This window comes from Chenopodium quinoa, unplaced genomic scaffold (genome assembly GCF_001683475.1).
Source record: "Chenopodium quinoa cultivar QQ74 unplaced genomic scaffold, ASM168347v1, whole genome shotgun sequence".
In the NCBI taxonomy this organism is placed as follows: Eukaryota; Viridiplantae; Streptophyta; class Magnoliopsida; order Caryophyllales; family Amaranthaceae; genus Chenopodium; species Chenopodium quinoa.
In genome coordinates this window covers 12,241,145-12,302,092 of record NW_018743292.1, presented here as the reverse complement: position 1 = coordinate 12,302,092, position 60,948 = coordinate 12,241,145, and the positions used below count along the sequence as shown (strand labels likewise).

At 36.5% G+C, this 60,948-nt stretch overlaps 4 protein-coding genes across 4 annotated transcripts; 1 reads left to right on the top strand and 3 right to left on the bottom strand.

Annotated features, from left to right (window-relative positions):
* Positions 1–467: 467 nt before the first annotated feature.
* On the top strand, positions 468–1,398 carry LOC110737082 (auxin-responsive protein IAA4-like). Its single transcript, XM_021917451.1, has 2 exons — positions 468–784; positions 920–1,398. Exons 1-2 carry the CDS (start codon positions 618–620, stop codon positions 1,254–1,256), a joined length of 504 nt encoding a protein of 167 aa, XP_021773143.1. The 5' UTR covers positions 468–617; the 3' UTR covers positions 1,257–1,398.
* Positions 1,399–16,363: 14,965 nt separating this feature from the next.
* LOC110737080 (auxin-induced protein 22B-like) lies at positions 16,364–17,620 on the bottom strand. The gene is made up of 3 exons (XM_021917449.1): positions 17,312–17,620; positions 16,985–17,187; positions 16,364–16,740 (listed from the first exon to the last, which is right to left on the bottom strand). The coding sequence occupies exons 1-3, from the start codon at positions 17,476–17,478 to the stop codon at positions 16,565–16,567; spliced, it is 546 nt and encodes a 181-aa protein (XP_021773141.1). The 5' UTR covers positions 17,479–17,620; the 3' UTR covers positions 16,364–16,564.
* Positions 17,621–26,563: 8,943 nt separating this feature from the next.
* Positions 26,564–27,649, bottom strand: LOC110735971 (putative nuclease HARBI1). The gene has a single exon (XM_021916140.1). It carries the CDS (start codon positions 27,647–27,649, stop codon positions 26,564–26,566), a length of 1,086 nt encoding a protein of 361 aa, XP_021771832.1.
* Positions 27,650–28,561: 912 nt separating this feature from the next.
* On the bottom strand, positions 28,562–29,520 carry LOC110735970. The gene is made up of 2 exons (XM_021916139.1): positions 29,136–29,520; positions 28,562–28,983 (listed from the first exon to the last, which is right to left on the bottom strand). Exons 1-2 carry the CDS (start codon positions 29,518–29,520, stop codon positions 28,562–28,564), a joined length of 807 nt encoding a protein of 268 aa, XP_021771831.1.
* Positions 29,521–60,948: the final 31,428 nt, after the last annotated feature.

Genomic DNA, 60,948 nt, shown 5'->3' with positions numbered 1-60,948 from the left:
ATCTATAATCTATATATCTATTTAAACAGTACAATACTACTACATACTTCTTTTTTTTTTTTTTTTTTGAGACATACTACTACATAATCTATATATCAACTTTATTAGTATAGATTTATAACTATTTTAAATTAATTTTTTTTTTTGAAGGATAAATTAAATTTAATTAAAATACCATAATATAGTATTAAGATTCTTATTATGTTACACGTACGGAGTAGTAACTAACATTTTGATAAACATCAAACACTTAATTTTAGAGGGAAAGTAATAAAAAGCTGTCCTAGAATCATGGCCTTAAAAGCCAAGTTTCTCAACAGACCAAAAGGATCAAACAAGGGCATGTGCAGTTGAGCGACAAGTAACTAATGAGTTGATAAGTCCTGTCTTCTAATCAAACTGCTAAGTACACCACACGTGCTCAAAGTAGACCCACTCTTATATAATTCCATGTCTATATATATATAACCCATAGTTCATGCATCTTCTCATCAAAACATACATCAACAAATAATTTGCTTTCTAACCTACACAAGATTAAAACTTCTCCCTTTGGTTACTAGTTCAAACCTTTCAAAACTGTGCTTATCACCTTAGTTTTTGTCTTAAATCTAGCAATGGAAAAGAGCAACGAAATCTCAAGCTATCATAATGATACAGAGTTGAGATTAGGCTTACCAGGAACTAATGGATCTGAAAAGAAAAGATCATTTTCAAATATTAGTGAGGAATCTACTTCTGGTATTGAAGATTGTCATGACGACCACCAAATCTCACAAAGAAAGTAAGTTGATGAAACTTTGATATAAATCATATTCGCTTCACCTGATATTTATCTAGATTTTTTTTATCCTCTATTTATTAGTCACATACCTCATGATCACGTTACTAATTGATTTTTTTCTACTTATAATTATAGGGTTCAAGCAGTCGGATGGCCTCCTATTAGGTCATACCGAAAAAATTGCCTTCAAGCTACGAAATCACAAGAAGAAGGCACAAGAATGTACGTGAAAGTTAGCATGGACGGAGCTCCTTACCTTAGAAAGGTTGATCTAAAACAATACAATGATTACAAGGAACTCTTAAAGGCCTTAGAAGAGTTGTTCAAATTTAAAGCTGGAAAGGATGAACCAACTTATGAAGACAAAGATGGAGATTGGATGTTGGTTGGAGATGTTCCATGGGAAATGTTTATTGGTTCTTGTAAACGACTTAGATTGATAAAAGGATCTGAAGTTAAAGGGTTGGCCTAAAAAATCTAATTAATCAACTTTTTTGTGACAAATACACCGTAAATACTTAGTATAATTTTGTGAAGAATGATTTGCAAATCACAAAATTATGTAATACTCTATACAATACTATATACTTGGTTTATTAGATCAAATTTTTATGTAAGATCATCATCCTTTCTTTTTTTTTTTTTTTTTTTGCCAAGGTGTAAATGAATACTCATCTCAATTTTATTTATGTTATGAAAATTGCAAAGTTCTCTTATAATCTTGAATTCTTGATCAAAAAATAAAAAGTTCTTATAATTATAATAATTATTTTTATTATTATTATCTAAGAGGCAAGAGCTTCATACGTATGGTTGGAATAAGTTATATAATTTTTTATTATTTTTATTTTGAAAGAAGTTACTAATTTATTCATCAATCAAAGCCTTTCTTGGCTCAATGACAAGATATAAAACAAGAGGTAGACATTATTTTTGGTGACCACTTGAAATTATTACGGTTAAAAATGATCTTATCCATTGTCCAAATATCTTTTCAGGTGCGATTGCATTTAATAGGTCTTGATTAACAATAACAATTGGTGATTACAAACAATAATAGAAAAGGATTATAAATAGAGTAATATTAGAGAAAATAAATAAAATTTAGGCCTATCATGTTAGGAATAATTAAAACAATAATTGAGCAAAAAACTCAATAATATACATGACATAATTAATAACATTATCAATAACAAAATAAATACTTGTACAATAATGTTAGTATATAACAAATACATAAATATAAGAATATGGATCTACATCACAAATATACACAAAGTATGATAAAATAACCATTCAAAAGAAAATTCAAAAAGGATTTAGAAAAAATAAAACAAAAAAAAGAAGATATGATTTAATATTGATGAACCATGGCCCTAGGGTTTTACCAATACCACCTAAAGGATCCAATCTAGTGTGTCTCAAGTAATGGTCGAAGATGAATAATGAGGGAGTTTTTATGGCGGAGTTTTGATGGTATTTTGAATGTATTTGAAGGTATTATAGGGTGTTTGAAGGATTTAGAGAGAGAATTAGGGTTTATGGACAAGAAAAAATAGGTTTAGTGGCTGTCAAACTATGTAATTCAATTGGTTGGATGCCCATAATCAAATGGAAACAAGAAAAAATAAAATATAGGTCAAAGGAAATATTTGTATCCGAAATGGGGTTAACGTTGACACAATGCTCTGATTTTAATTATGAGATTTGAATATGTGTTTTTCCAAATGTAGTCTAAATAAACAGCACACTGCACACTTCTTTAGTAGAATGCACTAGTCTTTGTAGTATGCAATAGACTTTGTAGTATTTTGTAGGTCATAATAGTTGGTCTTAATTAAGCTCGAACATGGGATATACTCATATACTCCGTAGTAAGAATAATGTTAGGGAAATCTAATTTCTTCCAACCCAATTGCCCTAGCATCAATCATTATTTGTAGTTAAGCCTAGTATTAGTATTTTACTCATTTCATTCATTAAAAATCTAAATTGGGTTTATAATGTATCAACGACTCTCTTAAAGGTACGGTCTATCTAGCCCTCTAAAGTTCACGAATAAAAGTAGCATTGGTTGATGGCTTGTATTGGCTTGGTTTTAGGCTTGTTTGAATATTAAAAGATCGTGAGTCAATTAATGTTAGCATTAATGAAATGTTTGACTTGTGAGTTGCGACAAACGAATTTGATTCTTTGAGATAAAGGTTAAGCTATTATCATCATTAGACGCTATCATTGAGGAGGCACGATTAGTTGTGTACAAGTTTTCGCCTTTAATTTCATTTATTTACAATTGAAAAAAAGTTGAGAGTTGAGAATATATAATCAAATGGTCATCTTGCCTTAATTTTTATGCGTTGTTGTGTACTGTATACTATGGACTTAAGTTTGTGAATAATCTCTTAGTAGTTTTTTTTTATTTATTTAATTTTTTATTTTTATTTTTTTTTGAGGGAATTTCTTAGTGGTATTTTATAATCACTTATGTTTGGGTGTTCAACCTGATCCCTTTTTGGGCCACAAAAAATTTAAGCCCAAAGTGAGGTTTAATATAGTCAAAGTTGGCACAAGCTAGACTGTGGACCACATGACAACCAATTAGTTAAGTCAAGGGCGGATGTCACTTGAATGATACAAGCGAAGGGTATTTATTTAGGGATGTCAATGAGACGAGACAATGTTGGTGTTGACCTTCCCATCCTCAGCTTAATTAATATTTTCATCCTTATCCTTGCGATGGGTCCAAAACCCATCCTCATCTTAGGCCCAATGAGTGCAAGTTTTGAACCATTCATGCCCCACCTACCAACAACATGGATATCTATACCCATCTAATTCGCACCTTTCTTTGTGCAAAAAAAAAAAAAAAAAAAAAAAAAGAAAAATCCCTCCTTTCTTTCCCGCCTCACCATCCAACTAATACTCATCTTAGACATGACTCAAAATATTACGTAATATATTTATCCATTTAAATATACTACCAAAAAAAAAGAACAAAGGTAACCAAATAAACGTTTTGAGTATTACATAAAAAATATGTTAAAAAAAAAAAGAAAAGAAAAAATAAATAAAAATTTAGAGATAACAATTTGAAATGACATTTTTGTACTCTCTGTGTATAAAACTCAAATTTTTGACAAATCTCAAACTTAAGTTTTCACTGAATCTTACCGTCTAACGCAAGTTCACTAAAATATGATATGGATCATTCTTAACCTAATTTATTGTGAACTGCTAAACATCGCCCGCAAATCTCTACATAAAACCCCACAAATTTTAAGTGAATTGACACATTTGCCCACAAATTAAAAAACACACTCTCATCTTCTCTCTACTCCCATTTTCTCTCTAAATTTTTTTTAAAATGTCGAGGCGGCAAGGCAAAGAAGCGGCGGCACCGGAGGCGGAGGGTAGGCGGTCACGCGGTGAAAAGGTATTTTTTAATTATTAAAAAAAAAAAACGTGAATTGGCGCCGGAGCCACGGTCTTGGCGCTTGGCCAAGACGCCCAGGCCACGGTGGCGGCGCCTAGGCATGACGCCTAGGCCACAGCGGTGGCGGACGGAGACGCCGCCACCGTGGCCTGGGTGTCCTGGTCAGGTGGCGCTTCGTATTTTTTTTATTTTTTTTATTTTTTTTTCAGTTTTTTTTTATTTTGTTTCATTTTTTTAGTCTGTAATTTTTTTTTAATTTTTTTCAGTTTTTATTTCATTTTGTTCTTTTTTTTCAGTTTTTTTTTTGGATTTTATTTCCAGTTTTTTTTGTTTTTATTTTTTTTTGTATTTTTTATGTGTTTTGTTTTCTTTTTATTTTTTTGTTTTTTTTGGTTTTGTTTCAAATTTTTTGGTTATTTGTTTTGTTTTGGTTTTTTTTTTTTTATTTTTTTTTATTTTTTGTTTATAATTTTTATTTTTTTTGGTTTTTGTTTATGTTTTTGATTTTTTTTGTTTGTTGTTTATAATTTTTGGTTTTTGGTTTATATTGTTTTTTTTATGTTTAATTTTTTTGTTTGATTTATTTGTTTGTAATTTTTTTGTTTTTGGTTTATGTTTATATTGTTTTGTTTATGTTTAGATTTTTTTTTCAAATTTGTTGTTGTTGTTGTTGTTTTTTTTTTTTTTTTTTTTTTATGTTTATATTTTTTTTTTCAATTATTTGTATATTGTTTTGTTTATTTAATTTATTTTTTTTATTTACCTTTTTAGGTTCATATTTATTTTGTATGTGTTGGTATTTTTTTTTGTGTGTATTTTCTAATTTGTTTAAATTTTTTTTTCCGGTGTTGTGTACTTTAATTTTTTATGTCAATTTGTTAGTATTTTTTTTTGTGTATTTGATATTTTTTTTGGTTAGGTATTTCTATTTTTTGTTGTTGATACTTTTGAAAATAGATATATTAATATAAATAATAATAATAATAATAATAATAATAATAACAATTGCTATTATTTTCCGTTATTTAAATAGAGTTAGGTATCGCATTTTCGAACTGGTGCGGGGAAGAGTATGGACCTAATTAGAAGTACAATCTACTCAATGGAGAGCTCAGGATCCACACGTTAGATCCCGTGGTACTTTGGCCTCGGCTCGCAGAGAACGGGTGCACTATTCTAAGGACGATGAAGATGATGATGGTGATGAGGAGGAGGAGGAGGAGGAGGAGGAGGAGGAGGTGGAGGTGGAGGAGGACGCAGATGAGGAGGATGTGGTGCTTGGGATGGACGATCAGAGTGGACCATATGATGATTACGGTCCATTCAGTCAGAGGCTTGATGATATGCATGAGACGCATAGGGTAGATGTGCGTGCGTAAGGGTAGAGATGGTAGATTTGTTAGTAGATCTGGCACATCATCTGCGTCCACTGTGTCTGCAGTTAGCAGAAAACGGTCGAGGGCCGTTAATGATTCTTGGGTAGTGAGGGGTGAGGTGGCTAGGGGGCCTGTAGACGGGAGTGTGATTCTTAGCTTTCTAGGACACATCGCTACCCGTATCTCGGAGGACCAGGAGAGGGCTTTGGATACGGGCATTTTGAAATGCCAAACCCGGGAAAAGACTTGTAACTTTTTGCGTCATTGGGCTGAGGCTTGGCCGGAGGAGAGTGAGATGGTCGACCGATTGAGGGGCACTAGAGTGAGTTACCTTCCTGACACCATGCACGATAGGATTGACTCAACGCCGATCACGACTTTCGTTGAGCGATGGCAGCCGGATACGAACTCTTTCCACCTTCCGTTCGGCAAGATGACGATCATGTTGCATGACGTCGAGGCCATCCTTGGGATTCCCGCAGAGGGAAAACGACTTTCTGTTGTGACTGATGCGGATCAGACAGATTTACTAGCGGAGCTATTGGCGGTGGACAGGGCTGCGCTGTACAGCGCGACGCTTGGTGTTTGGGACCACGACGGTGTGAAGATCGCAGCCGTTTTGCAGCGATGTCTGCACCAGGCTGCACGTAGGACGCATGACACACAACTGGCTGCATATGTCTTCCTTCTTCTCAGGTGTACCTTGTTTCCGGATAAGAGCGGAAACAAGCTCAGGCCACGCGACTTAGTTGACGCGTGTGAGCCTGACACAGTAGGCCAGTATTCTTGGGGGTCGGCTACGTTGGCGTATCAGTATCGCCAGTTAGGATTCTTGAGTCGGGCTGACGCAGCAGGTATCACTGGATTTCTGACATTGTTACAGACCTGGGTATACGAGTATTTTCCTGCGTTTAGACCACACCGCAACCTGGTTCCTATTGGGGATGGGCTGGCACGTGCCTCTGCGTGGAGTTCGCGGTTCGAGAAGAAGTCCGTTGACCGCCTCCGATCGATACGGTTATTGCTTGACAGGATGTCCCCCTTACAGGTAAAGTGTATAAATTAATCGTAATTTTATATTTTGATGCATTTACTATATGAATCTTACTGATTTGAAAAAATGTGCAGGTGAACTGGATGCCTTTTGGCCAAAACCCTAGTAATAGGGTACCCAGGACCCTGTACACGGGACTGATTCAGTATCGTGAGATCGTAAAGGCGTACATGCCCCAGCGTTGTCTTCGCCGGCTTGGATTTGTCCAAGTTGTCCTTCCTCCACCAGCATGGCCCAGTAAGGCGGTCCGATCTGCGTCGTCGAAGGAGTACGTCGTCCAACGGCCGGAAAGCATGGTTGCCACGGGAGCAATTTTCGATGGTTGCCCGCCTATGGACTGCGGAGCTGCAGCGGCCGCCAACTGGGGTGACTGGCATGTGTGACTAGCACTACATGGAATGGTACAGCCGGTATTCGCACCCGAGGTTGATCAGAGACCTTCAACTTGGCGACGCCGATGATGATGATGTGCCACCGCCCACTGCCGTGGATGCGGTATGTCTCATAAAACATTTATTGTTGTGTGTTTTTTTTATTTTTATTTTTAATACATCGATAATTAATTTTATGTATGTCGTTGTGTGTAGTGGATGGGAAAGATGATGCAGCTAGGACAAAGACTCTTTCAGGAGAGGGACAACATGACGACTGCATCAGGCACAACTGTTATTGATGATCTGGAACGGGCCCTTGAGCAGTGGCAGTGGGCGTCACAGAGGGATTACTGATCTGTGGGCATTTTATTTATATAACATTTTGTATATTATAATAGTAGGTTGTAAAATTTGACATTATCTTTTTAGTTTGTAACATTTGAAATTATTATTTTAAGTTTTTAAAATTTGACATTATCTTTTCATTTTGTAACGCGCAAGATCTAATTAGTGTGCATGTAAGATATAAATTTAGTCAAAATTAGATGACGAAAAATAAATAAATGGAATAAAAATAGCAACAAAATTACAAGGTTACATAGAAAAGGTAGGTATACGCGTGAAAAACTAAAAGGCAGCTAGGTTGTTCCACTGCTGCATCCGGTCATGATACAGCGCGCATCCCAACCCTCTACGCTTGTTCTACGAATGGTGTACCACCGAGGTATGATCGGCGGAACCGTAAAACCGGATGACAGGTCCAATCGGATGAAATGTCTGTATGACGACCCCAGAAATGCAATAGCAAACTCTCTTACCAGTCTAGTGACGGTTTCACGCGAACACCAAGAGAGAACCGTGGTACATGGATAATAAGCTCGACTATGCAAACCAAGGCCAAAATGCATGACTGCACACTTGTAGAGATCAAGTGTCGCGTCGAACCAATGATTTTGACCGCAAGGTCCTCCTCCCCACCGGATACGCTGTAGAGACCTATCCAAGTCTTGGTCGTACACATGGCGATAAACGTCTCGGTTTGAGGCGATTTCACTGTACATCAACTGACGCACTAAACCGTAGTTGTCTTCACCCATCTGAAACACATCAGCCACGACCCGGAATCTGCAGTTACCATCTGCAACCACATCATTCAACCCGTCCAAGTATGTCATGATGATGTTCGGGATCCTGTCCTTATATGGAAACTGTTCAACGTCCATTCTTCCTGTTGCACATATCAGTAAACACAATTAACAAGTCAACAGTAAACTAAACAAACATTCTAAAAAGTAAAGTAAAGTAAAGTACTGTACCGGTGCCGGGCATATTCACCGACGAAGAAGATTGGCTACCACTTGATGACGATGTACGACCACGGCCACGACCACGACCACGAATGTATTCAAACGCACTCCTGTTCCGCCTTGCTTGTCGACCTTTAGGTCGCTCGACCCCTTCAGGTTCCTCGTGATCCAAGCATGACGTGTTGAACATGTCATGAAGTACGTGGGTAGCATCATGAATGATTAAAGGGTGACTGGAGGACACTTGGTCAAACATCAAACGAAACTGCTCCAACTCCTCCTGTTCACGGTGGACCGTCTGTGGAACAACATGCTCTCCAATAACGAGCGTCTGCCAGAATGGATGAACTTGATCAACATGTAACAATGCCCTATCTTGCGTAATTACGCGGTGAATGGTGCATGCACAAGGAAGTCCATGAGTCACTGAAATAGTACATTCGCACCGAATAGCCACTTCATCACCCAACTCCCTCATTCGGTTGTGCTCGCTCAGAATCAACCCCAAGCAGTAGTGTGACACACGACCATGGAGAATCTTAAATATGAAATGGCAATACATCATGCCATGTCGCCGTCTAGAGTCCTCGAGAGAGTTCTTGATGCCGTTCTTTTGAGTGTCAATTGCCTTGTTTATTCTCTCGAATAATGTATCTAGAGCAGAGGTGGAAGAATCAATCTAGTCCTTCAGCTTTATGAGCGCTCTCAACTGTACATGTTGTAGTGTTTCCAAAATGAAAAACTTGGTTTGTCCAATATTTGACAAACTTTTCCCTCTGGGGTATCCACTGCTGCATCACATAGTCGACCATTGCCAGGCACCATTGGTACGCATCTTTGAACTACTCCAAGGCTCGATCGTACTCTGCCTCTGTGGTAGCTTGCAGGATCTTCCGGCACTTACTATTTACCAATCTCTCGACTGACTCTAAATTCTTGTTGAACAAGTTGTAGGCTTTGACTTTCACACAAATGTTAATGTGCCATGTACACAGTAAATGCTTCGACTCTGGAAACAGCTCCGCTATAGGGGCAAAGAGACCTCCCTCACAATCACTGACGATGGTTGATGGCTGAACATTAGGGCCGATGTAGTTTCTCAACTTCTCCAACACCCAATGATAACTCGCAGCCATCTCATCCTTCATGACTGCATAACCAATCAGAAAGTTATGGTTTGTTGGAGCCATCCAACCATCTCAACCAGTGGGAACTTGTACTTATTTGTCTTGTATGTTGAATCGATCAAAATCACAGATGGCCAAGACGTGATCATATCAGCACAATCAGGATGCACAAGGAATAAATGAGCCACCTCCGACGTGTCTTCATCAGATTTAAACTAGAACAGATAACCATGTGCTTGTGCCTGGTGTACAAGTTGCTGTATAGGATTCCTTCCCTCTGACCGTTCAAACCTCAATTTCTGTTTGACGTTGTAGATGTGTCTTCGCAGCAGGACTTATGCCGCTTAACTGTCGATGACCCACTTCATATACTATCATCTCATGGTTCTAATACCCCCATTTACCGTAACCCTTCACTTCCCAACCGTCACGACTTTGCAGTTCTCGAACTTTTACTCTGAACTGACAGCCACAACCTTTCCGCTTTGTATCAAACCGAATCGCTTTACTGAAATCTCGTTCCTCCCTTTTGCGATAACAGTCGCATTTCAAAATGCGATCCATTCTACCATCCCGTTGCGATTTATGACTTGCTACTACTAAACAAAAACCTGATCTTATTGCAACCTGTTTTGCCCAATCAATCGCTTGTTGAGCATCTTCGAACAGACCATCATGTACAAAAATCCCACTATAATCATTTCCGTCTCCACCATAATCCTGCAACAATGACATATAAATATAATTACATAAAGATTAAATTAATACATTTGACACAAAATTAACACAGAAGTAATTTCTAAATTTTAAATTTCGAAATTTCATTTTAACGCATAATACATTTAATTTCTAAATTTACACATAATTAACACAAAATTAACTCGTAATTATATATAAAAGTATTCACACACATACAAAATTAAAACATAAATTTTTTTATTTTTTGAAATTATTAACACATATTAAAACATAATTTCAAATTAAACCATAATTTTGTTTTTTTTATATAAATTATTAACACAAATTTAAAACATAATTTCAAATGAAATTTTGTTTTTTTTTTAAATTATTAACACATATTTAATTTCAAATTTATCAAAGTTAAAAAACCAAAAAAAAAAAAATTGAACACATAAGTAATTTCTAAATTTTAAATTTCTAAATTTCATTTCTATATTTAACGCATAATACATTTAATTTCTAAATTTATACAAAATTAAAACAAAATCAACACGTAATTATATACAAAAGTATTCACACACATACAAAATTATAAATTGGTTTATTTTTTGAAATTATTAACACATATTACCACATAATTTCATATTAAACCTTAATTTTATTTTATTTTTATAAATTATTCACACATTTTTCAAACATAATTTCAAATAAAATTTTGTTTTTAAAAAAAAAAAAATTATTAACACATATTTAATTTCAAATTTATCAAAGTTCAAAAAAAAAAACAAAAACAAAACTTTAAATAAAATTATAAAAACAAAAAAAAAATCAATGGTGGAGGTGGCGCCTGGCAGGGACGCCGCCACCGTGGCTGGGGCGCCTGGCCAGGACGCCGCCACCATGGCAGTGACGTTCCAGCCAAACGCCACTACCATGGTGGCGGTGTCCTCGCTAGGCGCCCCAGCCACGGTGGCGGCGCCCCAGCCACGGTGGCGGCGTCCCGGCCAGGCGCCCCACTTACCACGGCGGCGTTCCGGCCAGACTTCCGACACCAATTCGTAATTTTAAACTGCTTAGTACCTCATTTGTTCCCGTGGGAGAATTTGAGAAGGGCATGTTTTTTTAAAGTAAGAAAATGCTTCAAGAAATGGTGAAGATGTATTCTATACAGAGGAATCTATTCTACACCACAGTGACCTCGAATGAGAATGTCCTTCATCTGCAGTGCAAAAAGAAATGTGGTTGGTCGCTACGGGGTACTAAAACAAGTGAGCACTCGCGTGGCTTTACCCTAGTCACATACAAAGGCCCGCACCGGGACTGCGGTGACATGACTCGCGTTAGCCGATCCCCATGGTTTGGTAGCTCGGGTTCTCGGGGTTCAGCTAGGTCCCGACAATATCAGAGGCTCCGGGTTGAGAACCGGATGGATACGCGAGACTTTTCGTGTGCTGCCTGCGGACGCTAATGGCGCCACGGTTCAGAGACACGCTCGAGCATACCTATTCCTGCTCATCTCGGGCGTGTTGTTCTGCAACAAGAGCGGGAGCCATCTGCAGCTTATTTACCTACAGCTGGTAGACCACGACTGGGATCATATCCATGGCTACAGCTCGGGTAGTGCCTGTTTGGCGACGTTGTATCACCAGCTATGTAGAGCATCCCACCGTGGTTCTGGCGAGATCGGAGGTCCTTTGATTGTGCTTCAGGTAACCCATCTAATTATCAACAATCTAGTTTGGCAATTACTTACCTAGTTTATACGTAACCTAGTTTTGTATTTTTGTATTACAGTTATGGGCTTGGGAGCACATCCATGTAGGCAGACCAGGTAGGCCTGCTGTACATCGTCATGGGCAACAAGATAGGGACCAGCAGTACCAGGCGTACATTGCTCAATCGCTCCCTACACCTGACGAGGCGTATGGTTGCAGGTTTGTAACAATTGTCATTATTTTAGACCTCATACGGTTTTATTTTGCTGGTTGACAAACTAAAACATTTTTTGGTATTAGGTGGGTGGTCCCTAAACTGACACATGCGCATGGGGCGAGGGGTCTTCCGTACTACTGAGATGCCCTTGACCGACTCACCGAGGATCAAGTGGTAACTTAAAAGGAATTTGTAAACATTTATTTAATATGTATACTGTCTGTGCACTAACCTATTTATGGTATTACTTTTGATGTGTTATTGCAGATGACATGGGATCCGTGTGTAGCTGACTTAGTTGATGACATGCTTGCACATCTGCTGGATCATCAGGCAGAGTGGCGTGCCAGGACTCCCATGATCTGTTTCGAGGTTGTGGAGAGTCACCTACCCGACAAAGTCATGCCACAGTTTGGACTACGCCAGCCTGTCCCCAAGTAGTGTGGGGAAAGGGGGAGAAAAACTAGTTAGTGGAGCATATGCTTTACATTGACCTATGGCAGCGACAGTTGGAGTTCTTCGTCGTCGGTGATTTGATGATTACTGCAGGCGGCGGATATGGTGGCGATGGTTGATGCACTATCAGACGCCCTTGCAGACAGACCCACCAGAGCCCAGGTCAAGCGGGTGCGAGATATGGGCGCGGCTACCTTGCAGAGGTATGGTCACGACTATCTCGTCCACCCGCGGGACGGTTAGGGACGCCACTCCGTCCATTCACAGTTCGAGTTAGGCTAGAGTAGCGGTGGAGGTGATCCTACGTCACCTAGAGTCGCAGAGGATTACATCATCCACAGTTCTGCGCCCACCCTTACTCCGGAGGACCCATCGTCCAACTAGCAGACTCCGCCACCGCCCCCAGACCCATTTACCACCATTACTCATTACAGGCGGCGTCGTGTTGGACAGATGGACGACAGACAGGATAGAGAATCGTTACCCCGAATAAATGAGTCAGGATAGTATTATCTGATTTATTTGCTAATTGGATTTTCTAGTCTGTTGTATATAACACTTACATTATTAATATAATAAATGTTTTTTGAATGAATCTGTGTGTGGTTTGAAGTTTAATTTCCTTATTTGTCCAAATCGGACTTATGTCAGTCAAAATAGATCATTCTAGGCCGACATATAGCAAACAAAAAACATTTGGCTCCATAATGAGAAACGGGGTAGAAGCGATGGGCGGTCGTGGTTAATGTGGTGGTTCATGGTGGTTGTAGTGCTGTTGGGGGTGGTTGGTGTGGTTTGAAGTGGCTAAGGGTGGGCGAAAGTGGCAGGAGGTGGTGGTTAGTGGTGGTCGATGGTGGTGGGGAGGTTATCGAGGATCGTGAATGGCGATGGGGATGGTGGTTGAGGTTGGGGTTGGTGGTGGGGGTGGTGTTGGAGGGTGTTGGCTGAATGAGGGATGGGGGTGGTAGGTTGGGGGCTGACTTTGGAGTGAGGAAGCTGCTGCTAGTTGTTGGCTGCTGCAGTCCAACAAGAAAAACGCTGTCTGGGACAGCGTTTTATGTACAAAAAGAAATTGTACATAAAACGTTGTCCCAAACACCATTTAATTCATAACATAAAATGCTGCCTCAGTCAACGTTTTAGTGTATTTGAAATGTTTTTTTTTTTTTTTTTTTTTTTTACATTTTAAAAATCAGAAATTACGAAATTTAAGAAAAAAAACAAGTCAACATCGGACAGCGTTTTACAAATTGATTTTTTTTTAATAAAAACCAGGGTATAAAACGCTGTCCGAAAGTTTAATTTGGTAAATAATTTGGCCACAAGTCTAGCTTAAAAAATTGTTTTGTGAATAAAGCTCACTTTGGCTAATTATCCCCAACTTTTGCTGTTTTGTTGTTGTTGTTTATTTGGTACATTAAATGGACAAATTCAAGCCTGGCAGAGGATGCTACGCGCTTGGCCCTTCTTGCCAGCCCACATCCTTCAGCATATCCGTTGTATTCTTAGTTGGGCCTTGTCCCTCAATTGTCTATCACACCTTCCATTAAGGCCAGTTTATACTTCCTTAATTATGAATCAAAACAATTATAGTCTCCAAATTATTAGTCACGTTAATAGTAAAATTTGAATTAGTAATACATACTTCGTATGGTATAGGTTGGCGGGATATTTGTGATTGTCAATTCAATACTTGCTCGTTTTATCTTTATTTTTTGTTCTAAATGTTATAAATTTTAAAAAGTAGTGGAGCATGTGTCATCCAGGACCCTCACTAAATTTCCTCACATACGAAGAAGTATTTTGATGAATATGTGTACTATAACATGCAGTTTTATGAGTAAACTTTATGGTAGTTCCATGAACAATCCTTTGCGACTACAAACTCATATCAAATGGATAGTTTGGGCTTTAGAGAGCTCCAAAGACGTTGATAATTCCTTATAAAGTGAGTAATTAAGTTTTAAGAGACTTTCTCATGCTAATTTCTTGTAAGACAATAATCAATACCCGTACATAATCCCTAAATAATAAAGGTACTATTCTCACAGTTGTTTATTGTCTGTCTAACATGAAAATTTGTCGCTAAAGATTATAAAAGATTACCTATGCAATGGTAAGAACTACTCAATAAACAGAATTATCTAGCTGTACAAACATATATGCTTTAGGTTGTTGAATAAATGGTATTTTTAATCATAATGTTATACTTTTAGTCCATAAGGCAGTACTTTAATAATCACGGCTGTTTGGGAATAATGAACATAGATCTTAATCAACGCGACATAACTACTTTCTGCTTGATTAATCAATTAACTAATTGATTAATTAATTAGTTTTTTAATTAGTTAATTAATTAATTATTCGGTTTTCATTTTGGAAAATTATTTTGTTAGTTATTCCGCTTTCGTAGAGTGTTCCCCTGAATCAAAGGCAAGTTGTACAGTTGATGTTGGGTAGGCTAAAGCACTAGCTCTAAACGCGGCACATTTTATTATTGTTAATTATTATTTGCATGAAATTGGGCGGTGGAATTAATCATTTAAAAGATAAGATTTATGGATTCTACTATTAAAAAAAAAAAACCAAAGTTGAATTTTTTTGGTTTTAATTTTAAAAAATGAATCAATTATGTCGATTCTGACCTTATGCTATAAGAAATTGAACTTTCAATTAGATTTGAATTTATATGCTTAAAGACTTAAGTTGGAAATTAAAGTTAAAATTCATAAACTTACAAGTCTAAAATTTTTAAACATCCCTAAATTAAAACTAAAATTCATAAACTTACAATTCTACAAACTTAAAACATCCCTAAATTTGAGAATACAAATTTACAATGTCATATATGAATGTGTTTCATTACTAACAAATTTTTTTATTTTTTTTATTTTTGTTAAGTTTAAAATAAAATTATTTAATGTACTCCTCTTGTCTCTAAAAGTTAATTTAGTGTGAGTAAGATATTCAATATTTCTAGATTGTATGATAGTATGTACTAGGTAAGATTCATATGAAAGATTGTAAGTTGTCAATCTAATAAATGATACTTTGATTCCTAGTAACAAAAATTCTTTGTTAAATTATACATTGAAGACCTTATTTTACTTTGGGATGAAGAAATAAATTTAGATTATGATAAATGAGATGAATTAAACTTAACTATACTACATTAAGTTTTATGCCTTTAAGTTTCTTTATACAATCAACTCTTTTCATTTATATAATTGAAATTCAACAATAGATTCATCTAAGACAACATAGTAAAATCATTGAATATGGTAGATCCGCCTTTCCCCACATTCCAAGAAGGATTACAAAGAATTACTATTATAAACTTGTTGATTCAGAACAAACTACTACTAATTATACGCTAATTAATCTTTAATAAAAAAAATATACCTTAATTTATAATTAAGGTTAAGAAGAACTTCTAGTTGTATAGTTAGTTAGTTACTACCGTCACATTTAATTAGCCGTCCATAGGAATTAACAAAGAATGTTCGAGCTAGCTTATTAGTTATCTTTTTATTTTCGGGTAGTACGAATTATTAGGTGTTTCAGGAAACATAGTGGACAGTACAGGGAACAACCGAAGTAAAAGAGGGGTGAATTTTCTTTTTCTTTAACATTGAAGACAAAATGAAGCACAAACACTGTAATTCAAAAGAAATTCTTGATCTTTTTCTTTCATCAATATATATATATATATATATATATATATATATATATATATATATATATATATATATATATATATATATATATATATATATATATATATATATATTTACATATAGGATCTTACAGAACTTTTTGTGCCAAAAAAAAGGTGTTCCTTTTAAACTTAAAAGAAGCATTATATACATGAAAATGAGATGCTATAGATCAAAAAGCTGATCATCTCCCAAATTTACATGAAAAAAATTTACTCCTTTTCCAAAATTAAAAAAAAAAGAAAAAGGGAAAATAAAAATAAAAACTCCATTTACCCAAAAAGTAAAAAAAAAAAAAAAAAAAAATCCTTTGATTTTTTAGGTTTAGGCTAAGCAACCTAACCCTCTTGCATCTGATCCTTTCATAATTCTTAGCCTTTTGCAAGAATTAATGAACATATCCCATGGTACATCTCCTAATAACATCCAATCTCCATCTTTGTCTTCATAAGTTGGTACAAATTCTGATCCATTATATCCTTCTCTTTCTGAATAATCACCTATTATAATGGGGAAAAAAAAAAGATTAGTAAATTTATCAATATATGGGATTTATGACAGCATGTAATAATATTATTTGAGTCGGTTTTGGATGTTACTTAGTTAAATGGCGTATGTCTATCTCTAGATGCGATGTGATTTGTTGTGGTGTATTTTTTCATGTTTCGACTTTAAATCTCTTGTAATTTATTTAAAGTTATCAGATTTTACTTATTTATAGAGTACAAAGTACAAAGTGCTTACCAAGTGTAACTTTGAACATGTCTTGTAACGCCTTGAGAAGTTCGGAATAACAATTGTACAATTTCATGTCAATCTTTCTTAGGTAAGGAGCTCCATCCATGCTAACTTTTACGTAAACTCCTCCAATTTCAGCCTCTTTTTTCATTGCTTGAAGGCAATTTTTTCGGTACGATCTAATTGGTGGCCATCCCATAACTTGTGCCCTATAATTATAAAAATATGACAAAATATAATTAGTAATCCATTAATTGTAACACACAAATATATAAACAAAAAATTCACAAAAAAAATAATAATAAACCAATTAAAAAGAAGAAAAATGCTTACTTTGGAGGTGGAGCAGTAACATTTTCAGATTTATCAACATTTGAAGTAGTGCTTTCTTCCTTAATATCAGAAAATGATCTTTTATTATTTTGAGTTTTGAACTCGGTTCCAGGTAATCCAAGTCTTAACTCGGTATCTTGATGATCAACTTTCTTGTTCATCTCCATTTAATCTTCAAATTCAAGATCTAATTTTGATGAATAAATCAAAGATTATATAATATGCTTGAAAATATTATGTAATGGGTTTGTATTTGGAAATTGGAATGATAAAGGAATATATTTTGGGGTTAAGGCTATGGTATTATATATAGAGGTATATTTAGTAGGCTAGTAGCACAACTACTAAAAATAATTGTAAGATTCCAAAGTTGCAGACATGAAGAATAATCATTGCTGTAGTGCACCTCACGCTGCGTTTTGATTGGTAGACAATGTTTTTAATACATTAATACATTGTCTCATTTCTTGACCTAACACCATAACCTCCTCTATTTTTTTTTTATTTTAATTTTTTTTGATGGAAATTTGATTATATTTAATGGTTGAGTTAATTCGGGACTCTTTTCATAACGTGCTAACTAACTTAGTTGGTAAATTACATAGAGGTCGTAGTATCGTAGAACTTGTTAATGATACTAAGCTCTTGTTTGGTAAAAAAAATTATTGATAAGATTTTAGCAAGAGCAATTAGAGGATTTGACTACATAATCAGCCGCTATGGTTCAAAAACCTTGTTGTTGTTTAATACGAGTAAGCTGATTTGAAAAAGGTAGTGCCCAATCCAGCATTTTGTAAGAATTGTCTGAAGCAATTTTACAATAAGCTACTCCGTAATTTGTATTTGGTGAATTAAATGTTTGTCAAGGCACCTACAAATTAGTCAATCTAATACAAGATATATCAACCAGTTAATAACTAAAATCCATAAAATTTGAGATCAATTTTCATCTAAAGTGTCTTGAGCTGCTCCTGATGGGTCAATATTTTTTTTGAATAAATGGGACACTTTTGTCATGGTTTTTTAAAAGGGTCAAATTAAGTATTGATTAAAGGGCATGACTTAAATTAGGATGGGGTACTTTAAGGACATGGATAACCCAAATGCATGTATTTGGACAAGAATGGCAGCTAAGTATTTGAGGCAATTGTCCTAATGTTTATGGGACAGGTTTCGGACAAACCTTACCACACCATTTTGGAAAATGGGATGATTATGATGGACGGTTAAGATTCATTCTTGGGGTTATAAGAGTTTATGAGAATTGTTAGATTTAATTGAAATTGGGTTATGGGTCCTACCCACATGGTTGCCCTTATTTGGTAATAATGATAAGTGGATCTTGATTAATTTACTGCTAGACTAGACTTATGAGGTTGGGTCACTATATTTGTGGATATAAATTGCTCCATTTTCCATACCCTTAAATTATGGGTTTTAGCCCAATTCGTTGAATATACTTTACTTGTTCATAGTTTGAACCCATTCATGTTTACAAATTAAAGGTTAGGATTCTATTTAAGATTTTTGATAATTAAGTGAAAACTCAATGGTAAATACGAAGTAGCTTTCAAGCATGAATATGTTATGATACTGAAAGATAACAAATGGTTTTATTATTTGTTGAAAACGATGATTTCCACGTCTTGGGGGAGGTCGAGGAAATTTTGGCAAATGTGGCAAAATATAGTGACAGAGGGAGTAGTTACTAAGTTACCAAGCATTTTTAATCTACTTATTAGCTATACAATTAATCTATAGTCTAAACGACTATATGTCAAATTATTATTAGTGAAACATAGAATTGTTATAGAAATGAAAAGAACAAGCCTTGAGATTACATGTTTGGTTGTTGTTTAAGATTTGTTTTTTCACTTTATTTGAGGTATATTGATGTGAATTTTTAAAATTATGATCTGGTATGGTTTTACTAGATTTGGTCTAGTCTAATTTCTATTTCTAGTTTAACTCGTGATCTTCATAATCTTGTCTAGTTTGATTTTTATTTTATTTTATTTTATTTTTATTTTATTTTATTTTTTTTACTGTTGTAGTTAAGTTTAAAGAGAATATGCTAGGTGAAGATCGAGATATACTACGTAGTTCCTACTGTCGTGATTGTTTTTCATTTATTTTCTACCAATAATATCTCCAGTAGTTTTTCATGATAGAGTATATAAATCGATCTTGGGCTTCAACCATCAGCTTAAACTTTTGGTTAAAGCGGTCCGTTAACATGGTATCAAAAGTCAGTGTGACATAAAGATCACGGGTTCGAATTTCATCCACCCTTCATTTCAAAGTGGAACATTAAACACTGGGTATAGTGAGGTCCATGCTACATCCACATTTCAAGTCTAATGGGTTCTCATGTGAAGGGGCGTGATATATATTAACCGATTGTGAGCTTCAACCATCAGCTTAAATAATACTAATTTAGTGATATAATAAGGGCATTGGGCAAATAGGGGATTTATACTTTCTGGTTTTCAAAAGTTTATTTAACTATGTATTTATAGTAAGTGAATTATAAAAAATAAAAAAAATAAAATAATAATAATTATATGTGACTACACTTTGTATGTATAGTTTATTTAACTATGTATTTAACAATGTGACTACACTTTGTATATATCAAGCTTAATAATGATTATATGATCTTGGCCTCTAGCTCGTTATATCAAGCTTAATAATTCAATATGATTGCAGCCGCAATGTATGCAACTCTATATTCTCCAGTCTTTTATTCAATCAATGACTTTGGCACTTCGCTTGGTACTCAAGAATCCAGACTCCTTAAATTAAGTTCCATATTTCTTTTCACTCACTATTTACGTGGTCATACTTTTAAGAGAAATCTCGTGAATCTTGTTAGATTCGTTTCAATACAAAATAACATAATATTAACTTTTTTTTCTTTATTTTTTTTTTTCTAATATTTTCTATTAGTATAAATTTAATTTAAGATATTATAGGTTAAAATTGATACATAAAAGTCATAAGTTCAACATACATTCGGAGGATCTACTAACTCCTATGGCTTGTAATAACTATAACTTAGCTCCTTCGGAGCAACCTTAATCTAGTCTTCAAACCCTTTTAACCAAAAAAGAAGGTTTAAATTGAGCTATGACTTTGTGGAATGGATGGAGTAGCTAAATGGGTTGTGAACTAATCAAATTATTCAACTTTTTAATTATATGTAATTTTTGTCTAATCAATCCTTGCATTTTCTTTTCTTTCATATAGCTATGTTGGATTCTCAAAAGTATGAGCTTCCTTAATTGAGAGGACACTTAATTTATTCTGAAAAGAATTAGATATACTTTCAGGAAAATGATATATACATCCCTAAATATATATATAAAAGCGAAAATTTTAATCATTAATCAATCAAACTTTACTAACATAGGTCAACCTGATAGATTTATGCAATCATAAATCATAACCAATAATTTTTAAATAATCATAGAAGATAAATGATCCAAAAATAATTTCGTTGATGCAAACACTGACACACATAGTGCATATATTCAGTGATTCATTCCAATGTGTTTATGTGTACATCAAATTCATGTCATGTACAATGTACACAAATTTTTTTTATATAGTTTATAAATAATTCTACTCTTCATAAATGAATAGCATTATCATGTATTCCCATAATTCTACAATTTTATTTCAGTAACTTATAGTTCTATGCATGCGGATGTCAGTTCCTTGAATCACAACAATATATCCAAATTTTGCCACAAGTTATTAGCCTATTTATGATAAATTTTCAACCTTTGATTTGTTTCCTTCAAAGCCAGCATAAAATAAGAGCATTATAAATCCAAATTGTAACACCATTTATGCGTTTCGTGTGGAGGTCACTATGCCACATCATGTATATGCGGAGCCAATGCAAAATTTCACTTCCCCGTTACTTTGCTCTTCGCTTGACAAGTTTTGACTATTTGACATATATACAAAATTACTTTATTAATTATTTTGGTTGACAAGTTTTGACTAGTGACACTGTAAATCATAAAAATAGATTTTATTGATAGTTTGTGGATTACAACTCTCGTATATCTCTTGATTCCTCTCTTCAAAGGACTAGGGTTTGTTTATAGTATACTATGTATCTACAATGTTTGGTAGTAGGGAGGAGATGGGGTATTTGTGACTTGTTCCATCTGAACCCCCATTAAACCCTAGAAACGACCCTCTTTATATAGAGTGTCGTAGAGTAGTAAACAAGATAGCTATCAAATATTCTACGAGATCTTAAGCTAAAATAATATCATATATATTTTTTATATTATCTTCTAATTTCTATATATTTAACACCTAAATATTAACAAAATTTTGGTGTCAACAAATGCCCCCTCGAGACCTGTTGTGGAGATTTGATATCGAATGCAACTTGATCTCAGAAATTTTTCTTGTAGAACTTGAAAGCAAATTTCACATGCCCCCGTTGATTCCATGGATTTTGAAACTTGGAGAGTGGCCAGAGATGAAGAGAGTAAGTTTCCCACTGAGCGTGCCAATTTGTAAACCATAAAAATTCAAACCTGCAATATATAATTAAAGAGGTAGAAAAATATACGGGAACAATTATTTCATTGATAATTTAAGGGTTACAACTCTCGTAGATCTTTTGATTCCTCTCTCCAAAGGGCTAGGGTTTTGATATTTGTTTGTAATATAGGCCCTTGTCGGCTTATTCCATATTATGGATCTACAATATTTGGTAGTAGGGAGGAGATTGGGTCTTTGTGATTTATTCCATCCGAGCCTAATTAAACCCTAGAAACGACGACCTCTTTATATAGAGAGTTGTAGAGTAGAGAACAAAATAAATATCAAATAATCTACGAGATCTTGAAGATAATATATATATATATATATTAATTATATTATATTATCTTCTAATTTACATATATTTAACACCCAAATATTAACAAAATTTCGGTATCAATCTCGTAGATCTCTTGATTCCTCTCTCCAAAGGACTAGGGTTTTGATATTTGTTTATAGTATGGAGTCAAAATTTCGGTGTCAATCTCGTAGATCTCTTGATTCCTCTCTCCATTGGACTAGGGTTTTGATATTTGTTTATAGTATGGGCCTTGTCGGCTCCATACTGTGTACCTACAATAATGTTTGGTAGTAGGGAGGAGATGGGATATTTGTGACTTGTTCCATCTGAGCCCTCCATTAAACCCTAGAAACGACCCTCTTTATATAGAGTGTCGTAGAGTAGAAACAAGATAGCTATCAAATATTATACGAGATCTTGAAGCAAAAATAATATCTTATATTTTTTTTATATTATCTCCTAATTTACATATATTTAACACCAAAATATTAACAAAATTTCGGTGTCAATAGACACTATTTACAAATTTCAATGTACTGTATGTAATTAGTTTGTGACTTATAATAGAATGTTAAAAATATATATGAGATCTTGGTAGAATTGTCTCCATGTTTGTTTTTTTTAAAAAAAAAAAAAAACTCCTTGATAATTAGAGATATTAACAATAGATTTTATTCATTGGCAAATAAGATTAAATAAATATGTTAACTAATGAATGAAGGATTTTTTTTTTTTTTTTTTATGAAGAAAAATGAAGGAAATACTTGATTTCAACAAATCTAATTTATGCCTTGGAGTTTTTTTTTTTTTTTAAAAAAAAAATAAAATTACTTACGCAACTTTAAGAGATGTACATAAAAATGTATTTTCTAAATTTTATATTATTGATATTATTAATTTAGCAATGCATGACAAAATCAGGCGTCGATAGATTATGATATATTCCATATAAATAATTAATGATTTATCTAAGTATAAAATATTTTTAATTTTTTGATTTCTTACATTTTTTATATTTTCTTAAACTATTAACTACTAGCTACGAAGTACAGAGTACATTGTATGCCTTAGGTTTTTAATCTTGACTCATTGATTCTTCAAGAGTTGCAATTTGCAAATGGCATTATTTGATTACATTAAATGCCTTAGGCCTTATTATATCATAACTACAGTTGAAAAAAATTAGTGGGGTTCACAATTATATGTTGTTTCGTGTTCAATTATGAAATTGTTGTCTAATTTTGGTGCAAAATAATTGTGTAGCTACAAAATCCCATTTAATATTCCCCTAACTATGGAGTTTCTAAAGATGAAGGATATCTAACAATATACAAGTACATATCTTTGGAATACATGGTTGGCATTGTTCGATACTTGTTATGTACACATTATAGCCATTAACTTGGTGCTCATATCAGTCCACTAGGATTTCTCATTAGTCTTTATCATTTAGGAGAACAGACATATCTCCCAGCAATTGTCAATTTTTAAGTTATTGCCCAATCAGGTGACCAGATTTAAATAATTACGCAGATATGCATGTATAAACAAAAATAGAATTGTGGATGAGATGAGACGCACAGGTGAGTCACCCTATTATTATTTTTTTCATAAAAGTCATAAATATTATCCGATCCATATAATAAGAGATAGAAGCACCAAATCTAATCAACACCAGTCACCTTTCAAGTTTCCATCAACAAATTAGTAAATTGAGCGCCCCAAACCAATATAACCGGTTACCCTAGTCATGAAGACTAGCTGATTGTAATGAAATGTTATGCTGTGAGGCCATCGTTCCATTACAAATCAAATTAAGGAAATTTAATGGGATAGTATCAACAGAAGACTTTTAGTTTTCTCAAGTATGTTAACTACGGATTAAGGCTTGATCTCGCGTCGAAGTCCAAGTTTTGGATGATTGCTTATGTATACATGGATTGTTATGGTGAGGGTGACATGTCTGAATGTTAGAAAACAACCTTTAGCTAAAATAGATATGGTTATGGATCATTCTTCAGGTTGTATATATGCCAGTTAAACTTTGACTGGCAGTTTTCGTCATCAAAGCAAGGGTCGCCCAATGAATTGCCCCATTGGATTGTGAAAGCACTGTTTTATACATTTAATTTTTTTTATTGTAACAATTTTTTTATGTGGAGAATAATTATAGTAAGCACTATACTCATATCTTAATGTCTCACTTTAATCTTCTCTTATATAGATGTGTGGCCTAAGGCTGTTTGATACAATAATGTTCTGATGGGGATCGTAGTGATGCATTTCTTATGATTAGGATATTGATATTATTTTGTCGGATATATATGCATGTTACAAAGATGAGAACACTAACTATTAAAATGTGCAAGAGTTGTGCCCTAAAGCTCTTAATATTGTCGAATTATAAATTACTCAATATACCTTAAAATTTGTGACATTCAGCCAGTTTTGCGTGTTATTAACCATATGGTATATAACTATATGTTTTTATAAGAATAACTTTTAGCATTCACATAAGTAACTTTATTTATTCATAAGGGCACGTAACATTATTCAATCCATAAGAGGACCATCAATTCATTAATTATATGAATAACATCAATAATTAATTAAAAAATTAAGATGGTAACTTCAAATATTCAATACTCAATTTGTTCATTCGAGTAACGACCCTTTTCCTTTGTTCTAATTCTAGCTATGTGGTTAATTGTGCCTTGAAATCAATGAAGATTAGCAATAAGCTGACTTCAAATGCACACTTCTCTCAATTGAGCAACGACTTTAACGTGATTCAACTTGATAGATTGTTTTGATGGCTTTCCAACGACGATTATTTATATATATATATATGCCATTTTCAATAAGAAGCAAGAGAGTAATTATGGCCATTTTATGAAGAATTGTTGAAGCTAAAAGTTTCTGCAAACGGTTTGCCCAAAATTTGGTAGCTAGGTTAGCCTGCACCATGGGTAGGTCTGCCTAAACCGGCCATTTTTTACTTTGTTTATAACGGCTATTGAAAACTCTTAAAATATCTTTTTACAGTTTATTTTGGGTTTCCTTATGTTATAAAAGGAACCTTTAGGCTGTCATTTAGGTTAAGCTACATTATAAAGACTCCATGTATTTCTCTTGCTATTTCTCCATTGAAGATTAGAAAAGCTTTGAATCCTCCATATGTTGATAAAGTCTCATTGATCGAACCACGTAAATTCTTGTGTATTAATATTGTGTTAAAAAACACAATGGTTCACAAGTTAAAGAAGATGTCAGTTTCGATTGCCTCGAGTTAGTAGGCATATGGTATATTGTTTAAGGAGGAGAATTCAAGTTTGTTAATCATGTTGAGCATTACTTCATGGTGTTTTTTGTTTCATATATGGATTTCAAATGAAGGTAGAAATTTATAAGTATGCGCCTTGAAATCAATGATGAATAATAGCAATGAGCTAACTTCAAATTATGCACAAGTCTTAATCTACAAATGATTTTATGGTGATTCAGGTTGGAGGTGATAAATTATTTCGATAGATTTCGAACGATTGATCATTTGCCCATTTTCAATAAGAAACAAGAAAGTGATGCCTTTTACGAAAAAAGGTCGAAACTAAAAGTTTCCGCCCAAAAGTTCATTCGAACCCTTGGCAGGTTCGCTTGAAAGTACCTTATTTCCCTTTTCATACTTTTTCTTTTTTCGTTACTTTGTTTGTGACAGTCATAACATTTACTAATGATATGGATGACTACATATAAGACCACTATCAGCAGTGAGGAGAAAACAAACCCCTCAATCTCTCTCTACCCACTTTTTCACTCTTCCCATCCAATTCCTCTTATGAGAGGTTTTTTTTACTACACCAATGCTCAAAAAAAACCCCCTCATCACTTTATCCTCCACTATTTACTATACCCCACCATAATACACATCACCATTTTTTTAACTCTTTTTTTTTAATAATGTTTATACTATATATGTATCTTTTCAATACAATTAAAAATATATTTTATTTTATTTTTATAATTACGTTTCAATTATAATGTAATATTTTTTTTTTTTAAAAAGTTCTTTTTATTCTATTAATTACGGTTAAAATTTCTAAATATACCATTTACAATGTAATTTTTTATTTAACGTTTTAATTAGAATATAAAAACTAAAGCAAATAACAACAATTATAGATTCTACGAAAGATTTTTTTTTTAACTTAAACGATTAATTAGAAGCGCATTTTTGAAATGAACACATAAACGGCAATACAAATACATCGGATATTAAAAAACAGTACGGTTACGAACTTAAAAAAAAGCGGTTTGACCTGAAGTAATACACGAACACGGGTATTAAAACCTAAAAACGATGCGATTACAAACTACAAATTTGCTTATTCGGCCGTGTTATGACGAAAGTTCTGCCATATGTGCTCTACTAAATCTTGTTTGAGAGACGAATGAATTTCTCTATCACGAAATGCAATCCTCCTTTGAAAGTACGCGTTGAAATCAATGTTGGGTGGCCGCCCGACGTTGAATTCAAATGGCGCGTTGTTATTGACCGTGGCACTTGTGCTCGGTCCTGACCTCGCTGCTGTACGTTGTGGTCTATCTTCTTCGTAGTATCGTCTTAAAACATCTGCACGGGTGTAGTTGTGTCGTTCATCCTCGACGATCATGTTATGCATTATTATACAGGCTTTGATAATGTCACAAAGAATATCTTCGTTGTATGCAAGTGCTGGTTGTCGGAGTATAGCAAACCTGGCTTGTAAAACTCCGAAAGCCCGTTCAACGTCTTTCCGAACTGCTGCTTGTTGATCAGCAAACAACTTGTCTTTTTGAACTTGAGGATGTGTTATACCTTGTATAAAAGTTGGCCATCTCGGGTAAATCCCATCTGCCAAGTAGTAGGCCAACTTATATTGATGTCCGTTAACCCAAAAATTTATTGGTGGTGCACGACCTTGTAAAACATCATCAAACACCGGTGAACGGTAAAGGACATTAAGATCATTACATGAGCCAGGCATTCCAAAGAACGCATGCCAAATCCATAAATCTTGATCAGCAACGGCTTCAAGAATGAGGGTTGCAGTTTTGCTACGACCAGCATATTGTGCTTTCCAAGCCGTAGGACAATTCTTCCACTCCCAATGCATGCAATCTATACTACCAACCATACCTGGAAACCCACGCAATTCATTTTGGTGAAGGATTCTCCTTAGATCTTCATCTGTAGGTTTACGTAGATATTCACTTTCAAAATGTGTAATAACCCCCTGACAGAAATGTTGCAATGCATTCCTTGAGGTTGTTTGACCTATACGAAGATATTCATCCACGACATCAGGGGCTACGCCATACGCTAACATTCTTATTGCAGCGGTGCATTTCTGCAACGGTGATAAACCAAGCTTTCCAGCTGCATTCCGACGTTGTTGGAAGAATTGATCCCCTTCAACCACCTTATTCATAATGAGACAGAACAAAGATCTTTGCATACGAAATCTACGGCGGAATTGGTTGTCGTTATACACTGCGTTACTCGCAAAATAATCGTTATATAGTTGCACATGCCCTTTTTCTCTTTCCCTATCCTTTTTAGGCTCCTAGAAATTTGCTATATCATTATTAAGCTGGAATTCTTGTGGTGAGTCTTGGGGAATTAAAATATGTGGTAGGTGGTTAGCAGCATAATCATCAACTAACCGATCAAATTCAACGTTATTTGAGAAATCAGAAGAACTAGAGCTTGAGGCGGAGGAAATGAAAGACATGTTTTGGCTATGGTTTAATAGTTGGTTTGTTTGGGATTCTGTCCGTTTAGAATAACACATGCATGTATATATAGTCCAAGTGACTATCAATGCATGTGAGTTGCTCTGATTTTGCATGTGAGTAACTCTGAATTGAAATCCATGTATCATTGCAATATCTGCAATGAAATTGATGTGTCATGCATGTATATAAAGTCCAAATGACACTTCAATGCAATCTCTGCAATGAAATTGATGTGTCATTGCACTCTGAATTGCAATTGAAATATTGATGCATGTGATCTATGACACTTCGAAAGTTGATTTGACTCTTCAATGATCTATGTCATTATATCATTACTTGTGTTCAGTTGATATGACTCTTCAACATAAAGTTGTGAAGATTTTATTAGGATGTAAATTTGTCATTAACTAGTACATGTGATTATTATTCAAAACAAATTTAATAAAGTAAATAATTTACTGCATAATTAATAATATATAAAAACAAAAATCATTTCACATTACTGTAAATAAAAAGGAGTACATCTTAACATTAATTAAAATAAAAAAGACTACATTGAACATTAATTAAATAAAACAGTAGCAAACACATTAAGCTGATTATTATTACATGCTCCTTCTACAGTAGAGTAGTGCACGTAATTCTTCCTTGTAAGCCTCTTCATCGAGAGTTAGGTCCGGTCCCTTTGCCATTAGATCTTGCAGCATTTCATAGTTGAGCCTTCTCTCTTGAATTTCGACTTGTTTTTGGTGAAGCTCTACTTGTTTTTGCTTCCTTCTTTCCCTTTCCATGTCGAAATCCAACTTCTTCAATCGCATTTGTGCCTCAATTTCCCTACTTGCATTATTCTGCTGCATTTGCTCATTAATGTTAGAGACTTCAAAAGCCACTCCTTTTCCCTTATTACGCCTAGACTTTGCCTTTTTAACGCCATCAGGTCGAGGAAGACCCCCAGAAATGAAACCAGTATTGGGAACATCATCTTCATCTTCAGTTCTACACCGCTTTTCACTTCCACTACTGTCATCTTCGACAGCATCACCGCAAGCTAATCTTTCCTCTCTTGACAACGCCCATCTCAATTTTGTCCTCCACTTAGGGTCATTTTAACCATTTCCCAACCATGGTGACAATTAAAATTATGTGGAGTAGGCTTGGAGGAAATATAGAATAACTTACTCGCATTATGAATTCGGTCTGCTTCGTTGTAACCACTGCCATTTGCCCTTCCAGCTTCGTCATAGCAACTACTCCATTGTATTAAATCAGTTGCCATCCTTCTCCAACGGCTTTCCAAACTCCTCAAAGGTCTTGGCGGTAGGATGTGGGGTTTCTCATAATGCGCTTGATCATAAGCCGCATATATTTTTTGCCATAGCGTAGCTGCTTTTTGGTTTGTACCAACAATTGCATCTTCACTAAATTGAAGATACAAACCAATTAGAGCTTCATCCTCCGCAACAGACCACATTCGACTTGCTTTTGTAAGTGGTTGGTTTTGATTCAAAGACACTCCTCGAGGATGTGGAGAGTATTGAGGAGTGTCTGGAACAGGTTCTTCCATTTCATCATCAAATTGAGAATGGGTCCCTTGATAAACAGGAGGTGAATGTGGTAGTGTTTTCGAAAGGAGTTTGATGAGGTGTTTGATGTGGTGAATTTTGAAAAGAAGTGTTTCCAAGCCTTTGTAAGAAAAGATGAAATCGAGGATTAGTGACAAAATCATCACCTAAATCAGAGAAATGATTCGAAAAATTAGGGTTGTTAGGATCCATAAGTTGATAAAGTAGTAAAGTAATAAAGCTTTAAACAATAATTAGTAAGAAATTCAACAATTACTAAAAAATAAATAACTCTATTATATTTTCAGAAAATAAAAATAACAACAACAGCAATAATAATAATAATAACAACAATAATAATAATAACAATAATAACAATAATAATAATAATACTAATACTAATAATAATAATAATAATAACAATAACAATAATAATAATAATAATAATAATAATAATAATAATAATGATAAGTATAATTATTATAACAGTATTTTTTTTAAGCAAAACCGTGATTAATAATAATAATAAGAAGAAGAAGAATTGAGGTTTGGGAAATTAGTGAATATAAGAGATTTTTTGGGTTTTTGAAAGTATATCAAAATACATCAAAATGGATGTCTATTTATAGAGGAAATTTTTTTATGGCCATTGGTGAATTTTTTTTTTCTTTTATATTTTAAACGGCTTTATTTACATTTTTAAATATATTACCGTTGCAAAAATGGGTAATTTTCTGATTGGTTGGTTTTCAAGGCAAGGACGCATGTCACATCCTTATTCGCTGGGCTGACGCCGTCAGTTGCCAGCTTTTAATTTTTTTTTGCTGATTTAAGTTCCAAAACAGCGTCATTTTGGCCTTAGCTTGGGCTAAATGACGCGTTTTGCCAACTTTCTCAGAAATACATGTGGGCTTGCGTCAGTTTATTGCGGGTCCCACTCCATTACTGTTCATCTTTAAAACCCCTCATCTGATGCGCGTTTCCTCTTCTCCTCAGCCATGAGAGGATTTCCTCTCATTGATGTGGCTTGTGGTTTTTTTTTACACCTTATCTTTTACTCGTGAGGGCTTTTTTCCTCACTGCCGGTAGTGCTCTAAGAAATGGTGTTGTAAAATTAACTTAAGAGAGGGGTTTCCAAGCTTATGTCAAGATGAAGCAACATGACTTCGATGTCATTGTTCAAACTATCAGGTTTGAGCTTTATCTTTTCTTAAATTATGTAAATTTGCTTGAATGTTAAAAATTGAGTTTTAGTAGCTCAACAAATAGTGTTTACAAAATTTTTACATTAAAATAACACTCCCTCTGTTATTATTATTATTATTATTATTATTACATTATTATTATTATTATTATTATTATTATTATTATTATTATTATTATTATTATTATTATTATTATTATTATTATTATTATTATTAAGTGCTTCATAAGCATTTTTTGGAGTGTTAAATCTGTGCACCCGGGTGCACCATGAGCATGGTACACCCGGTAAAACTAAAAAAGGCGGAAAAGACAAACTAGTGTTTGAAAAAGAACATACTAGTGTTTAAAAAAGAGCATACTAGTGTTTGAAAAAAAAACATACCTGTGTTTGACAAAATGACGTGTTTGTGTTCACTAGTAGAAAAAGTCAAATGCGCACCGCACAATGCGCACCGGTTTTTAAAAACCGGTGCGAAAAAAATAGGCGGGATTAGGGGAAAAAGTTTTCGCACCGGTTCAAACCTAACCGGTACTAAAATAAGTTAATCGCACCGGTTCGAATGTTAATGTAAAAAAAATAATAAATAAAATAAAATAAAATAAAAAAACTCGCCCCTGCTCTTCTTAATTTCCTCTTCTTTCTTTCTATTTCCTCCATCTCTCGTTCTCTCTCATCTCTCAATCAACTCTGATGAATTTTAGGGGTTTTAATTCTTGTGAATCAATCGTTTATTTGCTGTGATGATATTCAAAAGTGTGAAGAGATTTCCTCGCTAATATTGTTGTTATTGTTCATCGTCTAGGGTTTGGCAATTTCATCGATTTACAGCTACCTACGGTTCTAAAATCGCACAACCTCTCTCTCTAATCTAAATGTTTGGGGTATCCTAACCACCATTTCGAACAACAGGTAATTGGTTAGTTTTAACTGATGCCTGATTTGTTGTATGCGAATTAGTAAATTGTTAGGGTTCTTCAATTTATTATGGGTTTTAATTTCTCTCCTCAATCAAACCCTAATTTCTCTTTTGATTTCCCCCTTTTTTCGATAAAGCGGAGGTGAATACTGTAACCCCAGATGCGATTTCGAAGATTATTGTAAACCCATCTCCTGATTCTTCTAAAGATCTTCCAGATCTTGTTGTTCAAGTCATTGATTTGAAAGCCGTCGGCAATCGTGAAACCCTAGATCTGTGTTTGAGTCCCTCGATGTCGTCCATGAATGTTTTCCCATTGCACCTTCCATATGTTCGTAGGGTTTCTTGTCTGACCCTTAGAAGAATTCATGGAGTTGGGGCAAAAATCTCATGCGATGATGAAGATGATGTGAATCTTAAGTCCCCCCCCCCCTAATTCGTTTCTTAAGCGTTAGATCCAGTAACTGTAGCTGATGGGTAAATGTCTCTGTGAAACCCTAATTTATTTATCATTCCGTTTATTTTCTTTTTCTTTTTTTTTAAATAAATAGCAGCATGTTTAGGGCGGAGGATTTGTTTGTGGTTGTGACTGTATGCCAGTAACTTAGTTGCTAGCCAGGATGGATTTTGATGATATTTGTGTTGGTGTTCGTTGATGTTGTGTGGTGGTTGTTGCTTACTATGTGTAGCTTGTGTTATTGTTGATTCCTTTGCCCACCCTGTGTAGCTGTTTGTTACTCTGCTCAGCTTGTGCTGTTTTTGTTTCATATGCTCATTCTGTTGTTGTTGTTTTTGTTTCATATGCTCATGCTGTATTGTGGTCCCTATGGTCAGCCTGTGTTGATGTTGGTTCTAATGGTCAGCCTATATTGTTGTGAATGCCCTATGGTCAGGGTGTGGTAATGTTGCTTCCTATGGTTACCATGTGTTGATAATGCTTCATGTGACTAGCCTGTGTTATTGTTGGTTCCTATGCTCAGCCTGTGTTGTTGTTGCTACCTATGCGTAGCCTGTGTTATTTTTGCTTCATGTGGTCAGCCATTGTTGATGTTGATTCCTTTGGTCAACCTCTTTTATTGTTGCTGCCTATGCTGAGCTTATGTTGCTGTTGCGCATGTTGAGTCTCTGCCTTTGCCTATGCTGAGCTTGTGTTGCTGTTATTTCGATTTTGGCTTTAATTGTGGATTATTCTTCTAATTTTGATTTAAGTGGTTGATGAATTGTCCCTTTAAATGCATACATTCTTTGAATTTTAAAGATGTGTTGAGTCCTAGTGGTTGATGAATTTTAAAGATGTGTGTTATTGATATCATAATGCGTTGAGTCCCTTGGCCGTTAATAGTTACACTAGGATAATCCATATGATGAAGGGACTCACTTTCATCGTACAACATCTCACTGTGATTTGCTCCGGTTTGTCCATTGAGGTAACACAATTTGAGAAGTTTTTGGATGAAAAAAAACCCCCTGATGGATTCATGAATTATTTGCTTTATTTTGATGAAATTGATGTAGATCTTTGTGGTACTTGTAGAGTTTAGTTGATAGCTCTCTAGAACAGTGAGTGAATTAGCTCCCCTAATATTAATAAAAAAAAAAATTCAATGAGTGAATTAGCTCCCCTAATATTTATTTTGCTGAATTTTGCTTTTAATAGTTCAATTTTCCCAATTTCAATTAATTTTGGTTGTGTTAGCTTTAATAACATATTTTTAAATATTTTCTTCTAGGGATGAAATTGGTTGTTGTATTGTAACTGAATCAGTGATGTGTTATTCGACGATTGTATTAGTTTGTGACCGAAATCTGAGTTTCATTTGATATTTCTAGCTTTAATAACAAGTAAGAGATTGTATTGGAGATCAGATTTGCTCACTTGATCACCTACTGAATGTGTCAACTCCTGTTTCTCATGTGAGTTTGATACTTACTTCTCTAATTTCTGTTGGGGCTCACCAATCACTTTCTTTGATTTTTACATGTTTGTTGTTTGTACCTGCTAAATTGGTCACCATTTGCTTTGAAGGACTTGATTCAGACCTCTAGAACTCTCTCATCACAAGCTCCACATACTAAAACTCAGCATATTTTGCTGCTTGTTGCATGATTGTATTAGTGTGTGTTGGGTGCTGTGTGTTGCTTATTTTGCTGCTTGTTGCTGCGTTTTATTGTGGGTAAAGTGTTCCTGCTACTGCTTATGTTTCTTCTTTGTGTGGTGCGGGGCCTGCTGCTTAGCTTGTGTGTGGGATGTAAAATTGCTATTTGATGCTGCCACTTTGTTGTTGCTGGTGTGAATTTTTATAGTTCGTGATATTATGCTTTTCTTAACATGAACATATTAAAAAATATCTTGTTATTAACATTTTGTTTTACTAATGTCATTTAAAGTCCCAAGCTTGTTGATTGCCGTTGTTTGTAATTTACTTAAAAGTATAAGATGTAGATTTGGTGGATTCTGTAAGAGAGGGTTCTTTATAGTGTAAAATCATTTTATTTTTTTTATTTTTTTTTTGGACGCAAATTAGCATCAATAATTCTTTGATTTGATTTCTGATTGGTATGACTGAACACATAATATTTTAATTTCATGTGTCAAAGTGTCTGCTTCCATGATACATCTAAATTTTACGAGCTTATGTGTGTTACCTTAATTCACCACTAATATTACCTAATATTGTAGCTTTCCAATGTCAAAAATCATTCGTAATAAGCAAACCATGCAATCTGCTTTATAAGGTGTCAAAATATAATGTCATAGTGCTCAAGCCTTAGTGCTTTTCTTTCACCTAAATGTTCTTGTACCACTGCTTTTCTGCTGGACTGGTGCAGCATATACTGCTCATAGTGCTCAAGCCTTAGTGCTACTGCTTCGGTACCGCTGTTGTTTAGCTGCTATGATGCTGTTATATATTTTTTTTCAAGTGTAAAATTACTGGTTATTAATGAAAATTATCAGTTTCAAGTATATTATATATATCTATAACAGTCTGGTGATAAATTCAAATGAAAAAAGCAAAAAGAAAAAAAAAATTAGTTAATTTTTTTGGGCATTTTTGGCACCGGTTAACCGGTGCCAAAAGTAGTAAATTATATATTTTTGTAAAAAAGGGTACCTATTATTAGCACCGGTTAACCGGTGCCAAAGAGTTTAATTCGCACCGGTTAACCGGTGCGAAATCTAAGAATTGGCACCGGTTTTGAACCGGTGCGAATACTTCTGGTTTTTGGCATCCCTCAAATCTGGACTGGTTCAAAACCGGTGCTAAATGGGGGTTTTGAACCGGTGCTAAATGGCATTTTTTTCGCCTAGTGGTTTGACAAAGAACATGACATCATAAAGAACATAAAGTCTTACAAAAAGAACATGATAATACTTTAAAGAACATGTTCTTTTTCATGGTTACTCAGGTAGTTAAATTTAATATTTTCTTTTTACGCACATACATTAAAATACATATTGTATAATGTAAAGAACATAACTCAAAGAACATAATGATCAAACTCAAAGAACATATTATGGTCTCGTTCTTTATAAATTTTTATAATGTTCTTTTGTTCGCCCATGTTCTTTAAAATATGCATAATGTTCTTTCCGTGTGGACCATGCGCATGGTGCACCTAGGTGTACCATAAAAAATTCACATTTTTCGACTATTTAGTTGACCTACTTTGTCTAATATTTGTAATTTATACTGTCTCTGTTCTTTTTTGTTCTATTCATTTACTAGTTAATACTTGTGGGTCAAAATAAAAAATAAATTTTGATTGTCCATTGCTACTTATGTACAATGCAAATTATCACGTGTAATTTTTATATATTACCTTAGTACGTAATTAAAGATATAATTGGTCAAACACGCGCGTTGAAGATCGCATGTACAAAATGCAAGTGAGTAGAACAAAAAAAATGGAGGGAGTACGTATAAATAAGAAAAAATATAGTCTTGTTGGTATTTGTTGGAATCGTCTTACTGAATAGAATATAATTTTTTAATTGTTAAACTTACATTTGTTGATAATTGAATTTATTATTGGTCAAAGATTTGTATCGGCATATGTGCAGTGTTTAGGAGAAATGAGCACTTATTAAATAACGGAGGGGGTAGGGTTTTTTTTTTTTTTGTGTGTTTTTTTTTTTTTTTTTTTTTTAATGTATAAACCAATAGTTTAGGCATTGGGGTAGACGGAGAATAGCAATCTCAATTCAATATGACTGAAATAAACTACAAATGCATCATATTTTCAAGCTTGGCCAGGTGCATGAGCCCCCAAGTTCAAGTGATTTCATGTGCAACTTGTTTAGTTTCCAATCTAAATGAGCTAAATTAAGCCGAACTTTTAGTAGATGTGAGGCTAAGTTCATGAGTGTTGTTGTTTTTTTATACCCTTTTACCTTTTTATTGTCTAAACAACTAGTAATATATCTAAAATAATGACCAAGAATTTATCTTCACCTCTTGAATTACAAATTTGGCTTTTTGGTGGTGAGTAATGTACTGTAAAGGAGATAGTCATGTCACGGCACAAGCTTTTGCTACACTCCGTACGAGTATCAACTTTATGAATGTTACATTAGGATAAAACCTTACTTAGTATTTCTTAGAGATCCAAAGAAGTTGAATATATCCTTCATATATAGTGTCATCTTGAAGCATCTGAACCAAAATTTGAGAGTCTGATAGAATAATTGTGATGGAAGTGAGAGGAACTTGAGATGACCATTGTAAGTTGTATGGGCATGCATAGTGTAATGCAAGAGCTTCACTATATAAGTCTATGACAGGAAATATATATATATATATATATATATATATATATATATATATATATATATATATATATATATAGTGGAAAAATTAGTTTCCCCACCATTTATTATTATGACTATCATATCATTATGAGAATAATAAATAAATTTGTACGCGCAGTAGTAGATGGACATTGACACAATTTTGGTTCTAATAACTTCTAATTGTGCATATCTACGCATTAATTAATCAATCAATCATCAATCAATAATCTATATACTAAAAGACACATCAGCAATGATACGTGTCATCTTCTGGTGTGTCCTTTGTATTTTCTTCTAAAAAAATTGATAGTAAAGATACGCAATATATTTTCTTCCAAAATTTAGGAAAAAAATCGTACAAAAATATATTTACCAATTTAGATATCTTATCATATATTTATATAAATTTCTATATAAGTAATTACTTTTTAATGTATAATTATAATTTATAGTAAAAAGATCATGAACATATATCTTTCAAGATAACATAATTGGTGAATGAAAAATTATCAAACGTGAAATAAAAAATAAAAAAAATATCGTCAGGGTTCAAAATAGAAGAAAGCTTGCACTATAAAATATATTTTAAGTTGCTTGATTTGGGATAAAACAAGAAATAGATTTTGGACCAAATAAAGTATTTTTTTATATTTAAATACAGTTTAAAATTAATACTCCGTAACAAAGAATGAAAAAACCGTGCATGACACAGGATCTAACCTAATTAATACTAAAACAAACATCAGGAGTGACACGTGTCACATCCTGGTGCTGTTTTTTCCCTCCAAAACTCTCCTCTCTTTTTAGTCAAAATCTTTATTTAATTTTTTCGTTCCCTTGTGGGGCTTTGTTCAAAAAATCTTTATTTTTTGGAATATTTGTATAATACCACTTAAATAATATTATTTCAAATCTTTTATATTATCTTTATAATAAATGTCACTACTAGAAATAGGCCGTTTTCCGACGAAATCGTTCCGACGGACCTAAATTCCGTCGGAAAATTCAAACTTTTCGACGGAATTAGGGTCTGTTAGAAAATTCCGTCGGAAAAGGTACGTTACGACGGAAAATCCCTCGGAATTCTTGCGAAGGAAATTAATTCCCTCGAAACTCTAGGCTTCCGACGGAGTATTCCGTCAAAAAGTTAAATTTCCGACGGAACTAAAATCCGTCAGAATTTTCCGACGGAATATTCCCTCGAAAAACCCAAATATTTTGACGGATTATTATTTCGTCGGAAATTTCCGACGGAATATTCCGTTGGAAAATTCTAATATTAAAAAAAAAACAACACCCACAACTCTCTGATCTTTTTCTTTTTCTCTTTCTCCTCTCCTCTCCTCTTTCTCTCTCTTCTCCTTCTCTGACCTCCCTCTTCTCTCAGATCCGCCTTCTCTTTCTCCTTCCTTCATTTCTCTCTCCTTCGCCTCTCTGACCTCCCTCCTTCTCTCAGATCCGCCTTCTCTTTCTCCTTCCTTCATTTCTCTCTCCTTCGCCCTCTCTTTCTCTCTCTTCTCCTTCTCCTTCCTTCGTTTCTCTCTCCTCCTTCTCCTTCCTCCGTTTCTCTCTCCTCCGCCCTCTCTTTCTCTCTCTTCTCCTTCTCCTTCCTTCGTTTCTCTCTCCTCCGCCCTCTTTTTCTCTCTCTCTTCTCCTTTGCCTTCTCCTTCCTTCGTTTCTGTTCTCCTTCTCCACCGCCGCTGTGCAACCAACACCACGCACCACCGTCGCTGCGCAACCAACACACCACCACCGCCTTCTCAAGGTTTTTCAAAGAACAAAAAAAGGTTTTTCATGTCAAATTCGACCATAAAAACCCTAGATCTAGAGTTTTCATGGTCGAATTTGACCTTTAAAACCCAAATTCAAGCTAATTTAGGGGTTTTGATGGAATTCAAGGTAAGTTGTCGAATTTCTTCGTTTTTTTTTTTTTGAAATTTCTGGGGTTTTTTGGGTCGAATTTCCGAGTTTTTTTTTTTGAAATTTTTTCGAATTACTTCGTTTTTTTAGGTGGGTTTTTTTTTATGTTTTTTTGGGTGATTTCGGTGGTGGTTTGGGAGGGTGTGGAATGGCGAGGTGGATGGTGGTGGTTTGTAGATCTGGCGAGGTGGGTGGTGGTATTTGGGTGGTTGGGAGGGTATACGGGTTAGGGTGGTGGGTGGGTTATTCGATTGGACGTCGTGGTGGTGGGTGGTGTAGGAAAAGGGGTTGGACGTGGTAGTGGTGGGTGGTGTGGGCTGGTGGCGGGGGTGGATCTGGGTGGGGTAAGGGTTAGGGTGGGGCTGTTTTTTTTTTTTTTTTTTAATTGACTTTTTCGGCGGAAATTTCTGTCAGAATATACTTCTTTCGACGGAATTTCCGTCGGAAACCTCTCCAATTCCGACGGAAATTTCCGTCGGAATTTCGTTTAAAGTCAAAACCAGCTCCGACAGAATGGATTCCGTCGGAAAAGTGGCTTCCGACGGAATTTCCCTCGAAAAACGTCGAATTTCCTACAAAGGATTTTGCGACAGACTGATTCCGACGGAATTTCCGATGTTTCCGACGGAATTTTTCCGTCGGAATTAAGCTGTTTTCTTGTAGTGTGTATTCCTTTTTAGTAAGTGTCCTTAATTCTTTCATACACAATTACCTAAAATATTATTCCAATTATTTTTTTAATTATTTTTTAAATGGAGTATTATAAGATTTTGCCAAAAATTAATAATAAAATTGATTCATATAATTGATATTAAAGATATAACTTTAAAATATCACTTATTTTTTATTTTTTTTTCAAATACCTCTAATATTTTATTTCAATTTATATATTAAAAATATACATTCAAATTAATGACAATTTTGTTTCTAAGAATTTACTACTTCGTATCTAGAAATATATTAAACTTTTACTTTGCCTTTTAATATAGATTATGACAAAATATAATTTCTATATATTTAATGTGTATGTTTTATCAAATTTATTTGTTAGATATAATTATTTTTTTACAAAAATAAGACTTACCATGCATGGCAAGGGGCCTAAGCTAGTGAATTTATAAATTAGAGTTTTTCTTTTTCACTAATTAAGGTTTGAATCCGCACCCTTAAGCTTGGTAAACAAAGTCTTCTAGCAATGTTATACTTCGTATTACATGATTTTATTTTTAATAAAATGATAATTGAAAATGAGAAAAGGCATCTGGGCGGGTAATAACATGGGGATTGTCTCAGCCCAAAACTAAAAGAATTTATGTGGTTTGGGTTATTGAACCTTAGACACAACATGATTATGCCATCAATAAGCACTGCCTACTAATTAAACTCCTCTAGTGTTGTCATGTTGCATGGACAAACGACCAAACAATAGCGTTGTATATGCAACGTTCTCTTCATCTATCTCTTTCTCTATGAACCTCTTTTAACATATATTTAATGGAAAACCCCACTATAAATATAAAATTATTGAGCTTTCGTATAGGACTAGTGATGTCTTGTTACTAACAAACCGTCTCCTTAATTATACACCCTTAAAGCTCTCTAAATTGATACATCCCTTTTGAGAACTTATTAGTTATTATGTACTTTAGGAAAATTTGTTGAAACAATACTAATATAATAAAAGTGTTCTCAAGGCAGTTCACCTTGCCACATGAGGTTTATCCTTAAATCTTTAATTCATTCAGTCTCATTTCATGTCATCTGTAAGAGTCATCTTATACATCTAAATCGAACTTTTTATAAGTTTCAAACACTTAACTGCATGTTTATTAAACATATAGAATTCAACCATTAAATTATATTTATTCCATCATGTAAACTTTTCTCAACAAATTAAAGTATATTAATGGCATACATATTTTGATATATGAGTACTATTAAATATATTATTTTAACAAGGAAAAATTTGATGTGTAGTGCTTAAAATTAAAATCTGCAGGAGTCACTGCACATTATATATAAAAAATGAATGCAAGCAAGCTCGGCTTACAAAATTAGAAATTCATTTTTTTATAACCCTATTTTATCTGTGCATATAAGTTTAACCATTAATATTTTTAATTATACATGTTTTTATACCTTATATGAATACTCAACCTAATTGTACCAACGGGAAAAGTCATATGATCCCTGTTTTGATTCTTTCGAAGTGCACTACTATCAAATTAAAGTATTAATACTTTGCCTAAATTTAGCTAAGTTTTTATCAATGTTATCATTATCCTGATTTATTTGTCCCATTATAACATTTTAGATGTCCCAATAATTTAATTGTCTCATATGCATCCTTTACTTTTTTTTTCCACTCAAATTCCTCTTGTCATTCGGAGTTAACCTAAAGTAATGATACCAATAATATGAAATAGACACAGTATCACGTATACAACAATACAATTCTAATTTACAAGATTTAGTAGAAGATAATCAAACAAGTAGACTACTTCCCTTTAATTATATCAAATTTTATTGTTTATTAGTTTTAACAAAATTCTTATCCACTTTTTTTTGACTTATGATGTTACCTCCATCGTCGTGTTAAAGCTCCTTTCGCTTTCTCTTTGAATTGGAAAGAAAGAAAATTGACATTAAAGTAAATATAGAATGGTCCATGCACTAGACACACGCACGCTACTTTGTTGGCATTAATTTATTTTCTTTTTGTTTAGTAGCTAAGTTACACATCTAGTACGGTCATTCTAGGAGGCTAGTTACAATTCAATTAGTGTAGTTAGTTTACTATACATGGTTAGGACCATTTAGTAAAGTAGTTGACACACTTCATTGCTCCCTCAAAAGGATTTTTTAGTTTGTTATGTAGTAAATTTTTAGTTGGCTAATTTATAAGCTCTAGATAGAGGAGTTTTAAATCGACCAAAAACATGATTTCGTCTTAAATTTAATTGATAATGGTACTACCCATTAAACTTATGTTTCGGGTGAAAACAATGGGACCTTGTCGAAGGTCCGATGAAGTGGAGAAGACTGGATTCGGTCCAAGTGATGTTGGGCCGAAGGTTTCCTGCACAGTAAACACACGTAAACTAGCCTCGGGGGTGTTGCCGAGGAAGGCCCCTCCGATGCTAAAGTCAGTACAGTGTGTAGAAAGAAAACACTATGCAAGAGAATTAATTGCTTGAGGCTTTGTTGAATGAATGTACAAATGTAATATTGATGGCTTTTATACCTTTGCATATATGGAGAAGTTGGGCCTTAGCCCAATTGACTTGCCTTGGACTGATCTGGACTTTAGCATAGTTGAGGAGTTGAACCTTGACCTTGGGCTTTTAATTGGATCATTTAATGACTAGGCCCAATTGGACTAAATTGGACCCAAACAACTTGCCCCCCAGACCTGATTTGGAAGGATGACGGGTCGGGTTTGATTTAATCAGAAAAGGAGGGAAGTGAATGATTTAATTAATCCAAAAATTTGAATTTAAACCGTAATTAAACCGTAATTATTGAGATAACAACAGTAAAGGCGAATAATTGTGGAAGTTGGACGGATAATGGGCGGTTTAATCGCAAGGTCGTGTGTTTAACGGTTACTTAGTGGGGTATTTAAGAGGAATTGAAACGCAGACTCCCAGAATTCACATTTCTAGAGATATAATTAGAGGCGCGTCACCCCTCCTCACTTATTCACCAACACAAACCCAGAATTCTCGAGAGAACCCAAGAACCCGCATCAAAACTTCGCAAATTTCCCGAGCATTAAGCATAGAAACTGAGACTCGTCACTACCAATTCGTAAATCGGCAACTTTCGCTTCAGATTAAGGTAAATTCCTTTGATTTTAGTCTATTTTTCTTCGAATTTGAACTCCTTCCCCTTTTTCGACTTTTTTCTTCGAAATTCATCAATGGTGAGAGGAGTTAGAGGTAGAGCCCGTGCTCCAAGAAGAGCAAGGCCAATTCCCGACCCCAGGAACAGGATTGGGACCTGGAATGGACAGAGAGCAGAGCCTGACCCTGCTGAAGGGATTAGGGCGACTCCCATTTCTTCGGCTCCTCCTCAGAGAACGGAGGGGTCGAGCGCTTCTGGGCGGGACGATGAAGTTCCCGCTGTCCTTTGGGATATCCTTCCTGGGTTTTCGGAGTGGGAGGATGCCGAAGTAGCTTCGGCCATGATAAAGAACCGCCCCTACTCATGGTGGGTGGAGAATGCCGAACAGTATCGGTTTGCCGAGCAAATTGAGTTGCATTACGGCATCCTTGAAGCTGATGGGTATTGGTGCCGAATGTCCGATAGAATCCATCGCCCACCCCCGGGGTATGTGGGGGTATACACAAGACAACTTCAGTATGGGCTGAGGTTCCCTTTGGACGTATTCGTCCGAGACTTGCTGATCCATTACAATATTTCCCTATGTCAGCTAACTCCCATTAGCATCCGAAGGGTGATGACATACTTATGGGTCTGCAAGTTCTTCAGGTATGTGCCGAACCTGCACTGCTTCAAAAAGCTCCATCGGCTAGTGCCAAATATTCAAAGTGGGCACGGAAGTCACGGTTCTGGGTGGTACCGGATCGAGTCTCGGCCCCAGTACCTAACCATGTGGCCGAACGACTCTTCAGACAAGGACTGGAGAGGTCAATGGATTTGGGTTAGGGCACCCACGGACCCGAGTCACCCTTGCGTCTTCAGCGCTCCCCGGTATCTTGCTGAGCCTGATCCCGACATGGGAAGTTTAGGTCCCCCTGAAGATAACGGGCCAGATCCGAACCTTAATCAACAGAACATCTTCGACAAGCTGCCGAACCGGGGGGGCAGCGGCCGAATGCAGCATATCCTGGAGACTTGGCTCCCCGATACGCATTATGTTTTCCAAGAGAACATGCTAGCAGCTGTCGGCCTCAGCCGAAAGTTTAAGGATGGTAAGCTTCTTCGGCTGGGGCCGAGGCCTTTTAATTATCTCTTTTCCTCTTTCACTTCGCTCTTTTATGCTGTGCCAACCTAACTAAACTGACCTTTTCCCTCTTCTTTTTCAGAGCGGGACAAGACTAACGTTGGCATTAACTACGCTCGTCTTGGCGTCAACCGAGAACGAGTTGTAATTGATCGGGCCCCCTCTATCACTGAACTGGGGCATAGGGAAGTTCATCTAGACTCTTCCCATTTCCAAATTGAGGCTGTTGATCTGTATCAGAGGCAGAAGCCTTGGTGGAAGAAGAGAGATCCCTGGTTTCAGCTGCTAGACGAAGAAGCTGAAGCTGCCCGTACGGCCGAAGAGGTTGCATGGGTTATCGAAGCTTGTGAAGGAGGAGAAGGGTCCTCCAGGGCTGCTGAAGAAGAAGGTGCAGCTAGGGCAGCTGAAGAAGACGAGGCTTTGCTGAAGACCTCGGTGAGCTTTTAGACTTAGTTTTGTCTGCTGTTTCTTTTTTTTTTTTTTTTTTGTACTCACATTCTTCCTCCCCCTGTCTTTTACAGTCCGAAGAGAGTAATAGACACAGAGAAGGGAAAGCCCCTGTTCGTCCCGAAGACCAACTACAAGAAGAGTCTTCAGACTCAGACATGGACGAGCAGCCACTTCAGAAAAGGCGACGAAGAATGGCCATCATCGGCCCGCATGACTTTCAGCGGAGGCCGATGACCATCGGCGTCGAAATAAGGGAACCCGAGGAAGGCAATGGATCGCCGAGGGTTCCCCGGCCACCACCTCAATCACCTCCAAAGACCCCTCCGCCACCTCCAGAGATGGAGGTGGATCAGAAAACTCCCGAACCTAAGGGAGGGGTCCAAGAAGAAGTTCAAGAGAGTGCTGCTGAGCACAGGAATGAGGATGCCGTGATGCCCAGTGCTGAGGGTTTCACGGCGGACATTGCAAGAGAGGTTAAGGCCTTCGTCCTCACACCTGAAGAAGAAGAAGTCATAATAATTGACTCTTCTGAGAAGAAGGGGGATGCCGAGCCATCCAAGATTAAAGAAGCTCCATCGTCATCCTTCCCTTCCTTCCAGACGCTGCAGTCTGGAGAAATGGGTTTCTCGGCCCCTCGAATTCCAATCCCAGATCACATCTGGGACCTCATATGGGGTCAGAACCGAGAAGGTGCTGCAGCCTACTTCGACGATTTTGCTGGGATGTCCGAAGTAGATAGGGCAAGAATCTGGTCGCTGAAGGCCACTGCTGGGATGGGCGAATCCAGCAGATCAGTTTCAGACCCAGCCAGGTCTAACCAACTGCTGATGATGCAGGTGATTCTCCTTGCCTTTATCTCTTTTTCAATTCAGCTCTTCAATTATTATTATTATTTATTCTATGTTGACTTGTGCTCCTGTTTCAGTTCGTGCACAATCAGACTCTCACTGTAGAGCTGATAGATACCCTACAAGATAGGGTGGACGCTGCCGAGCACGACAAAAAGGTAGCTGAGGAGGAGTTAAAGCTTGCTAAGCTGAAGCAAGCAGCAGCTGAAGAGAAGCAGCAGAAGGGTGAAGAATATGAAAAAAGAGCTGCTGAAGCCCTTAAGACCTTCTGCGACGCTATGGAGAAGGAAGTTTTTCCCCCACTGATGGAAGGGGAAAAATTCCTTCAGGAGCACATGGGAGTGGACATCTCCAAGTTCAAGGCTACCATTGAGAGCCGAATCCAGGAAGGAGCTGCTGCACAAGCTGAAGTGCGGCAAAAGCTGGAAGCTCTTGAAGCCAGTAGAATGGCTGCTGAAGAAATGCTCCAAGCCCGGAATGTCCAACTCTCAGAGGCTGCTGCTGCTGCTGAAGTTTAGAGAGCTAAGCTCCAAGAAGCTGAGGATCAGCTGATGGTCAAAAAGGAAGAAGTGGCCCAGGCTTAGACAGAGGCTTCCCAAGTTCAGCAGGAGCTGAATGAGCTAAAAGGTTCCTCCTCCAAGCTCGCCGATGAGCTGAAGAAATCCAAGGAAGACTTGGAGGAGACAAAGAAGAAGTTGGCTGATGCTGAGGCTCTACTCAAAGTCCGTGTCTATACCCAGGAAGAATATGAAATGGGTTTCAGAAACGGGTTCAGAGTGTGCCGAAGAGTCTGCCTACATGCTGAGCAGAAGTTGGACTGGTCCAAATGTGCCGAATGGGTCCAAGACCCCGAAGACCCTCATATGAAATATGCAACTCTAATCGAAGCTGAAATCCTTAAGGCTGAGGAAGCCGAAGAAGAAGCTGAGAGAATGGAGTTGGAGGCTGAACAGAGGGAAAGGGAGGCTCGGCAGAGTGCAAAGCCTGCTTCTTCTGCTGCTGGGACTGAGGCCACCATGGGGCCCCACAATGCTGATCAGTCTGATCCTCGGGCTGAAGCATAGGAACTCGGGCAGTCGTCTTCAGAATCTTGCGGTTCATCATGTGCTCAACTTTAGACTTGCCGCTTTCTGAATTTTTGCCTTGTTTGTTTTTTGCTTCACCTTGCCTTGTCGTACAAACAGTTTATTTTTTGCTTCTGTACGTATTTCGGCAGCTGTTATTTTCCGCTTGTGGGCGGCTGCCGATATAGTTTTTTAACTTATTTGAACTTGTAGCTCAATTTCTGAGCATGAATTATTAATTTGACGTCCCTTTCTTCAACTGCTTTCTTTAAATGCTTTACTGTTTCTTTAATTCTGCTGAACATAAACTTGCACTGGTAGTGCCTCTTGCCCCTCCAGAAATTGAAGTATGACTTCAGCTGAATAAACAATTTCTTTATTTCTTAAAAATGGGTATCTGAAACACAGGGCCAACTGAAGACAATGCTTCGGATAATGGCTTTCTGGGATACAAGGCTCAGTTAAGGAAATATCCCAGACTTGTCCATGGACTCATGTCTTTGGAGAACAAATCTTACTGAAGCTTGACTTCAGCTGAAAGACCAGAGTTCTTTAAAAAGACGAATTTGTCAGCAATCTGAAACCCAGTTACCCGAAGGCGAAGGTTGCAGACGAGGCTGAATAAACAATTTCCAACAGTTGCTGTTATCCTTGATTTTCTGTCTATCTTTAAAAAATGGATATTCGAAACACAGGGCCAACTGAAGGCAATGTTTCGGATAATGGCTTTCTGGAATACAAGGCTCAGTTAAGGCAATATTCCAGAATTGTCCATGGACTCATGCCTTTGGAGAACAAGTCTTACTGAAGCTTGACTTCAGCTGAAAGACTTGTGTTCTTTAAAAAGACGAGTTTTGTCAGCAACCTGAAACCCAGTTACCCGAAGGCGAAGGTTTCAGACGAGGCTGAATAAAAAAAACCCTTAAAGAGTAGATAGAACCAAGAAAACTTTGAAAGAATAAAAAGTTGCAAATATTTATGTAAATGGTGGCTCCAAAGCCTTTCATTAATTCAAAATGTACTTACAAATATTGTTCTGCCCCGAAAGGTTTACACATGATATTTTTTCAGTACATCAGCGTTCCAGTGATTTTTCAACTCAGTTCCATCCAACTGCCGAAGTCGGTATGTCCCTGGGTGAAGCTCATCACAGATTTCATAAGGCCTTTCCCATGCAGCTGAGAGCTTTCCATGGATTCGGCTTTTCTGAACTGCAGCAGCATTTCGAAGGACAAGGTCTCCGATTTTGAGAGGCCTTGCATGGACCCTTCGGTTGTAGAATTTGCTGATTCTCTGCTTATAAGGAGCCATTCTACCTCGGGCCGAGTCTCTTACTTCGTCGAGGAAATCGAGAGATTCCTTCATCAGTTGCTCATTCTCAGCCGAGAAGTGGTGCACTCGTAAGCTTTCAGAGCCTATTTCCACTGGAAGAACGGCTTCGGCACCATACACCAGTTCAAAAGGTGAATAGCCCGTTGCCTCTTTTTCAGTTGTCCGAAGGGACCAAAGGGTTCCAGGGAGCTCCTCTAGCCACTTGGACTTTTGATCTTCCACCCTCTTTTTGAGGGCATTTAGGATCTGTTTATTTGCAGCTTCGGCTTGTCCGTTACCTTGCGGGTGGCATACCGCTGAATATGCCAGTTTGATGCCGAACTGATCTGTATACCGCTTCAGTGGTAAGTTATCAAATTGCCTCCCATGATCGAAGACAAATACTCTCGGGATGCCGAAACGAGTAATGATATTCTGCCAGATAAATTTCCTGACAGTTTGCTCTGTAATGTTCGAGGCTGCTTCGGCCTCGATCCACTTACTGAAATAGTCAACACCAACTATCAGCCATTTTTTCTGGTACACAACCTCTGGAAATGGTCCTAGTATATCCAGTCCCCATTGGGCAAACGGGAGTGGATTAAGGATCGGCTGAAGATCCCTTGCTGGCTGGTGGATAACTTGAGCGTATTTTTGACATTTTTCGCATTTCCGGACCAGCTCCTTAGCATCTGCGATCATGGTGGGCCAGTAATATCCAGCCCTCAATGCCTTGTGGGCTAAGGTCCTTCCCCCGATGTGGTTCCCACAGATGCCGAGGTGAATCTCCCGTAGGATATAATCTGCATCTGTTGGTCCCACGCATTTCAGCAATGGGGCTGAGAAGGACTTTTTCAGAAGCTCCCCCCTGAAGACAATGAACCTTGAGCTGGTTCTCTTCATCTTGGAGGCCAAAGCTCTATCTTCGGGAGTCTCTTCCCGAAGTTTGAAAGCTAGGATGGGGTCCATCCAACTAGGCTCTGGGTCAGCGCAGCACACTTCAGGTGCTTCGTCAACACTTCTTTCTCGACGCACTTCCACATATACAGATCTGTTCAGCTCAGTAAGAGTTGAACTGGCAAGTTTGGAGAGTGCATCGGCTCGAGTATTCTGACCCCTTGGGATCAGCTGAACCTCAAAAGTTTTCAGCTTTGCAATGACTGATTTGATCTTGGCAAGATAAGCTATCATGGAGGGCTCTTTGGCCTCGTAGCTGCCGCTGATCTGATATGCAACTAGCTGAGAGTCTGTTTTCAGGCAGACATGATCGGCTTCCAGGGAGATGCACAATTCTAGGCCAGCGATTGCTGCCTCATATTCGGCTTCGTTGTTCGAGGCCTTAAAGGAAAATTTTAGTGCATACTCGAAGGATTTGCCTTCGGGAGAAGTTATCACTACTCCTGCCCCCGAACCATTTTCGGTGGAAGATCCATCCGTAAACACGGTCCAGACTTTCTTTTCATTGTCTAGCGCTTCTTGGTATGAGCATTCGGCCAAGAAATCCGCTAGAGCTTGAGCCTTAATGGCAGCCCTCGGACGGTAGCTGATGCTGAATTCGGTGAGCTCAAAAGCCAACTTGGCTAGCCTACCAGATTTTTTGACTTTGCCGAGAACTTTTTCCAACGGCTGATCAGTTAAGACCACTATCTGATAACAATCAAAATAGGGCCTCAGCTTCCGAGCAGCTACTACTACCGCAAAAGCAACTTTCTCGAGTAGAGGGTAGCGAGTCTCAGCATCCGTCAGTGTATGACTGACAAAATAGATCGGTTGCTGACTTTTGCTTTCTTCTTTCAGCAGGTTTGCACTGATGGTGGCTGGGCTAACGGTCACATACAGGTAACAAGTTTCTCCTTCTGCTGGGCTAGCCAGCGTTGGGATTGAGCCAGATGCTCCCGAAGCTGTTTAAAGGCTTCTTTTTGCTCTTTCTCCCAAACGAGCTCTTTTGTTTTCGGGAGTTTCAGGGCTTTGAAGAAAGGTAACCCCTTATCCGAAGCTCTAGAAATGAACCTCGAGAGGGCTGCCATTCTTCCGGTGAGCCGCTGAACATCCCGCTTTGTTTTCGGCTCAGGAAGGTCGAGCGCTGCTTTGACTTTGGAGGGGTTGGCATCAATCCCCCTCTTGCTGACTATGAACCCAAGGAATTTCCCTGACTTCACGCCGAAGACACACTTCTTCGGATTCAGCTTCATTTGATGTTTTCTTAAGGTGACGAAAGTTTCAGCCAGGTCTTTAACATGGTCCTCAGATTTTTTGCTTTTGACGATCGAATCGTCGACATAGACTTCCATGTTTCGGCCCTTTTGGTCGGCGAAAACTTGATCCACCAGCCTTTGATAGGTTGCCCCCGCATTTTTCAATCCGAAGGGCATCATTTTGTAATTGTACACCCCAGCGTTCGTGACGAATGCCATCTTTGCTCGATCGTCGGGGTGCATGAAGATCTGATGATACCCCGAGAATGCGTCCATGAAACTAAGCAAGGCATGGCCACTTGTCGAATCGACTAGCTGATCGATCCTCGACAAGGGATAGAAATCCTTCGGACAAGCCTTATTTAGGTCCGTGAAGTCAACGCACATCCTCCAGGTACCATTGGCCTTCTGAACCATCACCACATTTGCCAGCCATTCTGGATATTGGCAAGGCTCGATGAAGCCTGCCTCCAGCAACTTTTTGACCTCGGCTGCGATGTCTCGGTTCTTATTAGCGGAGTAATTCCGCTTCTTTTGCTTAATTGGTCGACACGTTGGGTCAACATTAAGCTTATGGGAGATGAGATCTGGACTTATCCCGGGCATATCAGCTGCCGAGAAAGCAAACACATCTCTGTTGTCCCGAAGGAGCTGAATAAGTTCACAACGGGTGTTCGGATCAAGGTCCATCCCGATTGTTACACATTTCTCAACGTCTCCTTCGGCCAACTGAACTGTTTCAGTCTGTTGGTCCATATCCATTGCTGATGGACTGGACTCTTCAGAATCTGGCCTGCTGCCTATGTCAGCAGGTGTCCCAGTCTTTTTGTTCTTCGGCTGGCTCTCTGAGTCTTTCGGTTCAGCTGAACAGCTAGCCTTTTCCCTTTCGGGCCCTTTTTCTCTGGGTACATATCCTTGGGCCGAAGCACTTAGGCCTTTCGGCTTTTTTGTGCTTGGCTCTCTTTCTTTTTCTTTCTCCTCCTCATCCTTGTCGTCATCTGGGCGACTACTGGATGGCTTGAGGTAATTACACCTTCGGGCGTCCTTTTGGTTGCCCTGTATCCTTTCGGGGAAGCCGGCGTCTGAGACGTAAATCATCAGCTGATGATAAGTTGAGACGACCCCTTGGATCTCATGAATTATGGGTCTCCCCAAAATCACGTTGTACACTGAAGAAGCGTCAATGACCAAAAATTCAATCATGACATTCCTGGCTGCCTCATCGCAGCCGATGGTGACAGGAAGGGTCACCTTCCCATCTGGATAAGTTGAAGCCCCGTTGAACCCGGATACTGGGTAGGGTACCGACGTAAGGTGCTTGGGCTTCAGCTTGATTTGATTGTAGGCCTTTCGGAACAGAATGTTTGCTCCGCTGCCACCGTCAACAAGGACCTTACTGACGTAGTGGTTGGCCACCGTGGCGATGATCACCAACGGATCCTCGTGAGGGAACGTTACCAACCGGCAGTCGGCGGCTGTGAACGTCATGTTTGGCACCGGCGACTGGGGAGGCTGAATGTCAGCGTTGTTCACCTGGTGGGTCAGAGCCCTAAGGTGTCGCTTGTGCTCCCTCCGAGAGCATATTCCTCCCGAGATAACATTGATCGAAGAGAATTTTCCCTCTGGCTTTTTACTATTCTTCCGGGGGAAGTCAAGATCTTGCCGAGAGTCCTTTGCTGACTTCTCGGACTCCTTTTTCTCGCGGTGATCCGCGATGTATTTTTTCAAGTATCCCTTCCGGACCATGTCCTCTATCTGGTCCTTCAGTTGGATACACTCCTCAGTGTTATGTCCCGGAGATTCGTGGAACTCGCACCACTGATTTTTATTTTTTCGCTGATACCACTCTGGGAGTGGTCTCGGCTTTCGGTAACTCTGCTCCTCCTTCGTCACGTTGTAAATTTTGGCGCGTGGAAGAGAGAGCGGAGTGTAGGACTCGTATCTGCCTGTGTATGAGGCAGATTTTTCCTTCTTTGGGTCGCTGGCCGAAGATTGCTCCGAGGCCTTTGCCTTTCCCTTTGCCCTATGGCCTTAGCCTTCAGACAAGGGTGTTTGTTTTTGCTTCCCTCCCTCAGATTGAGGTTGGGTTTTTGTTTTGTTCCACTCTTCGGCTCGGATGAACTTATCCAAGGCATTCAGAGCTTCCTCCAAGGTCTGCGGGGTATGCATGACCATGAAGTCTAGGAACTTCCCGGGCTGAAGGCCATTCTGCATTGCAAAAACGGCTAGCCCCTGGTCCAGCTGAGAGACGCTGGATGACTCGTTGCTGAAACGGGTCAGATAGTCTCGGAGGCTTTCGGTCTCCCCTTGTTGCAGACCCATGAGTTCTGCAGTAGTCTTCTCTCGGCGGTTTGCCGTGGAAAACTTGCTCCTAAATTTGGAGGACAGATCATCCCACCCTGTTATAGAGCCTTGCTTTACTCCCTTGGAGATCCATGCTTGCGCGACCCCCTTGAGAGTGGTTGGGAAATATTTGCACCAAGTTGCTTCGGATCTGGGGCAAAGATGCATATGAGTCTCATACGAGGCCACGTGGTCCTTCGGATCCAAAGTCCCATCATATGTGATGTGCGACGGTATTTTAACCGTGGGCACGTGCTCTTCCAGTATCCATTGCTCGAATGGCGAACTGGCGGGTAGCATTACGGCCTTGCCCTTGTTCCTGGCCGAAGGGACCGCGCTCTGCCCTCTTAGAAAGGTAGGAGTGGTTTTCGTCCCTGGCTGGGAAGTCTTGGCCTCGGCCGCAGGGAACGAGAGGCGACTGTGCACGCTCGGTTCCTTGCCGCCGAGTCGGTCGAGGACGCTTCGGCGAACAGTCTCAGGTTCTCGGTGAGTAGATTCTGACCGAGAAGCTGAGCTGCTGCTCTTATGCGTTTCTGGTCGGGAGGTTGAGGATCCTTTGAAAAATTGAGGGTTCTTTTTCCTCTCTTTTTCAGTTTTCCAGGTATCCTCTTCCCACTCTTCCAATTCCCGGAAGGAAGGAAGTTTCCCACCATCCTGGTCTAGCTTCCTCCGCTGATGTCGGGTATGCGGAGGAGTTCGATCACGAGGTGGCGGCATATTTTGTGCCCTCATTGCCTCCATGAGCACTGCCAGCGCTCTTGCCACCTCCTCCGAGCTGGGCCCCGTCAAAGGGGTCCTCGGCTGAGTATGGGAATGAGAGCGCACAGTCGATGGTTGGCTTTGGGGCACTGAATGTGTCCTATGATCGGACTGACCCCTGCTAGACCGAGAGTGACTCGGCCTATGATGAGAGTTATGAATTACGGGAGAAAGGGAATCCTCCCTGTATGATCCTCCCCCCGAGCTGGCACCCTTGGGAGAGTTCCGGTCCGGTGAGGGTGATGGTGTAGGGGTTTTAGGCTTTTCGCCTGCTCCTTGACGGAGGCTTTTGCTCTTGCGGTTCTTAGCCATTGCTACTAAGATAATTGCAAGATGATTTTGGTTAGAAATTTGGCTTAAAGATTTTTGAAAGTCTTCCCCACAGACGGCGCCAAATTGTTTCGGGTGAAAACAATGGGACCTTGTCGAAGGTCCGATGAAGTGGAGAAGACTGGATTCGGTCCAAGTGATGTTGGGCCGAAGGTTTCCTGCACAGTAAACACACGTAAACTAGCCTCGGGGGTGTTGCCGAGGAAGGCCCCTCCGATGCTAAAGTCAGTACAGTGTGTAGAAAGAAAACACTATGCAAGAGAATTAATTGCTTGAGGCTTTGTTGAATGAATGTACAAATGTAATATTGATGGCTTTTATACCTTTGCATATATGGAGAAGTTGGGCCTTAGCCCAATTGACTTGCCTTGGACTGATCTGGACTTTAGCATAGTTGAGGAGTTGAACCTTGACCTTGGGCTTTTAATTGGATCATTTAATGACTAGGCCCAATTGGACTAAATTGGACCCAAACAATTTATATGTTAGTTTTGTTTTCTCTTTGTTTTTTCGATATGGGGTACTTAGTATAACAATCCCAAAACTCAGTCAAAATGGGTCAAGTTTCCCCTTCAGATTGGGACAATCAGCTTTGTTGGGCTCTTGCTTTTAGTAAATAATCAAATCATCATATTAGAATATTATTATCAAGAAACTCTAATTTTATGTACCAATTAAACAAGGCAGAGCTAGGATATTCATATAAACTCTAATACCATGATAATTCGTCATTTGGTTATGCATAGACCCCAAAAGGAGCTTCTGACCTCGACAAAGTTCTATCTTAGAACTAATGAATCATAGGTAGAGTTCCCAACCATGCGTACATAATAATCCTTTATTTTTATCAATCTAAAAGAATTACACGTGATTTAGGTAATGTTTTGGTAAATGGCGGCTATTCATTGACTTATATATATATATATATATATATATATATATATATATATATATATATATATATATATAAACGGCTTTTTAGTTAATTAAAAAAATAGACTTTTAATTCAAAATGAGCTTATTAGTTGTTGCAAATGTAACTTGATGGTTTTGTTTGAAATTGTTGAAATCTTAACTTGTCCTTAAAAAGACCTTTAAATGGGATTTTTGTAAACCTTTTATCTTGAAATTATTAAACTTGATTATTTAGAACAAAAACTGTCTAACTACAATACATAATGAATATGTCTAATGTTTATATTGTGTTATTTTATATTGTTATTTTGTGAGATCTCCTCTCCACCTAGAATTAGTTGAAACAATATCTAAACCTCTCACAATTACAAATATGACATGATTAAACAAAAATGTCCTTCGCAATACTGTTGTGTGTTCTATTTTCTCATCAACATACACTTAATTCAGATAGTGGCATAATATAATAGAAAATTTATACCAACAATTGTGATGACTAATATCTTTTTAATTATGATGATAAATCAGCGTATATGGCTATTAATTTATGAACAGATGGAGTGATGTATTTCATAAATTGATTGAAGAATTATTGTATGATAGATATCATATTTGACTTAATTTTAGCTAATTGATGCTAACAACGAACATATTTTCCTTACCTACTACGTATGTGGGTGTTTGTGAGAAAATGAGATAAGTATTGTCCTCTATACATCTATATATGTTTGGCTTTACAAGATGACACATTAAACACAGTAGTACACCAAGGTAGGTCTAGCCGTCTAGGTCATCACATAAATTAACCTTAGAAATAAAATTTCTTAGAAAATATTGATAAGATTCAAGAAAAATACATGGGTTAGGCAAGAATAGAATCCATGAAAGTCAATTTATGGGCACAGGAAAAAGATAAATTATGACCATATTTATGAGCATTTAATGCACACGTGTGGTTGTGAAAGTTTTGAGGTTATGGGCTTAGGTGTTGGGCCCTTAATCAAGGCCTTAATTCCTAGAGATTAACATTAGAATTGTAGGACCCACCATTCAAAGACGGTGACAGATTGGTGGGGGCCCAACGGGCCACACGGGTGGATTGGCTGTCATGGGCCTACATGGTTTTCGTCTAATGTGGGAAGTTAGGAGGAACGTCTTTATCATAAATTTCTTTGCTTTCTGTGTTGTCAGTCTTTTTTGATGGAAATAAAATAAAATTATAAAAAAAAGAATAAAAATTAAACACCAATTTTTGGAATCTTTTACCCACATTGTTGGCCATGCCAATGTTGATTGTCTTGGATAGTCATCAACATTATCATGTTTTCATGATGAATATATGGGCTTTAGCCCGATTTCCCACTATGCTTGTTTGTTACTTCCATTATTTTTGTTAATAATAATAATTATTACGGCGTATTTTGTGTGCGACTGGACATATTATATGGCCGCTTATAAACCCCTGTAACACTGAACGATTAATCTTTTTAACACTAATGAATTAGACCCTGTAACACTGACTAAATAACTCCTATAACATTAACAAAGCAACCAGCATGATGGCTGACCACACGATATGGTCAGCCACATATAAAAATTTGTGTAATTATTGTGCCTCTTTTTTTTCATAAAAAAAAATAAATAAATAAAAAAAAATTCCTTACTCTTATCTTAATAGAATCTCATTATTTCATCTATAGTGACAATGGAGTTATTCCACTTAATTATAGATTTTTTGTTATGATCCAAAAAAAGGCTTTTTTTTTTTTTTTTTTTAATATGACTTTCCTAAAATTCATGCTATTTAAGTTGAGATCTGATAAGAGCATTGGAACATTAAATGATTATTATCGTTCTTACGTTTTGATGATACACAAACAAATATGTTTTTAGATTGTGTTATACTCTAATGAGTTTCACTCAGAACTAAAGTGAACTTATATAAGGTTATTGTAACTTATTATTGAATTTAAACTTGGATAACTATTATTATTAAACAATAGTAGAACTTATCAGATTTAATCTTATCTAAACTTATCTAATACTTAATTTTTCTAAGGTAAATAAAGATAAGATAAAATGAATAGGACTGGATTACTATGATCCAAACTTGTATTAGGTTGATTTCAAAAAAATAATATAATCCTTGTGTTAGGTTATCATGGATTCATGGGAACACTGAAAGAAGCAAAGGAAACTAAAAACTGATGAAGATTTGTCAAGCAAAAGATAAATTCTACCTCTGATCTGAGTCCTACATATAGCATAGGTTTGTTGATTGGAGCTTCACAAATTAGAGTATCTATTAACATCCATATGCATGCTACTTCCATGGTGAATAGGATTATTAGAGAGATTATCGCTTTGACTTAAATCACAATTAATACACAATGGTAGCTTGTCGGAGAGGGTTATGTAGCTCCAAAAGAAGATCATTACTAAGCAACCTATCTCGAGAATCATATTATACATCAATGCCATTGTGTATTCGACTCGACTAAACGAAGATAACGTAGGTTTATTGTCATTTAGAGGGATCACGACACGAAATTATCACCTATAATATCAACGACTTAAGATAGACCAACCTTTTTATCCGGACAACCACCCTAAATGAATTTTGTGTAAGAAATGAGCTTGACTAGTGCATAGGGATTACAATATACATATGTCATGATTTATTAATCATACCTCATATACTTTTACATTTTTAATTGTACTCCATACCACTGATTTAAAAGGATTTAATGTTTAACTTTATCTTTCTTTTAATTAAGGATCGGAGCTCACATGCATGTTAGGAATATGAGGCAATATTAGTAACACGGTCTACACGGATGGAATATAAAATATTATGATCGATGAATGGAGTCGAGGTTATTTTATTACAAAGCCCATGCAAGCTAAGGCTTCGATATGATATAACATACAATGAAGCATCCCTCACTTACGGTTCACCCTTAGCACTAATTAAGGTTGGACTTCATATCTATATTACGTAATAGCATCATAAACCGATTTGCTAGTATTCATATGTGCAATGTCCAGATTTTCCTTTGCATATTTGTGTCAAAAACATGCAATTAGGGTAAATACTAGCTAAATAGCAACGACAAAACATGGGACATAACTCAATTAATTACTCGAAGGACCCAAGTTAATCGTAGCTAGTAACAATGAAGGAATGTGCCATATTTAGATGGTATTCTATGACCAAATTCATCCAACTAACTAAGTAGTCTTGAAGACTACTACAGTATGAGCTATTTAAAAAATAAAAAAATAAAAAAATCGAAAAATCAACCTTTTGCTTATTTGTGACCTACAAGTATTATATGGTTGTATCTAAAGTCTAATTAGTAATTAGATATTAAAAGCAAAAAATTAAAAGTCAAAGAAGTTAACTTGTACATGAATTATTGGGCATGGTCGATGTCAAAATTGATGAAGTGGGTTCTACATAACCGTAGACAAATTTGTACATAGAGAAAATGCATTCTATTAATGAATAAACAACATAGTACACTTAAAGAACTATTCCCTCCACACAAAAATAGAAATCACCAATTATAGAAGTTGTTAATAGATGTATCTTTTAAATAAGCGCACTCAATGTTATCACACAGTCTCAACTCTTGAAACTTGTCATTGTATTTGGTTATTACGTTCATCCATCGTGAATAATTTCATGTACCCACCTAGTTAACGAGTTATAAAATCATCAATATTATATAATGATAGATACATTAACTATATTCTTACCGAGTATGAATTATTTTATAGGACAAGATATATGTATTTGCATGGATAGAAGAAATGTTATTATACGATACTTCTCCAGCATGGTAATTTAATTTGCTTATTTGACTACCGAATTAGCCTTCCAATGTGCACGTAAACGTTCTTAAGTTGGTCATCACCTTCTTTGAATAATACATAGCTTTTAACAAATAAAAACCTAAAGTATGTACTTTACTAGTACCTGATTCTAGTTTCTATATGATGTTGATATATATCCAATTATCCACCAAAGTTGGTAATAATATAGGCAAGATATAAATTATAAAATGGTCCCAATTTTATAAATCATGCACAAGTCCAAAAATAACGTAAGTTGATTATGAAATAAAGGTTATATTAGCATACCCTAACTCATGAATTTGTGGGTTCATGCAAGATGCATTATATCTCTATATAAAACAAGTAATAAGATATGTATCAAATTCAATTGTCTAACATTTTGATGGCTGTCACTTTATGAAAGGTTACTTTTCATCAATCATAAAAAGGAAATTTAAAATTTTAATTAGTATCAGATGCCCACTATAATGTACTCCGTATAAAGGAAACACCGGAAACAAACAAAAAAATTGGAGAAAAATACAAAATTATTTACTTAGACCGACCATGCATGCGACCAATGGTAGAAATTGCAAAAGTCTAGTTTAATATAGTGTATTCTTTCACTCTTTGGCGTTTTTTTTTTTTTAGGGAATTAAATTAAATTTTCTCTTTAATTAATTAAAAATTCTTACTTACTGTATTTATAAATTGGATCTTACTAAGAAACGCCCGGGACATTAAAAACATTTCCTAAAGTGATATTAATTTGAGAATGCATGTCAAAATTACGCGTTGATTGATGTAATTAATGTTTATTTTTAATGTAATATTTCTACTTTAGTTAGCTTATCTAATGCTTCCGGACGTTCGTTAGCTTTTGCCTTAAATTGTTATTGTGTTTTTAATCAAATGAGTAGTATGGTAGATGCACTTCGAATATGTTATGTCTTTTATTAGATACAAACTCAAATAACTCTATTTGATATCTATATATTCAGCCTTATGACATGGATTAAGAAGCCGGATTAGATACGTGCTCATAAATTGCAACTCAAAATTATCTGTCGAACCTTAAGACTTGGTTTTCGTTTCTTTAATTGCACTTTATTTCAATAAATAATTTATTGACAAATATATTTTATAAATTATAATTAGGGACAATAGAGCTAATCAAGTTTAATTTACTACTACACCAAGCTAAGCTTAAATATAAGTTCATATCATATTGTGTATTGTAAGTTTAAACAAAGTCTAGATATAACAGAAATTTAAGTATTGAAATTTTGAATATTATTAAGGAAATTTTATCATTTACTACTATGCACTATTTTAAAAATAACTACGTGAACGATTTTTCTTTATTTAACAACCATTGAAAGTCAAAATTCTTTGATTTTGCTACCCACTAATAATTTATGTCAAGAAAACCGTTAGTGGGGCCAAAAGTTATTCCGTTATGGTTTATTTTGAGGTCGTTTTGTCATTTAAGAATCCACATAGAGCTCGAAATTGAAAAAAAAAACAACGTAAATGTCTCGTTTTGCATGTCTAAAAATTAAAATATATTGGTACGCCAATCGATACTTTTTTTACAGCAAAACGAGACATTTTCCTTATTTTTTTCACAATTTTGACCTCAATTTGGACCCCTAAAAGTCAAAGTGACCCCCAAAACCTAAACAGATAACTTTTGGCACACAAATTGAGGAAAAAAATATTTTAAAAGTTGCCACTGATGGAATTCTAACGAAAACGTTAAGTGGTAACAAAATCAAAATTTTGGGCATTTTAATGGTAATAAAATAAAATAAAATTTAAACAAGATAGTTAAAATCAAAATGATGTTTCTTAAATGTAGTAAAGGATAAAATTTGCTATTGTTAATGTACCTTTAATATATACTTATTTCAGTGGTTTTAAGTATCAAGATTTTCTTAGTTAAATAGTTTATCCATTGCGTGATGTTGAAATCAAACTTATTTGTGAAATGGTTTATCACAAATATATGTAAGGGTGTATGGAATACATTTAATTTATTTAATTAGGGATAATAGTCAATTTGGTTTTTTAGGTAAAGTTTCAATCCTTAAATTCAGTTAAAATTGTACTCCGTAATAATAAATACTTCATCCGTTTTTTAATACTTACAACACACTTTGTCACGGTAATTAAGAAAAGTGGAGCTAACATGATTTAACACACTTAAAATGGTGTTGAGAGATTGTTTGGAGTGTAATTAGTGGGTCATAAACAATAATTAAGAGTAATATAGTACAACTTTAACTAAAGAAAACTTTTCAAATATAGTGTGCTGCAAGTATTGTGACATTTTCATTTTAAAAAAGTGTTGCAAGTATAAAAAAACGGAGAAGTGTAGAATAAGGTACCATTAAAATTTGTGAGATATTTGGTGGTGAAATTTCTAAACTTAAATATTAATGACACGAATTAGTTATTATAATGGAAAGGCCAAGTATATATAAGAAAATTTTAGGCAATCCTTCTCGCAAGTCTCAATTGTACAATCTAGAATAACTAAGCCAAAATGTCACAAGTAGCGATGAAACTAGGTTTGTTTACAAAGCTCCCCCATTATATACAGTCTAAAATTATTCCTTAAAAGATAAGAAAATTTGCAGCAACTTAGCTTCAAATTCACAAATCATCCCCAAAAATATGGTGATAAATGATCGGAAATGGTAAATAACTCATTTCTAGATACTATTATATGAATTATGGTCCGTGAAGAACAAACTGAATTTGAGACTGACACTTACACATAAACGGAAGGAGGTTGTAATTGTTTTTTTTTTTTCCTTCGTAGAACTTAAAATTGACTCAATTGCTAATCATCGCCCGCGAATCTCCACATAAAGCCCACAAAATTAGAGTGAATTGTCACTTTTGCCCTCAAAGTAAAAAACACAATTTCTTCTCTCAATTCTCTACTTCCACTTTCTCTCTCTAAAAAACTTTCCGAGCGATGTCGAGGCGGCCCGGCAAGGAAGTGGCGGCACATGCGGCGGGTGGACAGCGGTTTTCCGGCAAGAAGGTATTTTTTATTAATTTTGTGTTTAAAAATTAAAAAAAAAAAGGTCGGAGGCGGTGGCGGCGCCTAGGCCAGACGCCACCACCACGGCGGCGGCGTCTAGCCCAGACGCCACTACCACGGCGGCGGCGCCTAGGCCAGACGCCGTGACGGTGGCGGTGGCGTCTGGCCCAGGCGCCAGAACCACGGCACCGACGTCTGGCCTAGGCGCCGCCGCCGTGGTAGTGGCGTCTGGGCTAGACGCCGCCGCCACCGTCACGGCGTCTGGCCTAGGCGCCGCCGCCTTTTTATTTTTTTTATTTAATTTTTTTTTGGTTTTAAATTTGAAATTTAATTTTCGAAAATAATTATTTTTTTTTTGATTTTTTTTTAAATTTGTTTTTCTTTTTTTTAATTTTATGTTCTTGTTTATTGTTCTTGTTTTTTTTTTTTTTTGAATTAGTTTTTTTACTTAAAAAAAATTTTATGTTCCCTTTTTTTTGTTATAAATTTTTTTTAAAATTTTGATGTTCTTCTTTT

Excerpts from the sequence above, each read along its gene's own strand:
- LOC110737082 (XM_021917451.1), top strand. The coding sequence starts at position 618 with ATGGAAAAGAGCAACGAAATCTCAAGCTATCATAATGATACAGAGTTG. Across the intron at positions 785-919 it reads CACCAAATCTCACAAAGAAA|GGTTCAAGCAGTCGGATGGC; the intron begins GTAAGTTGATGA and ends TTATAATTATAG.
- LOC110737080 (XM_021917449.1), bottom strand. The coding sequence starts at position 17,478 with ATGGAGATGAACAAGAAAGTTGATCATCAAGATACCGAGTTAAGACTT. Across the intron at positions 17,188-17,311 it reads GTTACTGCTCCACCTCCAAA|GGCACAAGTTATGGGATGGC; the intron begins GTAAGCATTTTT and ends TTATAATTATAG. Across the intron at positions 16,741-16,984 it reads CATGTTCAAAGTTACACTTG|GTGATTATTCAGAAAGAGAA; the intron begins GTAAGCACTTTG and ends CCATTATAATAG.
- LOC110735971 (XM_021916140.1), bottom strand. The coding sequence starts at position 27,649 with ATGAATAAGGTGGTTGAAGGGGATCAATTCTTCCAACAACGTCGGAAT.
- LOC110735970 (XM_021916139.1), bottom strand. The coding sequence starts at position 29,520 with ATGGAAGAACCTGTTCCAGACACTCCTCAATACTCTCCACATCCTCGA. Across the intron at positions 28,984-29,135 it reads AGACCGAATTCATAATGCGA|ATGACAGTAGTGGAAGTGAA; the intron begins GTAAGTTATTCT and ends ATGCTGTCGAAG.